General features: G+C 43.1%; 2 protein-coding genes and 3 long non-coding RNA genes across 13 annotated transcripts in view; 3 read left to right on the forward strand and 2 right to left on the reverse strand.

Moving 5' to 3' along the window:
• Positions 1 to 6,396: 6,396 nt before the first annotated feature.
• Positions 6,397 to 7,534, reverse strand: LOC130385368 (uncharacterized). The gene is made up of 4 exons (XR_008895998.1): positions 7,458 to 7,534; positions 7,175 to 7,249; positions 6,704 to 6,839; positions 6,397 to 6,536 (listed from the first exon to the last, which is right to left on the reverse strand). It is a non-coding gene; the product is annotated as an uncharacterized LOC130385368 (long non-coding RNA).
• A 1,714-nt stretch (positions 7,535 to 9,248) lies between these two features.
• Positions 9,249 to 10,239, forward strand: LOC130385366 (uncharacterized). The gene is made up of 2 exons (XR_008895996.1): positions 9,249 to 9,543; positions 9,823 to 10,239. It is a non-coding gene; the product is annotated as an uncharacterized LOC130385366 (long non-coding RNA).
• Positions 10,240 to 18,656: 8,417 nt separating this feature from the next.
• Positions 18,657 to 56,629, forward strand: LOC130385355 (tudor domain-containing protein 15-like). Of its 6 annotated transcripts, none has more exons than XM_056593821.1 (8): positions 18,657 to 18,835; positions 20,806 to 20,850; positions 27,331 to 27,422; positions 36,538 to 36,628; positions 44,198 to 44,250; positions 45,841 to 50,442; positions 55,603 to 55,672; positions 55,796 to 56,629. In XM_056593821.1, the coding sequence occupies exons 3-8, from the start codon at positions 27,337 to 27,339 to the stop codon at positions 55,910 to 55,912; spliced, it is 5,019 nt and encodes a 1,672-aa protein (XP_056449796.1). In that variant the 5' UTR covers positions 18,657 to 18,835; positions 20,806 to 20,850; positions 27,331 to 27,336; the 3' UTR covers positions 55,913 to 56,629. The 6 variants fall into 6 exon arrangements, with proteins under 6 accessions (XP_056449796.1, XP_056449797.1, XP_056449798.1 ...); XM_056593822.1 differs by having other exon boundaries at positions 20,747 to 20,850; positions 27,334 to 27,422; positions 55,796 to 56,628; XM_056593823.1 differs by having other exon boundaries at positions 27,334 to 27,423; positions 36,542 to 36,628; positions 55,796 to 56,596.
• An 11,714-nt stretch (positions 56,630 to 68,343) lies between these two features.
• Positions 68,344 to 70,312, forward strand: LOC130385367 (uncharacterized). The gene is made up of 4 exons (XR_008895997.1): positions 68,344 to 68,461; positions 68,827 to 68,896; positions 68,989 to 69,143; positions 69,354 to 70,312. It is a non-coding gene; the product is annotated as an uncharacterized LOC130385367 (long non-coding RNA).
• Positions 69,244 to 72,089, reverse strand: part of LOC130385362 (uncharacterized) — a 4,252-nt gene continuing 1,406 nt past the window's right edge. For 2 of the 4 annotated variants that reach the window (XM_056593847.1, XM_056593848.1), the window contains 8 exons: positions 71,630 to 71,906; positions 71,364 to 71,541; positions 71,140 to 71,216; positions 70,861 to 71,041; positions 70,379 to 70,627; positions 70,053 to 70,224; positions 69,816 to 69,964; positions 69,245 to 69,675 (listed from right to left, as the gene is read on the reverse strand). In XM_056593847.1, coding sequence (XP_056449822.1) covers positions 69,497 to 69,675; positions 69,816 to 69,964; positions 70,053 to 70,224; positions 70,379 to 70,627; positions 70,861 to 71,041; positions 71,140 to 71,216; positions 71,364 to 71,541; positions 71,630 to 71,845 — 1,401 coding nt within the window. In that variant the 5' untranslated portion in view covers positions 71,846 to 71,906 and the 3' untranslated portion in view covers positions 69,245 to 69,496. Of the gene's footprint in view, positions 69,676 to 69,815; positions 69,965 to 70,052; positions 70,225 to 70,378; positions 70,628 to 70,860; positions 71,042 to 71,139; positions 71,293 to 71,363; positions 71,542 to 71,629; positions 71,907 to 72,089 lie in introns of those variants that run through there. The other 2 variants (XM_056593850.1, XM_056593851.1) reach the window with 2 other exon arrangements.

Raw genomic sequence — 72,089 nt, forward strand, 5'->3', positions numbered from 1 at the left:
TGCTCAGATATGAACACACACACACACACACACACAAGCAGATATGAACAAACACACGCACGCATATGCATACATTAACACACACACGCACGGACTACACACACATGTATATAGAAACACAGATACACACACACACACTGTGTTTTGGTGAATTAAATTCACGTACTCAACTATAATCCAAATGCTACATTTTCTTGTGCTTGTGAAAGTGAATCTTGTTAAACCATGAAAGGAAGAGACTTTTAAGATCTTCCATAAGGTTAACCAAGCAGGATTTACAAAGGCTATATTTCTAATGTCAAATTTGATTGATGATGAATTTAAACATTTTTATTCTACAATAATTTGCATATTTTCAGACGTTAACAGTTTCATACTGCAGGGCTCTGACATCAGTTTACATTTTGATAAGCCTAACATGGAACCTGATTTAAAGCAGATTTAATGCTATAATCATTGTGCAAGCAGTCTGGGAAAAGCCATTGATCATGTTGTGATAACTCTGAACTGAGTATTGACTCCTTGTGTTCTGTGGGGAACATTACAGTAGCAGAACATGTTCAGTTATTAAAGATATGTCCACACCTGTTTATGATTACTAATGTCTGCTGCTTCTATTGTTTGAGTCCTTGTTTTTATTGTGTACATGTAAGGGACTGTTCTTCTATTGTTTGAGTCCTTGTGTTTATTGTGTACATGTAAGGAACTTTTCTTCTATTGTTTCAGTCCTAGGGCCCTATCTTGCATCCGGTGCAATTGACTTTCTACACTGACGCATGTGTCGTTGCTAGTTTGCAACTTGCGCAGAGCGTTCTTGTAAATTAGGGATTGATCTTGCGCCCCAAGGGGCGGTTCGGCAAAAGGAGGAGGCGTGTTGTGGCGCAAACGCTCCCTGGTGCTATTTTGCAGTTTCAGAAAACAATTGTGCCACAAACCAAGAAATACCTGGTTAAAAGTCAGTGGCGCGTTGTTCAGATGCTATTTTAAGGGCACATGTACAAGGGCGTCAGTTTGTTTTTAGAAGTGGTGGGGACAATAACCATAAGCTTGAGTGTGGTCTGAAAAGTGCTGGGTACCCTTATGTAAGCTATTCATCCATTCAACGCTGCATTACAATATGCTCTACAGTGCATTGTCAGGTGTTGAAATTATTCTAATATTCGAATACTGGTTCGGAAAATTAGTATTTGAAGCTTAAATCAGTATTCAGAGCTTTTTTCCACGTAGGTGACTTTACCAGAGCGAGGGAGGCAAACTATAAGCGTCAGCGACACCAAGCAGAGAAGCGAGAGAGGTGGAGGAAGAATAGATATCTTGTTTCCCTTTACTTTATAACACAACATTAGCGGGATCTCTGGAGGAAAAGTAATACTTAAAACCTTAGCTTAGTTGTTTGTTTACGTTCGCTGTACAGCGCCGCGCCAAGCTGTGACTGGCTTGCTGCAGAGCGTGAGCGTCTTGGGAATACCCGGTCAATATAATGGATATAATATGGACACATAAGACAATCAATATTCGGTATTTGTTATGGATTTATTGTACAAATTCCCTGAAAAGATGCACGTTCCAGGATGAATTGAAAAGCTCCCGTAAGGGCTGAGATGACATAGAACAGCTGATTTGGAACGGAGCAACAGCTGTTCGCTTTCACAGGGAAAAACTAAGGAACTTCAACCTACTTAGGCCTACTAATTAACGTTCAAAAGCTATTAAATCTTCAACAAAATATGCAGATACTGTCAAAATCGGTTCCAGGGAGTATATAAGGATTATTAATGTTGTTTTTGATGGTGTTTTTTTCTGGAACAAGTATTCGAATATTCGCTCGGAAAAACCAACGAGTATTCAAAGCCTGAAAAATGGCATTCGGGCCAGCCCTATGAAGATCCTATTCGAACAATAAAAGTTGAAAACCACAGTTTGTGTTTTGGCTTGTTTTGCAAAACAGCGTTGGAAACACCAGGGTATTGGCTCGGGATATGTAGGCCTAATACTAATACACAGGACAAAGAACAGTGTTGGCAATTTAACACTTATCTTGACATCAACAGAGTTTACCAGACAAACAATGCCAGACTGTAAAGGGGGTACGAAATGAAACGAGGTACTGAGCATCAGCCTTTTGAAGACGAGCAAGGGCTGCTGGTAGCATATGTTATGCTGCATTAAAAAAAGAAGAAATACAAGCACCCAGAGGAGAATTGCATCTGCCAAATCCTGACCACCAGTAAACACTTGCGAAGGACCAATGTAGACTTCACTCGTTACAACATCATAAGAAAATTGTCCGCAAATAAAATCCCCTTCAGTTTAGGATTAACCCCAGGTTATGCGAGAACATATTTATGTCAGGATAGGCCTACCAGGCTCCAAGTCGTCACATATCTCAATCAGACAAAACCAACTCTAACCACATTGGCATAGCAATCGCACCGTGTGTAGCTGCTACTAGTGTCGAAGATTAATCGAGATTTAAAACACTTAGACTAATTTAAGAGAGAGTGTAAAAGAAATCGAGGGGTCCGGAGCAAGAATTGAAAAAGACATTATCGTGAAGAAAAACAACAACGACAACAGCCTGAGTGGGTTTGCAGAGTCACTGGCCCCACATTGGGCTGCAGCCTCACTTATACACGTATAGGAATTTCTTTGTTTACAATGGAGTCACAACGGGGTTTCCGCCCGTCAATCTTCGTCCCAGCATGTTATCAACTGCCCAGTTCTGTGGTCTGCATGGATCAACCTCATTAGCCAAGATGACCCAAAGCTGAAAAGGCTGAGGTCAACTTTAGCTTGACCCAAGGCTGAAAAGGCTTGAGACCAACTTAGCTTCCCCCCAGTTCCCTATACATTCCTGTGCACCATCTGTTCTGAATCCAGATTCTGCAAACACAATGCTTTCCACTATTTAAAATATAAAACCTATTAATAATCATGGTTTACCATAGAATATACTCACTAATTTCTACCACACTAGCTGCAATCTATATATAAAATGCATACTAACTGGAGCTCCAACCAGAATCAGATCACAATCGCTTGGGACCGTTGGTAACCTTTGGCCAGGTCATCACGATTCACGAGCAAACAGAACCTGCAGCAAAGTTTACGTAAACCAATTTCTTACCTTATGTGGCCCTCCACATGCAGGCTAGATGACGTATCCATATCGATATTATCCAGTGTCACCAACATGCTTTTTATAGGAAGCAAAAGGACCGGCTATTTTCTGAATAAAAGTGACAATTTTGGCTGTCTGTCTTGAAACTTCTCCAGTGCGTTCACACCAAACGCAACGGGACGACAAGATCCCATACAAAGTGAACGTATAGACGCGTATCGGGCGAATATTTTTGATTTGTCGCGCCACACTTTCGCCGTGCACAGGCAAGCGCGTTCACGAGGATTTGTGGCGCTAAAATGTTCAACTTTGACACGAATTTTGCGTGATGACAGCCAATCAGCGTTCAACAGCGTGGCCACTGAGTGACATGTGTAACGTAACAGCCAATCAGCGTTCAACCGTCAAACTCAGCGCAGTGCAGTCCGGGGTGTACTGCAGCATGGAGGAGAAAGTGATTGTTGCCGTTTGCTACTCTTGGAGCTCTATATATAATAGTATATAATATAATATAATTGTATATATAATATCACGACCAAAAGCTCTGTGTGCCACCGGATGGCCGTAGCGCAGGGATCTCATAGGGATTGGGCTTCTCGGGAGTCGGGGTTTGTTTACCGGCGTTGCCATGGTTTCCGGTCTTGTGTGTTCCAACGGTTTATTAGGTAGGCCTATCTAATAAATGATTTCTTCGAGCGCGCCTATCGCATGATTTTAGACTCTACGATTTCGGTTGAGTATGTGGGGATTTAATTTATTTTTTTTTTTTTTACACATTTTTTAAACTGGTGGGGACAAAATTCGTATTTCAAATAGTGGGGGGGACATGTCCCCCCCGTCCCCCCCGTAATCGACGCCTATGCACATGCATAATGTTGCTTGTGCACCTCGCGCATACACTTTACTTCTCTCACCTAGCCACACATTCTTGGTAAATATTTTGGGAAAGAACAGCTGATGCAGCGGTAATGAGTTGTACTTTTAAATCAATGCATCTGCAAACACCGTACAGCAGCGGGGGCATGGCTTGGGCCGGGGCTTCCGGGGGGGCTTCCGGGGGGGCTTCCGGGGGGGCCCCCGCGCGGCCACGGCCCGACGGTCGCCGTGCTGGCGGCGCTGTGAAGGCAGCTTAAGATATCTACAAGAGATTGTAGAAAGGAACTGACCGCTTTATATAGACTCTCTACTCTCATAACATCACAGTCAGGGTGGCTCATATATTTTATCTTCCTCTGCCTTAATGTATGTAATTTGGTTACAGTAGTGATATTTTGGCCAGGAATAAAAAAGTATATACAATCGCACCGAGGCTACTTCATTTATTTTCCTTTATTTTCAACATTTACAAAAGAATAGGGCCTGCTGGGAAATCTGTTCGACCAATCACCGTGATGTTTTGAGTGTACATACGATGTACCCTACATGTTACTCCCGTATACCACAAAGCAATGCGGTCATGTTTTTCCGAAGGAGAAGAACAAGCTGATTAACTGCGAAAACGAATACATCTAATGATGGAGTCTCCTTCTTCGTTTAGAAATGTCAACAATTTATTTGGAATCTAACATAAAAAATGTAACATTCAAAATTAATAGCGATCTTGCCCCGAGGCCTAGCACAACTATGCTATGCCACTGTAGAGCAGACATATATTCAGGGTTGCCAACTTTGGGACTTTGGCTGGAGTGAGACTCTAAAATATTAGTGTGAGCAGCGATTTTTTTGACAACCCTAACCCTGATTTTTTTTTTTTACAAAATAGTCCTCGTTTACTTAGTAAAAACCCTCATTTATGAAAAAAAGTTAAAGAATGGAAACGCTTTTTCAAAATGTACAATTCATTTATTGATTGCACTATTACAAAATAAAGACAGGCATCTCAAATAAAGACAGAAATTTCAAAAACAAAGGGACACAATAGTTACCCCAGCTCCCCAGAGCAGGCTGGCTGTGGGTGGCTGTGTGTGGGGGGCTGTGTGTATGTGTACACTCAGCACTCAGCACAGGCAGAACATAGAAGTCACAAATTAGGCCTGTTGTATGCCACAGTGGCAGTTTTGGCCTGCTTCACAACCTCTGCAGGAGGTTCGTATCTGAAGCAGGGTTCAAGGTTGCTCATTTTCATGGTCATGATTGACGACAGGGTGCCTTCAAGGGACAGTCTGTTTCTGGTGTCAGTCTTGTTTAGGCCAATCAATGAAAATGTTCGCTCAGCATCCGTATTTGAGTGAGGCATGCGCAACACAATCTGGGCCACCTTGAATAATTTGGGGAATTTAAAAGTGCCACTTGCCCGATTCTTAAGATTTCCAAAATATACCCATAGGTGGGCCATCCTGTGGTACTCCCCATCCTCATTTGTCCTGATGACCACTTCCCCCCAGATTCCTCCATCATTTGAAACTCCAGGAACTCATCATTCAGCTGGTCTTGCTCCCTTGGTTGATTGTAGGGCTGGAGATGGTTGAATCTAAAAAGAGATATACTGGTTTGAGAAAAGGGTCTTTGCAACAGAAACAGAATGAACCAATATCACTCTACAGCCCAGATGGTTGCATACATTCCCAATGAACGAAGTAGAGCACATCATCCAAGGTGGTATCCATTTTTTGTCCGAAGTCCACGAACCTTGAATGCTCCAGCACAGGGTAATGTAAAGGGAGCTTAGCTGTGGCGTACTCGACTGCATTAACAAAAAAGTTCATGGCTGCGAGATGGAAGTTTTTAGCTGAGTCCATGGAGACATCATCTGCTTCCAGAAGGCGGTTTAACTTTGTCCTCGTTGTGAAGCCAACACCAAGCTGAGAATCGAAAAGGTATGTATGGATATTTTAGTGCTTAGAGTAACAGAAGACCTGCAGACAATGCAAAAATTATATAAAACCATTTTTTTTCTCACTCCTAATATTTACCTGGCAATTGGCTCTCCTCATCCCTGAGGTCCACTGTGTCCACATTGACCCCTCTAAAAGCTCCTGGCTTCAGGAATTTGGACAGGAGTTTCTTTACAAACAACCTGATCTTGAATACAGAAATAGAAGTAAAAGTATTAGGTTATCGAAAATACGGACTCTCACACATTACCCTAAAAAATATACCCCCTTGTAATTGATTCCAATTCATACAATTAATGAAGGCAAAGGGCTAAAGGAACTCTAAAATAGTGACGTGAATAGTATAGTAGACAAATAACGTTTTATATATTTGTGAGTTCAACTACAAATAAAAAACTAAATGCAACAATAAGTGCTATGTACTTGTTCATGAAGTAGATAGACACAAGGGTCTTTCTGCTGGAATAGCAGGTTGAAATTTGTGAAAGTTATCAGTGTCAACTGGTAGAACAAGAGATGGATCTCCGTCATTGGGTCCTGGAACGATTCACGCAGCCGGACACACCTGGCTTGCTTCTCATCTGTGGAGTTAAAGAAGAGGCACAGCAAAACAAAAAATAAATAATTTTGAAACATTCTCATATTCCTTGACACTGTGTGAACTTGTGACAAGCCAAAAACGGATACATTGTTACATTAGATGGATAAATCAAATAGGTTTCAAAATCTAAACTAGGCTTATACTTACGGATGCTTCCAAAATAACTCTTGAGTGCATTATAGAGACGTAGAATCTGACTGACCACCATCTCCAAACTAAGCCATCTTGTGCTCACGATGCAGCAGTGACTCCATGTAGCTTGTGTCACAAAACGTACAGAATTCTGTGACGATGAAAAATGTAGATTACAGCAAACAAGCAGTGCAATGATTGAAGAAAAAAAAATGAATTACTTTATCTGTATGTAAACTAGATCCTGTACTGTTACACATTTGTGACTTTAGAGAACACATGCAAAATAAATATATACGACTTCAAATTTACTGTGACTTTAGTGTACGCATTCAAATTCTGCAGATACAGGTGCTAAAAACTTTTGCTACAATAATACCTTCATAAGGGCACACTGTCCATCTTTTAATGAAAAGGTAGCCTAGTGTAACATTTTTCTTTTTGCTAACAAACAACTGAACATAAATCATTATGTGACTAGCTTACCTGCTGAAGCTCTGCTTGATTCTTCTCTCCATGTCCATGATCCGTTTTTCTTTTGAAATATTTCAGCAAGCTCATCTAACAAAACGTCATTGCACATGAGCCTTTATTTAGCAATTACCTAGCCCTCATAACACACGTGAGAAAACGTTTGCAACTAGTTGAAGTCTTTACTGTCTCAGCACCCAATTAGACTGATTAGGCAAGGCTACGTCTGTAGTGACAAGGCACACAATTGTATAAGACAATATATTATTTGATTGGTTAGCCTACTTTATCTGCTTACCTTGATACATTTTCATTGAAACTTTCAAACGCGCATCAGTGGGCTCCGACTCCAGAACCTATAGGATCTGAACTCTCTCTGACCATTTCAAACGCAACTTAGTATCAGGTGCGTGGTGTTCAGCAAATCACTGATCAGAGAATACTGCCGTGATCACATTGTAGGTAGGCAGATGCTACAGCTGCTAGTCTGCTCTCGCAGAAAATGAATGGGAGGATTTTTTATTTTGGTGTGACATTTCTTGTGTGCGTGACAGCGTGAGATCGATAGTGAAAGCATGAAAGTCACGCCAGGGGCGTGACTGTTGGCAACCCTGCATTAGAGGAACTAGTACACGTCTAGAGGAAATAGTATACGTCTAAAGGAACTAGTACATGTCATGAGAGGAACTAGTACACGTCATTTAAGGAACTAGTACACGTCTAGAGGAACTAGTACACGTCTAGAGGAACTAGTACACATCTAGAATAACTAGTACACGTCATTAGAGGAACTAGTACACATCTAGAATAACTAGTCTAGAGGAACTACACTCTGTATTCTCTCTTTAGAAGTTCTGTAGTCTCTGTAGGGTCTCTTTAGAAGGTCTGCTGTTTCTGTAGAAGGCCTGTAGTCTCAGGCCCCGTCCACACAAAGCCGATTTCATGGCGAAACCGCAAAGGTCTTGTACGGTTTGGCCTTCCGTCCACACGAAGCCGGCGAATCCGCTGACCGAAACCGTAAACTTCTGAAACCACCCTCGGAGGTGGTTTCAAATCTACCCGGTTTCGTTTTGGATTCGTGTGGACGCCTGAAACCGACTGAAACCGTAAACCATGACGTCATCGCCCCACCCCTCGACCCTCTAGCCAATGACTGTTAAGCCCGCGGAGTCTCACCCTTTATGCGCATGCTTTATGCCTCTTCTTCTTATTTAATTTTCTTCTGGATTTCTGTAGCAGAAGCAGCGCCCCTTATGGGCCTGGAATGTGTACTACAGCGTTTCTACAGATCTACCCGGTTTCGCTTGACTCCGTCTTTACGGAGATACTCCGAAACCGGATAGATCGAAACCGTAATGGTTTCGCCCGTTTCGGCTTCGTGTGGACGGGGCCTCAGTAGAAGGTCTGACTTCTCTGTAGATGGTCTGATGTCTCTGTAGAAGGTCTGTAGTTGGTGTGTCGGTCCCAGGTGAATGCATCACTGTATCGAACATATCCACTGGGTTCAGAGGTCAAAGGGCAGAGCGATGAATCCCCAGGAGCGGAGCTCTATTTTGCCTTAGTTTATCAATTTAGAATTTTTGATTGATGGTTTATTAATTAAATGATTTATGAATTAATAACGACTGGTTGGAGGAAACGATGGTGCGTAATACAAACTCCGCCCCACAATTTGAATGAGCTAGAGCCGCTTCTTCTGAATACCAGCTGTGCCTAGTTGGGGAACTGGGTTGCCAGAGGCCTGTTTCAGGTAGCTGGTTTAACATACTCTGAGTTTAATCCTGCGCTCTGAGTTGGTTGACTCAGAGTTCAGGGTTGAAAAGCAACTCTGGGTTTTTCGGTTTCAGAACAGGTGATCAGCGTTGGGTTAATCAACTCTGAGTATGTTCACTCTGGGTTGAGGGCGTGCCTGTTGACTATGAAGAGCCATCATCAATGGATCTCTGATAACATGATCAAACATGGACCAAAAGCGTAGATCCACTTACTTTTCCCCCACGGAATTGGAAATTCTAATGAACGTGTATGCCGAGCAGTTACCCATTTTAACAAAAAAAAGCAATACCGCCGCGGCAGCAAGAGTGCGAGAGAGAGCTTGGCAGGAAATAGCTGAACAAGTCAATGCGTGAGTCAAATAAATTAGTAAAATAAAATAAAATAAGAGGAAAGTTTAATATCTTCCACTTATTCAATATGTAAATTGTGTGTGTGTGTGTGTGTGTGTGTGTGTGTGTGTGTGTGTGTGTGTGTGTGTGTGTGTGTGTGTGTGTGTGTGTGTGTGTGTGTGTGTGTGTGTGTGTGTGTGTGTGTGTCAATTTACGCAACCCCGAGTTGCCCCACGAGGACTTGGCAGCAAATGAAGTACAAAAATATAGTTTAAACAGGTAAACTAATGTTTAATTGAAATCAAATCAATTGTGCTGTTTTGCCTGCTCTACCTAATTTAACAGCTATGTTCAACATGTATTATATATTTGTATACTATATTTAAGCAGTAAATGTAAGTAGTAGGCCTACATTTCCCAGCCACCCCAACACTGCCAATATTTAATAGGATTTAGATATATTAGAAGGCTACACCTAGGCAAAATGCATTATAAATATATATGCGTCTTCAAAATAGCGCTTACTGAATATTAGGGTAACATTTTCCTCCATGTTAGCAAATCGAAAAAATGCAGAGGCCCGGCAGACTGGAGGGGGTCCACCACCTGCAGCCCTCACAGAGGCTGAGGAGATGGCCCTCAGCCAACAGAGTATGCGTCCTGTGGCTGAGGGCATCCCTGGGGGGAGCTCCTCTGATCCCCCCACCCCCCAGGATAGAAGTGCCTTTACAGTATAAGAGGTTGGTTATTCAAAATAATTAAATATGTACACGCAACCCAGCGCGTTGCAAATTAGATGGGGCAATATTCTGGCTCAAGTAATAATTGCACTGTCTAATCATCTTCTTCCAGTTACTGATGGCGTCATCGCCCTACTTGAACCAGATGCCCTCACCAACCTCCATGCAATTGTAACAATTCAAAAGATGCAAAAGGATGCTTTGGAGATCCAAATTTTGGAACATAAGTTATAGGTGGGTGAGGTGCAAACTGGGATAGGCTACTGTTCCCTGCTCTAAAAACATACCCAATATAAATGACTTTTTTTTTTTTGTGCTTTCAGGAAATAAAAAAATCCTCATAATAAGTAGATTGTCTTTATTAGAATACGGGCTGTGGTGGGACAAGTTATTTTGTTGAACAGTTTACTCAAAGGGTTTTACTTCAGTGAACAATGCAGACGATTATGCTGAGCATGTGCATGTAGAGAAGAACAGCATCTGGTTAAAAGCAGTACCAGGGTCTTTTCTGCCTTGCATTCTTAAAATGAGTTTCTTGACTTGCAGAAGTTAGGTCCGTGGTTAGTCAGCTACTCTGATCATGGGAAAGCCACAACGTTGAAGTGACTGTAGTACAGAGCGGGTTGGATGCACGGGGCGGATCATTCTGCACATGCGTTAATTGCGATAAAAAAAATAAACTTAAAGCATGCCCCCGGTGCGTTTGACAGTTAACATGGGGGCTGAGAAGGTGGTCTAAATAAATGATAGATTGCGCTGAAAAACGATAGCGCTCGTGAAGAAAATTATCAGGAAAATAAAGTATATCCAACCGGGGTGTTAATAATCGTTCCTCACGGAGATTCCTTCGGAGGATCGCAGCCTCTACGTCCACAGGCTCTCGTAGAAAAGGACATGCCATTTCTAACACTTCCTTCTGTAGGAGAGCTGCCTTCAGCCTTATAGACAACAAACTCAGAGTAGGTCTAACCACCTCCCGAGCAGGTTAGGTCCACGGCGTATGTTGCCGCAGCAACTAACTCTCGGTTGCGCTGAACCTGCTACCTGAAACGGAAAACCCAGAGTTTCCATTAACTCAGAGCGAACAAACTCGGGGTTGCCTCAAAACCAGCTACCTGAAACAGGCCTCTGTTCTGAAACCGAAAACCCAGAGTTGCTTTTCAACCCTGAACTCTGAGTCAACCAACTCAGAGCGCAGGATTAAACTCAGAGTATGTATTGTTAAACCAACTACCTGAAACAGGCCTCAGATGTGTGGCTGAGGTGTGAAGTTCAATTTAACACAATGTACATAACCACAACTATGCATATGCTTAAGATTGCCATACAACCATAAGACTACTGTCCACAAGGATTAATTCTAGACCAAATATCAGTATGCTACATTCATAAATACACTTGCAGATAATTTCAGTATCACAACTATAACTTCTTTGTCTTTGACTCTGAGGTGTCAATAGGCTGTGCTTATTCGATTAGGCTGGCCACGCCACCTGGGTGGCCATTACAACGACAAAGTTAGAGTGCATGAATTACATTCCTACAGTGGTCATCATGTACTAGAGTAAAATAGGAAACATGCAATTTACCTGTCTCTACCCTCTGAATTACACAGAATGAACCACCCTCACACACACACACACACACACACACACACACACACACACACACACACACACACACACACACACACACACACACACACACACCAAATATGAGAAAAGGGAACAGAAAAGATAATCTGCATAGCTGTTGACTGTAGTCCCTGCAACACATTTTCAAATACGCACAGTTGAGGCCTGATTTGGCCAATCTATTGTGTTTGTAACTTCACTCATAAATCTATCTACAGTCAAGTATGCATTTAGACAAATACGATAAAATGTCAATATAATATGTGCAACCTTTTATGTGTGGTTGTTCAAGACACACTGAAGGCATGGTGCCACCATAGGTTTGCAGAGAACTATATACAATATACACTTGAAAGGGGTGGGGTGGTGGTGTGGGGTTGTGAGGGCCGCTGAAACCCATGGGGTGGAGTCCTGTCTCCACGGGAGGAGAGGGGGTGGAGTCCTGTCTCCAAGGGAGGAGGGGGTGGAGTCCTGTCTCCACGGGAGGCGAGGGGGTGGAGTCCTGTCTCCAAGGGAGGAGGGGGTGGAGTCCTGTCTCCAAGGGAGGAGGGGGTGGAGTCCTATCTCCAAGGGAGGAGGGGGTGGAGTCCAGTCTCCAAGGGAGGAGGGGGTGGAGTCCTGTCTCCAAGGGAGGAGAGGGGTGGAGTCCTGTCTCCACGGGAGGAGAGGGGGTGGAGTCCTGTCTCCAAGGGAGGAGGGGGTGGAGTCCTGTCTCCAAGGGAGGAGAGGGGGTGGAGTCCTGTCTCCACGGGAGGAGAGGGGGTGGAGTCCTGTCTCCACGGGAGGAGAGGGGGTGGAGTCCTGTCTCCACGGGAGGAGAGGGGGTGGAGTCCAGTCTCCAAGGGAGGAGGGGGTGGAGTCCTGTCTCCAAGGGAGGAGGGGGTGGAGTCCTTTCTTGAAGCCTGGATAATATATGCAACCAATAAAATGTTGTCTCTGGGCTTGGAATTGGACTATACCTGATCAGTTTGCAAAATACTGACGATTGCAGTACAGCAAGCCTGATATTTTATCTTCAAATCAGAAATGTGTTGGATTGCATTGTGCACAGATGTCTGTTGTTGCTGAGTGAGGATGAGTTGAGGTGGCTCTACCCTTACAGCTGGGAACTCTTCCTCATCAAGTGTAGGCAGTGTTTGAATTCCGTACTGCGCTAGGATGGCCTCAATGTTTTGGTCGCTGCAGGGATTCTCCCCAAACACATTGTTGACAGCTGTGCTGTCTGTGGCAATATTTCTGAGCATGCCCTCTGTCCAGAGTTGAGTTGGTGTGGGATTATTTTCTGTTTGCAACGGATGGAGGTTCCAGGCCTGTCTAAACTGCTCCAGTCTGTTTTGAATCTCCGGAAGATAAACAATATGCAGTGATAGTCTGTGGACATCATTATCTGGGTTTAGAACCTCTGAATCCTCTAAGGAGTAGAACATTAGGTAAAAGTGCTGCAACACATGCAAAAATACATCACGCCAAAGGCGTTCAATTCTCTGATTGTGAACTGATCGTCCGGTTATGAAACCTCTGTGTTCAAGTCCTTGAACTAGATGCATGAACAAAGCCACAAGGATGTTTTCACCACCATGATCAGATCTGACTCTTGATGGTAGGGCGTAGAGGCATGTTGCTTTCAAAAACTGAGAAAGCACTGTTGTGGAACGATTGTCTGTGCTGCAGCTGAGGTAAGTAATCAGACGGGAGTATCCATCAATTGCACCATGAGTCACAAAGCCCCATCTAGAAAGGTTGAAAAACAAATAAAATGATTACTTGAAATTCTAATACTATTGACAGTAGTCTTGAAACAATATAGCTGTGAACTCCAGTTTTTCACTTGCTGAAGTTCTTTTAAAAATATAAAATAATATATTGACAAGTCTGGTAGTAAGTATGACAAGTCTGGTAATAATAACCTTATCAGACGCATGTTCCCATCAATGTGCCACAAACTGTTGGGGTAAGGTACATGATAAACACGTCTTGCAACTGTCCTGCTCCATCTCCTTGCAGCAGTAGGATTCACCCGTGTCAACATCTCACGCACTCTGGACCGTGTAACAAAGACACCCTGTGTGCGCAACAGGGCTCGAATAATCTGAAACAGATTTTGGAAAAGTAAAAAAAAAATCAAAAAACAATGGCACACAAATGTGAATTAAATACAGGCTAAAAATTAAGACCACCAATTACCTCATTTCCAGAATTAGGATATTGGCCCTGAAGTTGCCTCACATGTTGTTGTAGTTCACCATCATCTATTGCAGGCCGCATACTTCTGACAGGTATACCCATCAACTTTGACTTCTTGTACAGAAATGATGAGGAAAATCCAAGTATTTCAGCAGTTTTTGCAATTGTATGGCCTTGCGCTAGCAGAAATTCTATCTGTTCTCTGGTAACATCAATGGCTGGACGGCCTGCTCTCCCTACACAAAATAAAAAGTCAACAAGGTTTAAGGGTTGAGGCAGCATTGGACGGTTTATTAATTGTAATTTAAAGTAGGCCTATATATCAGCATACCAATTCTCAAACATGCATTGAAATTGCATATTGTTAATGAATAGGCCAATAGGCTACCCTGGGTGTGGAGAGGCTTTAGGGTTTGCAAAAATACTGTATTTATTGCTGTGACCAGTGGACATAACAGTAAGACCAATACATTTAATGATTGCTCTAATAAGCACATGGATAAATACACTAAATTAATAAATATAAACAATTATTGCTAAACATAGGTTAATACATTTGTGTGAGGATATACATCTTGCAACAGACAGGCTTTTCATAGTTATAGCGTTTTAGTTAGCCTAGGTAAAATATCGTTTTATCACTGTAATATGACATTATAGCTTTAGCTTTATATTTAGTATACTTTCATAAGAATTGGAGGCAACTTATTTATTTTATTTTAAACAAGTTGCCTTTATTCGACAGGACAGTAAGAGCACTGGGCCTCAGGGCGAAGCAATTATCTCCGCTGCGCGTCGGTGTCCTGTTTGCCCTGTCGGGGCTTATTTTCCCGATAATGACCGGCGTACATATAGGCCTATGGATGCAGTGAAAAACGGACATACCTGAACGAATGCGACCGACAGAGAAACTTCTGTCTTCCCCAGCCTGGAAATGTGTGCCAACTAGATTTTTCACTTCAGCCAAACAGCGTTTGAGTTTGCTGTTGGTCTCCGGTGATCAAATATTCAATTCTTCCGAGATTTCTTTACAGCTTTCAATAGAACGACGTTCTCTCTCTCCACACATCCCCTGTGTGTGGGCTTGTTCAATTTCATGGCATTTTCTCGTGATCTTTTCGATCACAGCCAACGCCATGACTGCTCCTTTCTTATTCCATTCGGAAATGAACCCACTTCTTCTTTGATTATGGCGGCAAGGGGAAATTACGTATTTCTGGATATCTAAAACGTAATGCCCAACACTCAAATGACGTTTGAGATATCTTTAACTTTCATTCTGCCTAGGCGAAACTGAATTACAGATATCTGCAATTGTCATTTAAGATGTGTGACGAGTTGAATGTCGTTTTCCGTGAAGTCATTGCAGATATCTGTAATTCACTTTCGCCTAGTCAAACCTGAATTACAGATATCTCTAACTATCGTTTCGACTAGTCAAAACTACGTCACAGATATCTCTAACTGTCGTTTCGACTAGTCACAACTACATTACAGATATCTTGAATGAAGTTGTTGATATCTACAATGTAAATTCCGGATAGTCAAACTTAGTTAATAAATGTCAATTCGGCTTGCCATAATGCTTACTGTTGCGCATTGTGTCTCCGTGACAGAGTGCTAGAGTCATGCTAGAGTGGAGGTAGCGCGTCAGTCTTGAATTTCTGCGCGGGGGGTTCGTCTGGTGACGCGAATTTATGTGAAGCTTAAAAAGTCCCAATTCTCATGCATATTGAATACTTATTCACTAAAGCTTATGGAGTTATATTTTTGTGCTTATTTCGAACTTGAACCCATATTTTCAAGGCCGTGCTGGCACCACATCTATGGGGGTAAAATGCATGATGATAGACCGGCGAATTTGAACCCCGGTTGCTGGCGTTCGGTGCCCTATACCACGAAGCTCGCTGAACATACCCAGGCTTTCTTGGGAAAACCTGGCTCGACAGAGCCGCAACTCGCAATCAGAGTTAAATGGTACCACGAAGCTCACTTTAGATTCAATTAGTTGAACCAGGTTTTCCGCTTTAGGTTCAGTGCGCGTTCACGTGAAAGGGGCGTTTTTTGCGTCATTTTTCTCACCTTTACGATAGATCAAGCAGTCTATATGCGTAGAAGTGAAAATATTCTGCATATTGTCTGTAAAATAACTATGCTAAATGCAGAATTGTTCGCCATTAATCCAAATAGAATGATGATGATTTAAAAATGCATAAGCAACGTCCATCCTGCCTTATTCTATCATTTAGGGAATTCACTTTAAATACACCCAATTTAAGAAATGTATGGCATGTTTTCGACTGCCGAGGGGTAGCGGCTCTAGCGTAATGGATTGGTATAAGACCCGAACGCCAGCGACCGGGGTTCAATTTCGCCGGTCTATCATCATGCATTTTACCCCCATAGATGTGGTGCCAGCACGGCCTTGAAAATATGGGTTCAAGTTCGAAATAAGCACAAAAATATAATTCCATAAGCTTTAGTGAATAAGTATTCCATATGCATGAGAATTAGGACTTTTTAAGCTTCACATAAATTTGCATCACTTGGGAGTCGACCCCCCCACGCAGAAATTCAAGACTGACGCGCTACCTCCACTCTAGAACTCTGTCACAGAGACACAATGCGCAACAGTAATCATTGTCTACATAAGGTCCAAAAGGACGATCAAATAACGAACACCCTCTGATGAAAATCTGTATCTCTCATGAAGAACCCCAATTTCGTTGTTTGCACAATGACAATAAAGTCTGAAATCTGAATATCGTCAGACAATGCCAAGGGATCGGTTCTGTCCCGTAAAACCCTCTATCTCCGGAGAGACGCCTGTACGAGAAGTGCGCCGGGGTCCACGGGAACACCCACAAATGGTGACGCCATTGTCAGAGGAGGGGCTAGGAAGCTGCGCACGCCGATTTAAGTAGCCGATCTCCGGCTAGACTAAAGGCAGCTGCATGCTTCAGCGTTGGTGTTACGTTGTTGCGCAAAATTTACTCAAAGCAATTCATGCTCCCTTTTAGGTTGCGCGTTTTGCGCGTGTTGCCAAGCAATTTACCGCCAGAACAGTAGGTGGAGTAATATGTGGAGTAAAGTTTTTCGTTGAAGACGACCTCGAGAATGACATCTTTGTCTGTGGGAGTCGTTGGTTTGTTTATGTGCCAAAGTTTGATGATCTCCTTTCGCGAGTCATCCGATATCTTCCCGACTCTCACCAAAACCGGCCCTTGTCAGGGAGCAGCTGGCAGATTATTTTTTGTCAGATGCTGGCGTGTTTCCCAACCAGTACAATGTGCTACGATTGGGTATGCGCACTGACCAATAAATATATATACATTGGTCACTTGGAAGCATGACTTTTGATTCATTAGTTATCATGTTACACAAGTTACCTAATTTGGTTTACGTCAAACTCATTAATTCATATCCATATAAAATGTTTATACAACAGCTACTGCCTTGACAGATGAATGAATTATTTAAGTGTAGGCCTATAGCCAAAGGCTTTAAGCTATAGCGCATAATGTCCACATAAATTATATGGTAGGCAGCATTATTAGAGAAAAGGGGTTTATTTATCAAATACAGAGTCCCACCATACACGCACACATTTTTCATTCACTACACACTCACGCTTTCAAATTTCATTCACTCAAAGAGGCTACTGAACTTATGTTTCACACAGAACATGAACACTTATGTTTCACATAGAACGTGAACACAAAACATTACGTAATTAATTCAAATAGGCTAACACTAAAAAAAATAAGGCCAGTAGGCCTAATAGAACGAATATCGGGTGACAAGATCATTAAAAAGGCTCACAATCCCGCATCAGCTGTTTGATGTCGCGCATCAAAATAGCACTTTGCCCCTGTGGAAGGGTTCGCATAATTATGTGCCAGATCGGGTGGTAGGTGGCGGTATGAAAACAGGAAATGTGATACTCCAGACAGGAAGTAGTAACCAGACGAGCAGACCAATCACAGCCTTGCAGGCTGCGCGGCTCGCGTAAAAGCTTACGTAAAAAATGACGCAAGTCTAGAAAAATCGCCCGACGCACGCAAGACGTGAGAAGTCGCGCAAGGGCGCGCAAGGGCCTCTTGCGCTTGCGCTTACGCTTACGTAACTGAGCATAAATCGGCCTTAAGCCGAAAAACTGCTCCCGACCAGGTTTGGTTGCGAGCATAAGTCACCATGGTGATACAGCGACGCTAAAAGAGATCGACTTTCGTGGTACAACTAACCCAGGCTTGGAGCTCAACATACCTCGCTAACCCTCTAAGCGAGCTTCGTGGTACAGGGCCCGGGTCTACTAATCCACTACGCTACAGCCGCTACCTCTCAGCGGTTGATAACATGCGATACATTTCTTACATAGGGTGTATTCAAAGTGAATTCCCTAAATGATAGAATAAGGCAGGATGGACGTTGCTTATGCATTTTTAAATCATCATCATTCTATTTGGATTAATGGCGAACAATTCTGCATTTGGCAGTTATTTTATAGACAATATGCAGAATCTTTTAACTTATACGCATAAAGACTGCTTGATCTATCGTAAAGGTGAGAAAAATGACGCAAAAAACTGAACCTAAAGCGGAAAACCTGGTTCAACTAATTGAATCTGAAGTGAGCTTCGTGGTACCATTTAACTCTGATTGCGAGTTGCGGCTCTATCGAGCCAGGTTTTCCCAAGAAAGCCTGGGTATGTTCAGCGAGATTCGTGGTATACCCCCCAGTTGTTCTGCTTAAAGATTGTTAGAGACGTCAAGACCCGCCTTACGTTGCTTCTGATTGGTTCATATTGCATGGTGCCTTCCGTGGTTGGTTAAATCTAGGCACAAAGGACTGATGGATTGGTCTGGGATTGGTTATCTCGATCAGTCAATCAGAGTTACTCGAACTACAGCAAGCGGGAGGACCACACACACCCACACACACGTGCCTGCCATCACTTCCGGAGTCGTCGGACCTCGTGTTGTTGACATCTCGAAGCTCATCTGAATACTTAGGTGAGTCAATCTATGAAAAAAGGGCTTAAACCATGGACATAATAAAGGATGGGCCACGGACTGGAAAATGACCGCCCATTCATTCCTATACAAACTTCTCAGTGGCGCAGGGTAACATAAAGGAGGGATTTGCTTCCGCGTTATAGGGCCAAGACACGTGGCCTAGTCCGTGACGTACCGGATGCAGAAATATAGAACTGATACCGTAATGCACCGCTTCTTTGTCTTTGGATCTTTTGAATAAATGGATCAATGCATGATGAATCACAATGATCGCAAGCAGAGGACCGTGAGAGTTATTGAGCAGCAGATGAACCAGTCCAAAAATCGGACACGTTAACGGAGCACTGAACTAGGCCCTCTCGGATGCCATTTGTTTCACTACGACTCCTTTCAGCTGCACACCCCTCTTCCCCAGCGAGATAACGGCTAATAAAATGCTTGAGGTGGCGTTTTGGAAAGAAAAAACTTACATTTTTTTAGGACATGGCATGAAGGTAATTATTAGCCTTTGATTGATATCCAGACATTTTTTGCGGAGACACAATCCTGTTCCCCACTTGTATTGGAGTGGACGGCGATATCTACTTCTGGGCCACATGAAATGACGGACCCCCGTCCACAGCCAGCTTAAACAGATGCAATACCAGGCTTGGCCTCTGAGCACTGGTGGATTGCGGAAGTATGCGCCTATCCTGGGGGCCTGGCTTAAACCCAAAAAAGGTTTTTCAATGGATTCTCGTAGTATGTGGTGTGCTGAATAACATACTAAAAGTATACCAAAATATACCTCCCAGAAAGCCCTCATTTCCAAAATGGCGGCCGAAATGGCGGCGGGGAGCTTGAAACGGCTATATCTCAAATTGAAAAAATGTTGCAAAGGAATCATCAACTGATTATGGTACCTCTGGACATGCTTACGAACATACAAAAAATCTAGGAAAATACGCCTTCCGTAAAGGCTTCATTTTCAAGATGGCGTCAAATTGTGGCCGGCCAAGCTTAAAATGGCTATATATCTCGATAGAAAAAGATTATTTGAATGATTTTTTACTTGATTCTGGTACCTGCAAATATGCTTATGTAGCCAGAAAGGCTTCATTTTCATAATGGTATCCAAAATGGCTGCCGGGAGCTTAGAATGGCTATATCTCAAATGGAAAATGTTATAAAAGAATGTTTCAACTGATTCTGGTACCTCTATACATTAGGAACGTGCAACAAATCTAGGTAAATATAACTGCTAGAAAGGCAGGGGAAGAGACGCTTGCTTGAAACAGCTGCAAAACTCATAAAAAGTGACATAGACAAATGTCCCACCTGTTAATGAGTACCCGACTACAGACACACTCAAACTCCAAAATGCCCTTGATTATATTCCAAAATCACTCGATATTGTGTTAAAAGCTTTGTTTGTCGGTAATGAGACGGAGCAGTAAATTGCTAGCATTGGCCACGCAATTGTACAAGCAGCTGTAAGCGAGATGTACTTGTCCCTTTGCATATTGGCCTTGCAGTGCAAATGCACCATTTTAACCGATCTAGGTTCATTTTGATACGTTGAATAAGATGGGATTCTGCTCTTCCTATGCATTTTGGAGTTTGAGTGTGGCCGGCCACCATTTTGGATGCCATCTTGAAAATGAAGCCTTTCCGGAAGGTGTATTTTCTTGTATTTTTTTTTTCATAAGCATGTCCAGAGGTACCAGAATCATGTGACAATTCCTCTGCAACATTTTTTAAATTTGAGATAAAGCCATTCAAGCTCCCTGCCGCCATTTCGGACGCCATCTTGGAAATGAGGGCTTTCTGGGAGGTATATTTCGGTATACTTTTAGTACGTTATTCAGCACAGCAAATACTACTAGAATCCATTGAAAAACCTTTTGTATACATTTTTTTGGGGTTAAGCCCTTTTTTTCCATAGATGAAGCCCAGTGTGATAACTGAAGATCTGTTGACTCCCGCAGCTCCTGATGGCTGGTACGTGACGGGTGGAGTCCTCACCAAAACAAGTAGGTATTGTCGTGCAGTGCTACAACACTCTTATACAGGCGAGTCGCCAATCGCCATTACTACATAGCGTCTCTGTGCATTTTGCGGACCCACGTAGAGTTTTTCTTAAAGGTCCCATGACATGAAAATCTCAATTTATGAGGTTTTCTAACATAAATATGAGTTCCCCTAGCCTGCCTATGGTCCCCCAGTGGCTAAAACTTGCGTTTGGTGTAAAACGAGCACTAGCTGTTCTGCTCGCCTTTGAAAAAACGGAGGCTCAAGGGCGCTGATTTGGAAATCTGTGCTCATGAGGAATCTCGGCTCGTCCCCTTACTCTGCCTGGCCCGCCCAGAGACGTTGGCCCGCCAATGAGACTCGACCGTGCGAGCGCCACGTGTGTGTGTGTGAATACACACACTGTAACGCAAGTGTTTCTTGTCGGTTCTTTGACGTGTCTTGTATTTCCACAACGAGACTGTCGTGGGGGTTATCTGAGCCATGGTTGAGAAGGAATTGGGGGAAAGGAACTTTGCTTTGACTCGCTGAAGTACATGAACTGCGACATGCCGCCGGTTGCCGCGAGGCACCATCGCCCGGCAGCGGGCAGCCGGCAGCAGGCAGCGCGCGGTTCAGTCGACTTCAGGTTGATGTGAAAGTGGAAGAACCAGAGACGTTGCAGAACCCGACAAAGTCGTTTGTGATTCATAATATCGTCTGGAGGCGCACACAATATGTTATATGATATAGATATCTATGTATTATATGATATTATTTAGATATAGAGCTCCAGGACTGTAACGCAAGTGTTGTACACTTCCTTGTTATTTGGATAACCGTTCTGCTGTTGGTGTGATGGCGCATCACGTCGGACTCTCGTCTCTGGTATTTCTACAACGAGACTCGTATTGGGGGTTATCTCAGCCATGGTTGAGAATGAATTGGGGGGAAGGAACTTTGGCTTTGACTCCCTCAAGACCATGAACCACGACAAGGAGGAGAAAGGGATCTTTGCCGGGCAGCGCTTATGCACCTCCGCCTCCGGCGGTGGTCCCTCAGCGGGGCTCAAGCGGGAGACATTCGCCGCCAACAATCCCTTTCTCCTCCATGTCGTGGTTCATGTTCTTGAGGTAGTCAAAGCCAAAGTTCCTTCCCCCCAATTCATTCTCAACCATGGCTGAGATAACCCCCAATACGAGTCTCGTTGTAGAAATACCAGAGACGAGAGTCCGACGTGTTATGCGCCATCACACCAACAGCAGAACGGTTATCCAAATAACAAGGAAGTGTACAACACTTGCGTTACAGTCCTGGAGCTCTATATCTAAATAATATCATATAATACATAGATATCTATATCATATAACATATTGTGTGCGCCTCCAGACGATATTATGAATCACAAACGACTTTGTCGGGTTCTGCGACGTCTCTGGTTCTTCCACTTTCACATCAACCTGAAGTCGACTGAACCGCGCGCTGCCGGCTGCCCGCTTCCGGGCGATGGTGCCTCGCGGCAACCGGCGGCATGTCGCAGTTCATGTACTTCAGCGAGTCAAACCAAAGTTCCTTTCCCCCAATTCCTTCTCAACCATGGCTCAGATAACCCCCACGACAGTCTCGTTGTGGAAATACAAGACACGTCAAAGAACCAACAAGAAACACTTGCGTTACAGTGTGTGTATTCCCATTGATGTGGACGTTGAAGAACCAGGAACGTCGGAGAACCCAACGCGGTCGTTTGAGATTCATAATATCGGCTCACACAGCTTTTGGCCGTGATAATATATATTATATGATATAGATATCTGTGTAGGTTATATGATAATATTTAGATATAGAGCTCCAGGACTCCCGTGTGTTCTAGAATATTTACAGAACACGGCTAAAGGGTGTGCGCCTCGCCATTGCGATACATCCACTGTAAACAGAGCGCATGGTGGCTGCAAGCTGCTCAGGGCCACACCCCCACCCTCCTCCTTGACACGCCCACCGAAACAGCGCATTTGGGGGAAGCTCAATGTGCGACTGGCTCAGAGTGGCTGTAACTCTGCACCACGGCTGAATTTAGGGAACGTCTTTGAATACTGTGTTAGTTGCCCACTAATACCTATATTAAAGAATAGATAAAATAGCATGTCATGGGACCTTTAAACTGTACCATCAACACTAACAAAGTGGCACTATCCATAGAACTATAAATAGGCCGCGGTCCAAACCTCATAATTTCTGTTTTTACTTGTAGTGCTAACTAGGGCTGGGCGATATGACCAAAATATCATGTACCGATAAAAGTACAGTAATTCATATCCCGATAACGATGTATGTATCACGATATAGCACATTTACTGTAAATTCAATTAATAAATAGTTTATATAAAATGACCACGTGGAAATGCCTATTTCGTATTACATTTTGAATTATATACTCTGCAAATAAAGATAACTTACTCATGATTATTTTTCTCCTTTTATTTAGAACCTTTGTGTTAATTATGCATGGAACAAAATATGAATGTATAAATTTAAAAAGGTAAATAGAAAACACATTTTTGGTTGGTTTTCAAAAAACCAACCATACCAATAGTCTTTAACAGAACTTTGTATTAAATATATTGAATATAATAAGTAAACGAAACACTCCTTCAAGTTTGAATTATAGTAGCATTCTATGAAAACAACCCAAGTGCAACAATGCTTCAAAATGCCGAATCTCAGGGAGTTTGTTTTACAGGTTGAGAGCCATGAGTACAAGCTGGTCAACTCTTTCTGGTTTAAGTGATGACCTCTGACATATCACAATCTTCCCACTTGTACTGAACGTCCGCACTGATAGGGCACTTGTGGCAGGGATGCACAAGTATTTATTTGCTAGCTTGGCCACTAGTGGGAAATGTGCCTCAGCTGCCTCCACCATTCCAGTGGGTTTGTCTCTGGACCAGCCTCCAGTTGAAGATAGAGGTTGAGCTCCTTTACAATGGACTCTCTGCTTGACTGAGGGGCCATTTGGCTTTGCTTTGCTGCTTTTTTAAAGTAGCTGCTCAAACTCTTCTTTTGCTTCTTAGCAGGAACCTCTGGCTCATCTCTAGCAGCTGCAGCTGATGGAAGGGAGGCTGTCTCTTCAGCCACCAGGTTCTCCAGTTCTGCAGCAGCTTTTGCCTTCATGTAGTCCACCCTCTCTACTTTAATGTATGTTGTTTTCAACCGAGGGTCAACAAGAGAAGCCATGTCAAGCAGCTCCTCGGTGGTCTGGTCAACATACTTCTCATTTAAGTAATTTAGAATGCCCTCTGATGGTCGTGGTGAGATGAGTGTCGTCATCCTGAGGCTTGAGTATCTGGTTATTAAAAAGATGGAGGACCGGTTTCAAGTAGGAAACACTTGTGTAAAGCTCCCCAGACAAGGCATCCGTAAACTCCATGAGAGGACTCAATGCCTTGTTCATGGACTCCAGAACATCCAAATCCTGCCAAGTTAGGACCAGATGTCACGTTTTCCTGTCGACACGGAGGACCTGTGAGAGAGCTTTCTCCTGCTCTATTACCCTTTCAATCATTTGTTGCAGAGAGCCCCACCTGGTAGGGGTGTCTGTGATCAGCTGATGTGCAGGCAAGCCCAGTTCTGCTTGAGCCTTGGCCAGTTCACGTCTTCTCTTCCATGAATTAGAGAGGGCACTCAACACCTTCTTGGCTCGACCACATATCTGTTGTTATAGCGTAGTGCAGTACCTTGTGGATTTCCTCCTCTACTTTGGCCCGACACTCTTGATATAAATGAGGCAACTGGACTCGAGTGAAGTATTTTCGGCTTGGCATTGTGTACCTTGGGTTGAGTGTTCGCACCAACTCACGATGCCCCTCTTTCTCGACCATGTAAATTGGGGCCATGTCTTTTAGGGCCCGACCGATATTGATTTTTGAGTGCCGATTATTTTCAGAGAAAAATTACGATTAAGATTTTAATCGGCCGATTAAAAAAAGAAAGAAAAAAAAAGCATATAAAACGTAGTTTTTGATACCTTAAATATACTTTTGACGAATATGTGAATTGAATGCAGAACCTTTGAGTGTTTTAGAATACATTTCAAAAATGAGTAATGTAAAATGTAAAATAAATAACTAACTCCCAATGTGCTGCGCTCCTGAGCAGTGACTAACACGTGCGTGCTGAGCAGTATGGTCTCACCGTTAGTCTACAGTATAAAAAATTAACATGGCCTGGGACCTAAAGAAAAACAGGCACAACATGCTCAAACGACGTGTCTTGTGTACATTGGTGAGGTGAGCGCGCAGCTGCCTGAGCGAGCGTGCTTTCATGTTGTACGGTAAAATTCAATCCTCTTTTTTACTCCAGCTAAAGTTGTTAGTTAGCAAGGCGAGTAGGAGCGCAATCTGCAGGATACTAAGCGCAATAACATTTAAAAAAAAAAAAAAAACGGTTGTAATCTGCGTCTTTTTGGCCGATGCCGATTATTTTCAAAAAGGCTATAATTGGCCGATTAAATCGGCAGGCCGATGAATCGGTCGGGCCCTAATGTCTTTACAGATGTAAGTTGCAATGGCAGCCGTTATCTCCTTCCATCGTCGTGAATCTTTGTCATATGGTGTGCTGCGGGCAAAAATTTCTTGCACGGTCTGGGGTTTGTTTTGAGCACTCAACGACTCTGCTTTTGTGGATTTCATCCCTAGACTCTCTCCGTACTGTTTTTTCATGATTCTTACGTAGGTGATAAGTGTTTTTGTGTTTGAGTCTGGTGAGGGGACCAGTTTACGGCATACTTGGAGTCCTTCTCCTGTTCAGACGTTTCACGTTCACTCGCCTCCATGTTTGTTTGTGTTGCCTTCATGTGCTGTGTGGAACGTAAAGCGTCGTCCATATTAGAGCCCGACCGATATATCGGCAGGCCGATATTATCGGCCGATATTAGGCATTTTTCAAACTATTCGGTATCGGCATTTATAATGGCCGATAAATGAATATAAAAAAAAAAGAAAAAAAAAAAAAAGTTGGTCCACCAGAGGGCGCTCTAACACCCAAACCCGCTGATTCAGCCAGAGTTAGGCAGAGTGAATGACGGAGATCGACGGAGATCATCGGTGTTGTTCATGTGTGCAAGTGTGTTCATAGTAAGTTGGCAACTGTCACGAGACATACATTGCTTGAATAACAATTAAAAGAACATCCCCATCAATTCTCTAAAGTCGATAAGCATGACTTAATTCATGACTACCATGTCCAGTTTTGCTGTTACGTGTTAGCTGAGAGTGAAAAGGATTTAATGGATAACTACAAATAACCAATGTTAGGGAAATGTGTTTGTTTTGTTGCGCTTTTCTGGATTTTTTTTTTTAATGTATATATATCGGCCGATATATCGGCATATCGGATTTTTAAATCACAAAATATTCGTATCGGTATCGGCCTTGAAAATTCTATATCGGTCGGGCTCTAGTCCATATGCCGAAAAATATTAGCGTAAAGAGTGTGATTTGCGACAAGACGATATAAACAATAGAGCATAATATGAAACGATAGACACTTTTTTATATCTTCACACAATATATATTGTCATATCGCCCAGCCCTAGTGCTAACTGTTGCACTCAGTATGCTATGAAGGTATTAATGTAGCAGAATTCTTTAGCCTAAACTAAAGTCACAAATGTGTAACAGTAAATTTGAAGTCGTCAATATTTATTTTCCATGTGTACACTAAAGTCACAAATGTGTATCAGCAATTTTGAAGTCGTAAATATTTTCTATCATTGTAAACACAACATAGGGGCTACGAGTTCACAAGTCCTTTGTTACAGGCGCACAAATCCTATCCTGTGCATCACGACTTAAAAGAGTCATGCACTTGACGCTTTTGCTACATTCATGGTTGGTGCAAAACACATTCACACAACCGCATTTCATAATCTTAGAAAAACATGCACAAAAATTGTGCATTCGTAAGTTAAGTTATCCTGAACTAATGTATCAGAAGTTGCACATTTGTGAAATATTTCCTCACAAATTAAATTATATAAGTTAAGTTATCCCTTTTAGGGGGTAATTCTTCTCTGCTTTTGACCCATCTGGGTAGCCGGTGAACACATACACACACAGAGGTCCACACACATGGGCACACCGGTGTAACACCGAATTCTGCGACCCACCGCGAATTCTGCGACCCACCGAAAAGTGTGACCCCAGGGGGCGCTGTTGCATATTTTCTGCAATATGCACGAGTTTGAAGCGTAGAAAATTATGTTTAGAATTAATTTTACTATCAAGAAAAGAAAGACCCATCGGTGGGGGGAGATCTTATGTTTTATTTAAGTTTTTGTTATAATGCACACGCATGTTGCAGAAAATATACAATAGCGCCCCCTGGGGTCACACTTTTCGGTGGGTCGCAGAATTTGGTTAAGCGCACTAGTAAACTAGCGCACTAGTAAACTAACTTAATCATTCTTTCTGTTTTAACCACACAAACACAAACAAAAAAACACACGGCAGCAAATGGAGGAGATCCGCAAGTGGGAGGATGAGGAACGGGCCAAGCAGCAGGAGGAGGAGGAGCGGGCCCGACGAGAGGCAGATCAGAAGGTATGTTGGGCTGTGTTTCTAGGAAGGGCTAGAGGACTGTTAACATTGTCTGTGTGAATACGTGGTCGATGAAGCTTCATTTAAAACTTGGATGCAAATCTAAATCTTTCACGATGACAGTGCTCACTAGTGATGGATTTCATGATGGATTTCATGATTCTTTTCCTTGATTCTGTTCGCGTCGGTCAGTGCGCCGAGAGGAATCGTTCAGTAATCGTTCAGAATGTTACTGCAATAATTTGGGGGGAATTCATTTGAACCAAGTTATTTAATTTGACATAATGTAAGATACCCAACTCCGTCGTGTAGGATGCCGTCTTGTCTACTTTCGAAGACTCCAGAAAGTAAGCGCTTGCTTGGATGCTCCCAGTGTAATGATGCTACAATGTTGATGCTGTGTTATAACATATAGATTGAAAATGTCAGGGGTACTACAGAATGTGCAGTGTATGTAATATGGCTGCAACTAACGATTATTGTAATAATCGATTAATCGGTCGATTATTTTTTCGATGAATCGAATAAAAAAACATTTGTAATTGCCGCATCTTTATTCAAAATCGGAACATTACTTCAAATTCACATTCAGGGGTTGACACTAACGGTTGCCCGCTTGCCCGGGGCAAGTAAAAAAAAAATTTGGGCAAGTTGAGATTTTTTCTGGTTGCCCGAACGGGCAAGTAGATTTTGGGTGGATGTTAATATAAAAGCTATTTATTCAAATGTTTTTAGAAACTGCAGAACAACCTTTTGTACCGCAAAACCAGACAAAATAGAAGTATTTGCAATTGATCAGCGCGCTGTCTTCTCTTCTCTCGGAAAGCGAGTTAAGACACGCATCGCTTCAGTGCGAATATAGCCCCGCCTTCTGTCACTCACTCGCAGTGCGGTCTCTGGCAGTGATTCGCTAAAGGTTAGCCAACACAGCTAGCATCTCAAGTGCAGCACCTCCGCGAACGGTTTAGGTAGAAGTTAAATGGAGTAGTGATGGAGGAGTGCAGTTTGGAAGTACTTTGGATTGAGGCAAATTATCAAGGAAAGTCAAGAACACGGTTTTGTGTTTCATAACTGTGCACATGCGCACAGCAATAGCGATCTTTTTCACGAAATTGGACCCTCACAAACTACTGTATATATTACATGAAAGCTGAGCCTCCACTTATTCCAACAGTCCAAACCATATCATTCTGTGACTAAAACTCGCAAATAACAACTTAAGAAGAAACGTCCCCTTTTCTTTTAACTACCAAAAATGAAGTATTACCTTTGTGATTTTTGTCCACAAAGTTGATTCTGATCGAATAAAACCACCATAAACAGATTATCCAGTATCTGGGCCAAATTTTGCAACTTAACATGCTGTTTTCAATCAATGAGTAAGAGAAGGTTTCTTAGGAAATAGGTAAATTGCCTTCAATCAGAAAACATATTCTTCAGCGCAATCTAGTGGCCATATATTTATTTGCGAGTGTTTGGCTTGGTGCATTCGATTGCCCTGAACTTTAAATAGAGGTGTCAGGTGTCAAAATTGTAAGATATCTACCTTATTTGTGTCTCATAGTAAGACAGCGCTCCCAACTGATAACGACCAACTGATACTGATAATTATTTCAGGTGGAAAGGTTATCTTCCACTTATGCTGTGTTCCATGGCTTTATTCACTTTAACCAAGTATCATCCCCATTAGGGATGGGCGTGAGGAATCGATTACTCGAGTACTCCTCGTTACAAATTAACTCGGTTGGTGGACAGGCAAACTCGAGTTTGCATATACACACACAAAGTTTTCTGAAGCAAATGTATCAATTTTCTGTCGGCGCCACTAACGCATGACGTGGGCACAAAGAAAATTAAATGCATCCATTTCCATGGCGCGTTCCGTGCCGTGTGCAGGCACGCGAGAATTCAAAAAGTTAAGAGATGGCGGTTATAGCAAACCGCAGCGAAGAATTGAAATACTTTAAAGAAATAGGAGATCATAAGGTGAAATGTAAAATATGCCAAGCGAAATCGAGCTACCAGAAAGTACTATGCGGCAATATATGCTCCTGAAACACAACGGTGAGTTCGGGAAAGCAGACCCGCAGCAACGGTGAAAGTGAAAGTGTGTCGGCTATTTTCACCGCCGCAAGACGCAGCTGTAATCCCGGGCATGTAGAGAAGATCACAACGCTGAGTTTTTCCATAGTCCATTAGCTGCCGTTTTATTTGCAGCTTTAAATTATTTGCAATGGTTAGGCTACTTGTTTCGTTTTTTTTAAACTGTTACAGGCCTTGGTTCGACGTGATTTAAATTGTGAGACTCATATTTATTTTTGTAAGGAAAATGTGTTTTGAACGTTTGCAAAAATAAATAATGAATACTCTGATAACTCTGACTGTTTTGATGGAGAATAAACATTACATGTTTGGTTGGTAATATTGCCGTTCATCATCAGGCCTATTCCTCAGGGTGTCCGCGGAGGTCTTAAAAGTCTTAAAAAGTCTTAAATTCATTTTTCTAAATTTAAGGCCTTAAAAAGTCTTAAATTCGTCAAAAATGTCATATGCTGGTCTTAAATTTATAACTCGGAGGTCTTAAATTTGTCGGGGCAGGGTTATTTATTTTTTTATTTTTCTCGCGGGACTTTTCGGGAAGGAGATGTACGAAGGGCTACTTTCTTGCTAGCTGCATATATAAACGGATGTCTGCGCGCTTGCTAGCTAGTCTGCAACAATGGGTAAATGCAAGTTCAACATCAGTTGGCTGGAAGACGTCCGTTTCCGAGGTTGGCTAGCGTCCGTTGCCAACCCAGAACAGGCCAGATGCATTCTGTGCAAAAGTAGCCTACATTCAAGCTCGGCACCATGGGGATTAAGGCTGTCGTCAGCCATATGCAGAGCCAAAAACATAAAACCTCTGCCAGGAGCCACACACAGACCCCAGCCATCTCTACGTTTTGCATCTCTGCCCCGGCGCCACCGCCGCAGACGGTCCGCGCTGCTAGTACTGACCTGAGGGTAGCATTTGGTGCGACACCAACACTGAAAGCAGAGGTGTTGTGGATTCTTAACACAGTGGTCAAGCACCAGTCCTACAACTCGAATGAGGGGATAGGAGATCTCTTCGGTTTGATGTTCCCTGACTCCGAAATCGCGAGCACCTTTACTGCTGGAAGGGACAAAACGGAGTATATAACTCGCTTCGGACCAGCGCCTTTCATCCGAAACGAGCGAATCTGCAGCGTCAACAAGGCTGATTTTGTTTTGATATTTGAGACGTTGAACCAGGCCACTAAAAGCAAGCAACTTGACGTGCACGTCCGATATTGGGTCGGAGATCGAGTGCATTCCCGGTACTTGGGCTCGAAATTCATGGGGCCCCACATATATGGGGGTAAAAGGGATGATGATGCATAATATTTTTTAGACAATATGCAGAACCTTTTCACTTACGAATTAACACGGTCGGCTATTTTTGCCAGCATGCCACCCTAGCCATATTATGGGCAACCGTGCTCCCCTTGGCTGTGATTTGAACTTTGAATTCCTCTTAGGAGTTCATAATAATACATTGCTCGCCTTGGATGAAATACACCGCTCTTGCGCGATTTATTTTGCATAAGGGTGAGTCAAATGACGCGAGAAACGCCCCTTTTATGTGAACGCGCATTGAACCTAAAGCGGAAAACCTGGTTCAACTAATTTAATCTAAAGTGAGCGTCGTGGTACCATTTAACTGTGATTGCGAGTTGCGGCTCTGTAGAGCCAGGTTTTCCCAAGAAAGCCTGGGTATGTTCAACGAGGTTCGTGGTATACCCCCCAGGTCTTACTGAAGGCATTTATTTGATGGTGAAAATATTATTAATCAGTGGAGTAAATATCGACGGTGCAACCGGTGCAGCTGCCCGGGGGCCCAGACGCTGTCACCCCCCTCTCAACAACTTACAACTTGGGTGCACCATAAATACGTGCTGGTGCACCCAAATTAAAAATTTAGGCGCACCAGTGCACCCAAGGAAAAAGTTAGTCTGGAGCCCTGGAGTATCACTTTATGTTCAATAAACAGACAAAAGTAAACTTGAATGAGTCTCATTGAGTGACACACATGCTATGCTTGGGTTGTAATACAGCGGGATCCCCCCCCACCATCGCGGGTTTAAGGTCTTAAATTTCATTCAAGGTGGTATTAAAAAGGTCTTAAAAAGTCTTAAATTTGACTTGCTGAAACCTGCAGATACCCTGTTCCTGCTGCAGATGCGTTGCATTCTAAAAATAGATTTGATTTAACGAGTACTCGATTGATCCTCGAGGAATTCCTTCGATCACTCGAGTTTGGAATTTACTACTCGTGCCCATCCCTAATCCCCATTGAATATTTCACTTGCACAACAATCTTTCTTTTGGCCCAAAGATGACATTATCGCCCTTGCAGTTGTGGAGATATAATCTCTTTACTTTGGGTATGTTCTTTCCTGAAAAAAACCTTTCCCCTGATATCGAAAATGGTATAGAATATCGATCTTTTTCCAGGAATAGTGTTGAAGTTAGAAAATCCAGTATCGTGACTGACAACCCTACTAGAAACGTGATTGTGATTATTCAGTTAGAGCTACAAGAAACTTGAAAGTTAAAAAATACATATCTTTGCTACTACCTCTGACATTTAGTTATGTACATTTGCATCAAATCATGCAGGTCTACATATAACTTGGCGATAGCTTTAATAGGTTGCAACTGTGGACTGAAATCACTTCATGGCACGATGTGACCGCTCGATAAATAAGTAAACAAAGAGAAGTTTGTTATTTTTTAAACACATGTGTGGAAGCTAACATTCAGCTTCAGTCTGAGCTAGGATGATTTTTCTGAGCCCCCCCAAAACCAGGCCGGGTGCCTGGCAAAAAGAGGCCCGTTCACGATTCTGATTATAATTTGGGCAAGTGAACATTACATTCGGGCAAGTTGAACCTGTTGAACCTGCTTTTGAAACCTTAGTTTCAACCCCTGACATTGCAGACTGAAGTGTAAAAACACCAGGTTATTGCTCCAACGTCCCGGAACTATTAAAAGTTATATTAAATGATAAAAAAATAAAAAAAACATTACTGGGATAACACAAAAAAATCATACAATTTATGATATACATTTAGATATATATACAGTATATAAGGGATGTCCAGGGATATGGTTAACCGATAAGATCTTTAACCAGTAAATACTAACGGTTAAAAATAAATTAAATCATCTTAATTTCTATCGCATGACAGGAGATCGCAAATTTTTATTGATATTGTTAATATTTTCTAGACTCCTTACCGATCCAGGTTTTTATTGATACCAATATTGATACTTTTCTATTTTGTTGAAATAGAACTTGTACTATTGCTTTAATTGCTGATAAGATGATCATAGCTGAAGATAGGACGTTAAACAGGTCATAATTCCGTCTTGACTATCGATTTCATATTGCTGGGAAAACAAGTTTTTGCCAAAGTCTCAAATTTCTTTATTTTTTGTGTTGCATTTGAACACATCAATCATATTACTGAGCCGACCTAAACACATCATATTTGACACTGTTTGCTACTTTTTTTTTAGCTAACTAGCTCTATATCCTGCCGATTTTAACATGGATTTAAAAACGGCATTGCTATTTTTAAATGACGGAACTTTCTACACCGTCTGGTTGTGTGATTACTACCGCTGCTTCGAATGACTGTTGATGCACGCGGTGCCGACTCCGAGCCCGTCTGCACAACGTCTGCAGCAGCAGCAGATGACAAGAGTTTTTGGTTGGACTAGACGTGTACTGAGTTGAAGAAGTTTTTTTAACCCAAAGACATTGAAGGTACAATACATTTACAAAGGCCTACAGTGTTAAGATATGACCAAAATACAAGCTGTGGTCGCTCACACTAAAGCCCGCTGTGGGCGAGCATGAACCAACCTGTCGGCGGCTGGCTGTAAGCATTGCCGAGCCTATGAGTGACGTAATAATCGCGCGACTCAACGAATCGATGACCAAGTTCAACGCTTTTAGTAATAGATTTTTATCGATTTTATCGATTCGTTGTTGCAACCCTAGTATGTAATATAAAAAAAAGCACTTCAAGAAAAAACGTCAATAGCCAATTAAACTAAATATAAGGGATGGGCACGAGTAGTAAATTCCAAACTCGAGTGATCGAAGGAATTCCTCGAGGATCAATCGAGTACTCGTTAAATCGAATCTATTTTTAGAATGCAACGCATCTGCAGCAGGAATAGGCCTGAAACGTTCAAAACACATTTTCCTTACAAAAATAAATATGCGTCTCACAATTTAATTCACGTCGAACCAAGGCCTGTAACGGTTTAAAAAAAACAAAAACGAAACAAGTAGCCTAACCATTGCAAATAATTTAAAGCTGCAAATAAAACGGCAGCAAATGGAATATGGAAATACTCAGCGTTGTGATCTTCTCTACAAGCCCGGGATTACAGCTGCGTCTTGCGGCGGTGAAAATAGCCGACACACTTGGTTGCTGTGTGCATGCTTTCCCGAACTCACCGTTGTGTTTCAGGAGCATATGTTGCCGCATAGTACTTTCTGGTAGCTCGATTTCGCTTGGCATATTTTACATTTCACCTTATGATCTCCTATTTCTTTAAAGTATTTCAATTCTTCGCTGCGCTTTGCTTTAACCGCCATCTCTTAACTTTTTGAATTCTGGCGTGCCTGCACACGGCATGGAACGCGCCATGGAAATGGATGCATTTAATTTTCTTTGTGCCCACATCATGCGTTAGTGGCGCCGACAGAAAATGTATACATTTGCTTCAGAAAACTTTGTTTGTGTGTATATGCAAACTCGAGTTTGCCTGTCCACCAACCGAGTTCATTTGTAACGAGGAGTACTCGAGTAATCGATTCCTCACGCCCATCCCTACTAAATATATAACTTAATCAAGAAAAGTGTGTCAAAGTATTGTTAAAACTTGTTTGAGTGAGATTCTGTATAATTGTGCAGTTATAAAAATGTTTTAACGAAAACACCCAGCCAAAAAAGTAGCAGAATTTAAAGGATGCGCACGCAGGATCATGAGTTGTTGGGATGCGCATGCGTATAACCACTGGGTAGCACAATTTGATGGGTAGCAGAAATCGGCAGAACACCGGCTCAGCAGCATACAGCTGCAGCGTCGGTGTAACATCGTATTCTGTGGCTCATCTTAAAGGAGCATTTCACCGGTGGAGGCATGAATATGTATTGAAATTGGGTCCTATATGTAGTCGAATAATAAAATAAAATTCTAATTTGGTGCCGTCTTGACCGAGAAAAGGCAGAAAGGGACTTTTTGGCGCTTGTGGATTGAAGACAACAACTCCCACCATGCACCACGATTCCCAGCTTCGCTTGCCACTCCCGCTTATCTAGATCTCCGCCTATCGGACACCGCGCTGTTCCATCTACCAAGCTGATACCGCAAGACTGCATGAAAATCACTTCACACAATATTTCTAGTGAACAGTATTAGTTGGTAAACTCAGTGAATTAGTCCTCGTTTGTATTTCTTTCGAAATGGGGAACTTTTGCATGGTGCCATCTTATGTCAGATCCAGAACCTTCCGCCATTGTACTTCAGTTTTATCAACAGCCTCTGTTAGCTTAGCTTCAGATGCTGTGGATGTTAGTTTCTGCTGGTGAAGTCCCACCCACTGGCACTGCTCTAATAGGTCTGTAGCGTCAGTGGGTCCCACCCCCTATAGAGGGGTGGGACCGTGCTTGTAGTCTTACGAGAATCCTCCCCTCTTACACTTCCTATTTACTTCTACGCAAAAATCGTCATATTTCTTCATCTTAAACAGGAAGTGTTGGAGATCGATACGGATCTCTCCAGTCTCTCCAGATAATAAGGGAATGATGCACGACCATTCAAAAATATGAGTGGGTTTTAGGGTTGCCGCGGTGTGGACATTTTCACACCGAGTAATACGCTCGTGTCAACACCGGTATTACCGGTATAAACGGTATTAACTTTGAAACTAGGTCAACCGCCATCTTCTCCGTCAACGCTCCTCTCGCACTCGGTGACAGCGGCTGGCAGTGCGCCAATTCTCGGCGTCTTATAACGTTTATAACGCCTAAATCCAGCGATCTGATTGGTTCCTAACTGTTGTATAATGAGCTTATAAATAACTGCTATGACGCCCGATCATTTAGGGAAAGTATCACTCCGCACCTTGAAGTGGAAACCGTTACAACAGTTCTCTCGGAGGGACGCTAAAGTGTGTTGCATAGCGACCGTCGTGCATTTTGAAGGCAGCCAGGAGGGACTACTTTTTGGTAGTCTTTAATAAAACGGCTACTTTGACTTTCTTGGTTTCTTTTCAAATGTAGTGTGTCTATGACTTTCGTTTCGCCATAATAGTAACCGTTGTATAAAAGCAACTTCAGTCAGTGGCATGTGCTCATTATACCACTGTGAAGGGGGTCGCCGGCCCTCCGCTGCGCGTCGGTGCCGGACAACGCCCCTTAACAGTGGTATAGTGAGCACATACCACAGCCTGGCGTGATCTATTGCTTAAATATATAATATATATCATAATATCACGGCCAAAAGCTCTGTGAGCCTCCGGATGGCCGTAGCGCGGGGAGCTCACGTAGGGATTGGGCTTCGCGGGGTTTGTTTACCGGCGTTGCTATGGTTACCGGTCTTGTAAGGAAGCACGTCAATTCTCGGCGCGACAATTCTCCCGCACAAAGCAGAACTGTGGCCTATTCTACACATTTTAATTTTCTTAATTATAATTATATTCATTTTTACTGAAATAAAAAAATAAAAAAAAATAACTCGGTGTTGCCGGTGTGCAACACCGAGTACGGTGTTGGCCTCAACACCGGTAATACCGTATACCGCGGCAACCCTAGTGGGTTAGGATACAAAGGTTAACGATACAAAGCTTAATGGAAATGGGTGAAGTTTCCCTTTTTATAGTGTGAGCCCAGGCGGTGCTGTTTTAACGCTGTTTTATTAGTGTACTTCATACAATGTAAGCTATCACAGGGACGCACAGATAAGCGCACTACTAAACTAACTTAATCATTCTTTCTGTTTTTAACCACACAAACACAAACAAAAAAACACACGGCAGCAAATGGAGGATATCCGCAAGCGGGAGGATGAGGAACGGGCCAAGCAGGAGGAGGAGGAGCGGGCCCGACGAGAGGCAGATCAGAAGGTATGTTGGGCTGTGTTTCTAGGAAGGGCTAGAGGACTGTTAACATTGTCTGTGTGAATACGTGGTTGATGAAGCTTCATTTAAAACTTGGATGCAAGTCTAAATCTTTCACGATGACAGTGCTCACTAGTGATGGATTTCATGATGCTTTTTCTTGATCCTGCTTTGGGGTAAATTCTTGATGTAAATAATATTTTTAATAATGCACCAGGATGGAGGGTTCCTTGTACAATTTACAGCATTAGTTCTATGAAAATAAATTTTATATCGAAGCAAAATGGGCATCGCAACTGAAATAACGTTAAATCGAATCGATATTGAATCGGATCGAATCTGCCATTAATCGATTCTGGACCGTGTGAATCGGAATAGAATCAATTCAGGAAATAAGTGGCGATACCCAGCTCTAGTCTTAAACCAGTCCCAGTAAATATATTCAAATTCAAAAAAACGTTATTTGTCCCCAGGGGGCAATTGAGGGCACATAGCAGCAGCATTACAAAGGACAGGGCCATGTCCAAACAAAACAAAAAACAAACAAACAAACAAACAAAAACAAAAACACAGCATTGCTACCTGGCAGACAACACACACAAGCACAGGTGTCCACAAACACACACATCCATATAAACATGCATAAAATATGCAAAGTGCACGCTTACAAATGGAGAACTGACTCCCAAAAGTGCAAAATGTGTCAAATATGACATAAATATAAAGCGCAATCAGCTAACAAATACCATGCTGGTTACAATACACCTGAGATGAACCGAGGCGAGGTACCTATGCTGTAACAGTCAATGGGAGTGAGAGGGCAAAACAGAGTTCACGGCTTCACCAGTCCATGTGGGGAGGGCACAAGCCCGGGTGGGGGGTTTAGGAGCAGTTTAGGAGGTGAACAGCCTTGGGAACAAAGGTTGCTTTTCTCCTCTGTGTCCTACAGCCGAGGCAGCGTAGTCGGCGCCCTGAGGGGAGCCACTCAAAGGCGGGGTGTAGAGCGTGTGAGGGGTCCTGCATAATTCTGTTGGCTAACCGGAGTGTTTGCTGGTCGTGGATGGAGGAGAGAGTTCTTGTTGAAAGTCCAATTATTTTAGAGCAAACTCTGGCCGTACTCTCCAGGCGGTTTCTGTTTTGGAGGGTGATGGAGTGGAACCAGCAAGTTATGGAAAATGTACAGATGCTTTCAATGAAGGAGTAATAGAAAGTTAGCAGTACATAAGCTTTGTATTTTTAGAACCCCCCCCCGCATATTTTTGAATGGTCTAGCATCATTCCCTTATTTTCTGGAGAGACTGGAGAGATCCGTATCGATCTCCAACACTTCCTGTTTTCAATGACGCAATATGACGATTTTTGCGTACAAGAAAATAGGAAGTGTAAGAGGGGATGATTCTCGTAAGACTACAACCACTAGTGGGGGGTGGGAGTGGGTGGGACCCACTGACGCTACAGACCTATTAGAGCAGTGCCAGTGAGTGGGACTTCACCAGCAGAAACTAACATCCACAGAGGCTGTTGATAAAACTGAAGTACATTGGCGGAGGGTACTGGATCTGACATAGAAGATGGCTCCATGCAAAAGTTCACCATTTCGAAAGAAATACAAACGAGGACTACCGTATTTTCTGCATTATAAGGCACACCGGATTATAAGGCGCACCTTTAATGAATGGCCTATTTTAGAAATGTTTTCATATATAGGGTGCACCGGATTATAAGGTGCATAGAATAGAAGATACTGCAGTCAAACGTTTGACTGGGGTTGCGTTATGTATCGACTAGACCGAGCTGTGCTAAAGGGAATGTCAACAAAACAGTTGGATAAAGTCAAACTTTATTAAGCGTTCTGACAACTCTGGTTACTCCCATGGTAACGATGTTCAAACGTTAATGTGCATATTAACAATATCATCAATATCTGATCAATATCAATATCTCTTAACAATAAGCTCACTTTTCAGTTCATTCCCCGTCTACGAATCCCTCGAATTCTTGTGTATCCGAATTGAACAGTTGGGCGAGTACGGCATCCAACATGCCCGGATCCCTCGTCATTATCCGAGTCAGTGTCGCTGCTGTTGCCTGGCAGTTCAGTGATTATTCCTGCCTTCGTGAAAGCTTGGACCACAGTTGAGACTGTTATATCAGCCCAGGCATCCACGATCCATTGGCAGATAGTGGCGTAAGTCGCCTGGCGCTGTCTTGGTGACTTGGTGACGTGATGTTCGCCTTCTTGGCCCCGTCCACACGAAGCCGATTTTTTGGGTGAAACCGCATAATGCTACGGCCACACCAAACGCGTGTAACGTGCCTAACTTGACGCTTGATCATTGTATGTCACAAAAATGGTTCAACGCGCCAACGCGCCTGTGGCTGCGCTGGATTTAGGAGTCCGAGGTAGGAAACCCAAACGCCGCCGTGTTTGGGTGCATGATAGAGTTTAGATCAGATTAGATTAAATAATCTCGGATATAAATAACAATAATCGGGTTAAATAACTTCACATGGTGTGTCTGGTGTGTTTCCAGCATTCGTAGTGTTGATCAGCAGATAGTCCGCCAAGACGTTGAGGTTGCTTAGCAACCAGAGACGCTGTCCATGCAAGTGAATGGAGCGTTCCCTCTTCGTCATAACTATCAAACCAAACATCCTTCACATTCAACGAGCGAACATTATGAAAGTATAATGCACATTTCTCGCTAAAAATGTTTACATAAACGCATTTAATGGCGTAACTATGTTACTATTTCCACCCAGAATAAAGAAAGATGTCGGCCGTATGCTTCTGTGCAAGCGTCACTACTCTCTGCCAGTGACGTCGGGTCAAGCTCCACGCTGATTTGTTCCATTAGTAGATGGAACAAGGAGGTGTCCGATAGGCGGAGATGATCAGCGGGAGTGGCCGCCAGCGAAGCTGTGCATGGTGGGAGTTGTTGTCTTCAATCCACAAGCGCCAAAAAGTCACTTTCTGCCTTTTCTCGGTCAAGACGGCACGAAATTAGAATTTTATTTTATTATTCGACTACATATAGGACCCAATTTCAATAGATATTCATGCCTCCACCGGTGAAATGCTCCTTTAAGAGATACTTCCGCTGATGACACTTCCTAAGGATCTCTTCAGTGTTGGAGGAGAATTTCAACTGGCTGTCGAAGATGGTGCCCAGGTATTTATACTCCTCCACCGGCCTCCCGTGGATTGAGATGATGGATGCTGCGGCCAGCTCTCTCTGCCTCTTACTCACGTTCATCTCAAGGCATGAGCTGTCGCACCACTCCACAAACTCCTGGAGAGCTGATCCATGCTGCTGTGAAGGACCTGAGAGCAGGGACAGGAGAACTGTGTCGTCTGCGTACTTCACCAGGTGACACTGAGGCTGTGTGGATCTGCAGTCATCTGTATAGAGGATGAAGAGCAGAGGTGAGAGCACACAGCCCTGAGGGGAGCCCGTCGAGGTGTGTCGGAGGTCGGAGAAGGTGTTGTTGACCCGGACTCTCTGTGACCTGTCGGTTAGAAAGTCCAGTATCCACCGGATGAGCTGGTCGTCTAGATGGAAGTAGGAGGTGAGTTTGTTCGCCAGGATGTGGGGCTGTAGTGTATTGAATGCAGAGGAGAAGCCTATAAACAAGAGTCTGGCTGATGTGTTGGGCCGCTCTAGATGTTTGTGTACAGTGTCAATGATGAATGCTTTTGCGTCGTCCACACCTCTGCCTGCGAGGTAAGCATACTGTAGTGAGGTATTATAGTGATATTGCCACAACGGTAAGGTGACTTATTATCGCTTGACGAACCAGGTGAAGAAACGTTGTCTCGGTGGTGAAGGACAACATTATTATTTTCTATCGGCGAGGGTGATCGAATCCAGCTCATGACAGTTTTTTCTTTTAAGTAAGAAGACAAATAATTAATATAATCATGTTATGAATGATGACGTCATTGAGTCGTGACCGTCTTGGTCGTCCTCCGGTGCTCAGTTGCGTGCATTCGGCTGTATTCCTCAGACATTCTCCGTTTTCATGTCGTTCAACAGTTGGCCGGTGTTTCCACCTCTGGTTGAAACACGTCAAAACAACTTTCAAAGTATTGTTCGTTGGTCGTGGTTGGAGATCTGGAAACCGAACCACTTCCAAACAACAGAGCCCCCTTTCTTACAATATTCATCGTCTTTTTCTTGATTGTGATCGGCATCCATGTCTACCTGCTCACTGTCTGTGTGTTTGCTCATCTCTAGAATTCACTGTTTTTCCTTCAGCTGTCGGTGTGCGCGTGTGTCCATGTGTTTTTCCTTCAGCTGTCGGTGTGCGCGTGTGTCCATTTGTTTTTCCTTCAGCTGTAGATGTACGCATGTGTCCCATGTGTTTTTCCTTCAGCTGTCGGTGTGCGCGTGTGTCCATGTGTTTTTCCTTCAACTGTCGGTGTGCGCGTGTGTCCATGTGTTTCTTGCTGTTCACTGTGTTGGCAAACAGCTGTTCAGTGTTTCCTCTAGTATGGAGTTGCAGCAGCGGAGGTGAAATGTTTTTTTCCCGCTCGCAAATTTGTGCTCGCAAAGCGCACCCTGCCGGGAGGTAGGGTTGGGTATCGTTTGGGTTTTATCCGATACCGGTGCCTACTCAGTACTTTTCAAACGGTTCCGGTGCTAAAACGGTTCTCACACACTTGCATACATGCATGACTTGTTATGAGTTTCACATTAAGCAGAAAGTCAGCGGACGCTGAGTTGAATGGCAACGGTGTTTGCTAGCCTACTTGATATGCAAGATTTACGGTTGGCATTAAATTACTCGACTTACCCGAAGAGGCTGCTGTGACTGATAAATATCTTTATAAAAAATAATTACAAATAATATGAATTACTTGCTGAAAGCAGGCAGGCACGCATCATGGCGCAACATTACTGCTTTGTTTACTTTAAAATTACATTCGCTCGCAACACACACACACACACACACACACGTTGATTCACCCACAGCAGAACACCACTACACTACAACCCTCCGATCTTCAATCAAAACAACATCAAGTAAGCAATGCCACAGCGCGTTGACAAGCCCGTCCCGAGTCTCGAGGCGCCCATAGGCTTTGTTTTTTTTTGTTTCAAAGCCGTGACACACTCTTTTACCAGTTGGCCTGAAGTACCACGCCTCGCAGTCATGGACCTATAAAGAAAGTCGTAGTCGTACCATGTGTGTTTAGCGCAACATTGAAAAGGGTCCCGTCTGAAACAGTGTCGCGCAGCGCTGCGTTCCGAACGTTGTGTAACCAAATACACCGGTATGGTGGTATAAAAAAATCATATCCTAACGAAAATACACACCGTTATTCAGTGTGAACCGGTATAGCACCCAGCACTAACGCAAATTGACACCGCAACACCATGGGGGCGGGGCAGGGGCCGTTAAAAAACGTCATGCACCGTTATGAGGCACAGAAATGTGCGTTCTTATTCGATCTCGTTACAACCGTTTACGTCGGAACCGGTTCCCTACTGGAACCGAGTTTCAGTGCTCAACCCTACCGGGAGGTTTCTATGTGTCTGCCGGCACCATAAGGGTGTACATACAGCACATTTGTGCACAGTAATGAGCAGGGGAAATATGGAGAGATTGATAACACAAATACTACAACAATCGAAAAGGTCTGTGCCTTCAAACTAGGGATGGGCATAATTAATCGATGCTCGATAATCGATCGTTAAGAAATGCGTCGATCAATTTATATTGTTATCGATCAAAAGGACGTTGTGTTGCATACTGTGAGTCTTGAAGCATTTAATTGAATATCACTATGTGGGAGAAATACCACCCTGCCGACTGGTGGAAAGTGAATGGAAGAAGGTTCCTGTCAAAGTTAGCGCGACAATACCTCTGCATCCCTGCAACTTCGGTCCCGTCAGAGCGGGTGTTTTCTGCTGCTGGACTGACAGTTACAAGGCTGCGTTCGCGTCTGACCCGCGAGCATGTTAACATGGTTATATTCCTAAACAAAAATATGTAGGCTGGAGTTATGCTATGGACAGTAGGGACAGGCACCACCGTATGTGAGTCGCTCTTTTTTTTCTTAATGTGTTGTCTCTCGCTCCGCTTTTCTTTCGGGTTGGTGCCTCTTGGAGTCGTTACATTTTGCCAAAACTGTGATATTTTAGCAACAAGTTCAGCCTTATATATGTTCAATAAGGTAATGCTTTTAGATAGACTAGTTCATGCAATTGTTTGTAAATGGGTGGCTCATCTTTTTGTTGCGAGCCTTTTCCGCGCGCCGGCTGCAGCCTATAGGCATTATATGTCTGCCTTTTTCCCCCCGTTTTTTCAAAACAGTTATACCGTTTAATGCCCACTTTTAGCCTACTGCCTTTGTTTGATTATTGTTGTCCGATAAGTTGGCTACTTATTGTAATTGGAATAGGCTACAGATTTAGTCTTGCATCGTTTGCAAACCTTTAAGAGCGCATTGTTCGGACTTTACGAGCGCCGCATAGGCCTATAACCTATAATGCCTGTATTTATTGTTTTAAAACTGTTAAACAGTTGTAGGTCTTCAAGTTAACTGTATTGTATTAATGTTGGCCCATACATTATTGTTGGAATAAAGATTTGATTGATAAAAACATGCTGCATTTTCTACCAACGGGAATTTCAATATAGCCTAGAAAAAAGTTAATGATTAATCGATAATTGATCGATAACTCTAGCGATGCTCGATCAAGGAAATTTCTTCAAATGCCCATCCCTACTTCAAACCCATGCATCTTCCCTCCCTCCCCTCTCCCCATCACAAAGGTTGTAGCAGGACCATAAAGAGACCATGCCTCTATGGAACACGTTTTGAGATCCTTAATATCGTCTGGAGGCGCACACATCTTTTGGCCGTGATAATATATATGATATAGATATCTATGTATAATATGATATTATTTAGATATAGAGCTCCAGGACTCCCGAATATTTACCGAACACGGCTGAATTCCGGGAATGTCCTCAAATACTGTATTAGGGGCCCTCTAATATCTATATTAACGCATCCACAAAGTAGCATGCCATGGGACTTTTAAAACATTGATGCAATGTTTCCCCAAATGAGCATCATCTTGGCGGTAACATGTTTGCATTTCATGATGTGATTGTCAGAAGGTGACTAGTTTGGGTCTATTACATTCCAGCTTCATAGAGGGAAGATCAATTGGAGTTAAACATTGTGCTGATGGCGACTGCTAGAGGAGTGAATGTCGCCCTCTCCCATGCCAGTCTAACCAGGTTCAATGGGTTATGGTAATTTAACCGGACACTTAACCCTGTATTAACTTCAGTTAATTAAATTGACGATCCATTAATCCAACCAGATCATAAGGATTGAAATGTCCTGGTTGCTCTGATGTTTTGTCCCATGCATATAATAAATACCATTAACCTTTAAATTAGGTGTTTACATTCCAAGCATATTGCGTTACTGTTTAGGAAACGGATAATAGTATGCGAAAATTTTACTTTTGTGAAAAGTAAATTTCCCTTCTGAACATTCATGATGTCTAACCCTGAATTATAATTCTAACGATATTTCAAATCTCTATTTAGGCGTCAACAGGCTCAGCTGCTGTAATGCCGGGGCTGGACTATATTAGTCCCAGGTACGTTTGACACAAAGCTGCTGATAAGTCTTTATAGGCCGGTTAAGCTGCTGAAATATGATGTTTGCAGATGTTTTTTTACATGACATTTGAAAACTTGCTTAAAGGAATAACTCACTTTAAAAGGGTGTGTGTGTTGATAAAGGGGACATTCTACCACCAGGTGTCAGTGTTGATTAGGCGTTGCATTCCGTTTTTAAAATCGGCCCCCCACAAGATGTAATGCAGATTTTGTCCTTTTGCCAAACAATTTTTGGCAAAAATTACATCTCGTGATGTCACAAGAGGCCGATTGATAAGTGGACCTTTCCCCTGCAACAGCTCCTGTCAATGATTCTTGCATGGAATCTTAAAGGTGACCTATTATACCAACGGGTGAACCCACCCAGTGGAGTCCCCTGGGTGGGCTCACCTGGTGGTACAATAGGTCACCTTTAATAGTCCATGCAAGAATCTGATTAATCTTCATACAGCAGAACATATTTTACGTGGAAGGGTTGGTGGTTAATGATCTATTCGGCCCTGGGCTACACTGTTATTGTACTGTGGACGGTATTTTTTTTTGCTTCATCCTCGCTTCCTAGTTTAATTTGGTATTCACAGTATCTGTGGATACCTATTGTTAACTATAATTCTGATTCTACATATTCTGATTCAACCCGTGTTGCATTGTTATACAAATATACAATATATCAGCATTTGTTATCCTTGCTTGCAATCAAAGGGATGCCTAGGGAGTGGATGGGCCATATATAAACCAGTTATTTTAGGAAACCGCGATACAGTGAGTTTTGTATAATGCATGACAGACACTGAACCAGGGATACATTCACCCTTCGATATTTTATTCTGTCGATTATTTGTCTGTGCACGTACAATGCCGGATTGTATGTAGACTTGAACCACTCGTACCTCCATTGTATCAGAGCTGCGTGCGGTCCCCCTAGCTGTGCACGGTGCTCCACCGTGCGGTGAAGCCTGAGGGTCGGGGTTCAGTAGATCCTAGCTCTCTAGAAGCCTGAGGACCGGGGTTCAGTAGATCCTAGCTCTCTAGAAGTCTGGGATCGGGGTTCAGTAGATCCTAGCTCTCTAGAAGCCTGAGGAACGGGGTTCAGTAGATCCTAGCTCTCTAGAAGCCTGAGGATGAAGGAAGCTTACACATCTTTTGCAAAACCTTCAGCATTTGATGTCTAAATGTTATAGACACATTTCAGAATAAATTGTTTGGGATTATTCCTTTAATTTGTATAATTTTTAAAATCATATTAGAATCAAGAATCAATCCAGAAATGTTGTTAATGCAGATACTTTTGAAATATGGCTAACAGTAAGAATTGACTAATGGGGTTTATGTTCTCTAAGGTATTAATGTATACGTTATTTTATAGGGTTAGGCTTAACCCTTACACTTTCGCTAATACTATATAATGCTTATAACTGCCTTGCCTAATGTTAATGTATTGTTTATTAATGAACCATTATTGTAAAGTGTTACCAAAATATGTTAATGTGACTGAATGGCTGCAATGAAAAGTGCCCTTATTGTGTGGAGGAGTTTCCTAACCCAACAAATGAAAATGTGTCCTATAGGTCTCCAGATTCTGCCACATCTGCACTATGTTCCCAGTGGCCCATCAATCTGAAGCTAACCCACCTGGAGTTGAACAAGGAAACACCTCTTATTCAATTTCAGGGCCATTATCTGAACATGTCGCAACTGGACTATAGGATCCTGCAGGCAGAGATACAGAACACACCAAAGACCAAGGCTTCGGTGGGACTTGGAGAGTTTTGCCTGGTTGAAGATGTGATGGCAGGGCTGTGGTATCGAGGGGAGGTACGAAATGCAAATGCAGATACCTTTGATGTGTTCCTCATTGACCAAGGCAACGTCATGAGTGTGGACATTTCGCAAATGTATTCCTGTTCAAATGAGCTACTTGATCTTCCCCCAAAGATAGTCTGTGGCTATTTTTCCAACGTGCTGCCATTACACGACTGCTGGGATTCTGTCATGGAAAAGTACCTCTTGTCACTGATTGGAACCCATGTCACTGGCTACATTCATGCCCTCCTTCCCCATAAAGTGATGCTTTTTGAGGCCACTGACATCAACAAAGAGTTGGCTGGACGGGGGTTTTGTAAGCATCTGGATGCAGACACATTCCTCCTCTTAGTTAAGATGCTTACAGACGTGCCCCTTGAACAGAATATGGAACGTGGCCCTGACTTCTACCAAAGGCCATGGGTACAAAGTGACTTCAAATCGTTTGGCGGGACAGATATGAGTGCTGGAACATGTGTTCAATTAAAAGTAACTGCCGCGGTGAACCCTGGCCTTTTCCACTGTCAGGTGAGCAGTGCTGCATCGGATTTACAGGCAATGTCAGAGAGATTGACTTTAGCGTGCAATTCTACTCTAAGTGATCCCAATCGGACACCAAAGGACAACATTGGTCTGCTTTGCTCAGTGAAGGGCAAAGATGGCAAATGGTACAGAGGCTGTTTGCAGTGCCTTCCTGTAAACTCCAATGTGAAAGTACTTTTTGTCGACTATGGATTCTGTGAATCAGTCAGAGTTGAGAATATTCTCAGACTGCCAGCTAATTGCTTTTCTTTGCCCATTATGGCTTTTCCATGCACCCTCTCTTCTGTAACTGAACAAGACAAAGACTGCAAACTGAGGCAGCTATGTCTTCTCAAGAAAGGGATACTCAATGGAGTACTCAATGCTAAGGTCCTCAGTTTGGATGTGAAACTGAATACCTACTCAATCGAAGTACTCAGTAATGAAGACTGCTTTGTGAAAGAACCAGAGCTGACCCAGGAGCAGTCCTTGCGCTTGTCAGTTCAAGCTGAAGTTCTTAAACCAGGGTCCAAATCTGTGGGCTATGTAGTTCATGTCATCGATCCAAACGACTTCTCATTGAGAACCGAAAAACGCAACGGCGACTTTGAAGACTTGATGAGTCAAATGTCAGAGCATTTCAGTCAAGTAAAGCTCAACGAACAAGTGCTGAAGAATCCTCAAATAGGGAAAATGTGCTGCGCAATGTATGAGCGTGACATGCATTTTTACCGAGCGGTAGTCAAACAAAAGCTTGACCATGGAGCTGTTGTACTTTTCATTGATTTTGGGAACACAGAGAATGTTCCATACATGCTAATTAAGAAAATACCGGAGAAGTTTGCGAGTCAAGCAGCATTCGCCCTGAGTTGCACTCTGTGTAATATCATGCCCCTGACTGATGTTTGGACGTCAGCTAACATTCAGTTTTTCAAACAAACTGTGTTAAACAAATCCTTGATGGTCCACGTTGTCCATCAAAGTAAATATCAAATTGTCGTCGACCTCTTTACCATGGAAGGCCAAAGTGATCAAGGCATTACAGACCTACTGATCTCTTGTAAGCAGGCTGAACCCTGGAGGTACACACAGTCAGAGTCTGTTAAGCAGGTTACAACAAGTTGGAGGCCCTGCAAACCTAAAGAATTATGTACCTGGACACAGCGTCAGGATGTAGTTCCAAGGGATGAGAAGACCGTGGTCTCCCAATTTAAAACTATGCCAGTGTGTGCACTAACTCTGTTCAATGGAGATCTGCACAATAATATCAAAGTCAATGAGCATATTGACAATCCCTCCCCAAAAACAACCCAATGCCAACAGCAAGACATAAGGGTGTTGCCAACATTAAATACAACCCACAGCCAACACCAAGACAAAAGAGTGTCGCCATCATTAGACACATCCCACAGCCAACAGCAAGACAAAAGGGTGTTACCAACATTAAACGCAACCCAATGCCAACAGCAAGACCAAAGGGTGTCACCAACATTAAACCCAACCCAATGCCAACGGCAAGACAAAAGTGTGTCGCCAACATTAAACCCAACCCAATGCCAACAGCAAGACAAAAGGGTGTTACCAACATTAAACACAACCCAATGCCAACAGCAAGACAAAAGGGTGTTACCAACATTAAACGCAACCCAATGCCAACAGCAAGACAAAAGTGTGTCGCCAACATTAAACCCAACCCAATGCCAACAGCAAGACAAAAGTGTGTCGCCAACATTAAACCCAACCCAATGCCAACAGCAAGACAAAAGGGTGTCGCCAACATTGAACCCAACCCAATGCCAACAGCAAGACAAAAGGGTGTCACCAACATTAAACACAACCCAATGCCAACAGCAAGACAAAAGTGTGTCGCCAACATTAAACACAACCCAATGCCAACAGCTAGACAAAAGGGTGTTGCCTATTGGGTTGATAGCTATGCAAACAAAAACAACAAAATTGAGGCCCTGCAAACCTGAAGAATTATGTACTTGGACACAGCGTCAGGATGTCGTTCCAAGGGATGAGAAGACCGTGGTCTCCCAAATGAAAAATATGCCAGTGTGTGCACTAACTCAAAATATAACTCCAAAACCTCAAGTACCTTCTGCATTCCCTGTCTCTTTTTCCTATTCATCATTCAACTTGGGCTGTGGGAATAAGGAGCATGTCTATATCACACATATAAGCGACGAATGGGAAATCTATTGCCAACTTGACAAGAACAGTGAAATCATTGAAGAACTTGAAACCAAAATCTCAGAGGAGGAGGAGAAATTACATGGGGCAGATGCCACAGCCCCAGTAGATGGTATGTGCCTGGCAAAATACATCGATGGAAGATGGTACAGGGGACTGGCAAATCCCGTCCAGTCCTCTTTGTATCTTAATGTGTTCTTTGTGGATTATGGCAACACAAGCATTGTAGAGAAGATCAACGTCTTGTCGATTCCTAACCATTCAGCTGAACTGCTGTACACTCCCATGCAGGCAGTGAAATGTACCCTTGCTGGGGTACCCAAATCAGAGCCCTTGGCCTGGGTGACACAGTGGCTAAAGAAAACTCTTCTCAATGAGCTAGTGAGAGCTGTTGTAGTTGGAAAGCTTAAGGATGGTTCATTGACTGTTGAGCTGTTCAATGGAGATCTCCACATTAATAACAAAGTCAATGAGCATATTGACAATCCCTCCCCAAAAACAACCCACGGCCAACACCAAGACAAAAGAGTGTCGCCAGCATTAGACGCATCCCACAGCCAACACCAAGACAAAAGGGTGTCGCCACCATTAAACACAACCCACAGCCAACAGCAAGACAAAAGGGGGTCGCCAACATTAAACACAACCTACAGCAAACCCAGAGAAAAAAAGGTGTCGCCTACAATAAACGCAACCAAAGCAACCCAGATCCCTAAAATGCCTACACTCTCCAGTTTTCCCGAAACAAGACTTAAACCAGGTCAACAGGCTTTACGTTATGTCTCACACATTAACACTGTCAGTGACTATTTCCTTCAACTTCAAGATGAAAAAACGAATCTTCTGAATATGAGGGAGGTTCTCAACTCAAGTGTGAGCAGAGCGTCCCTGATAAAGAGCACACGAAGGGAGTTGGAAATGAAAAACAATGTTCTGGCAGAGTATGATGATGACAGGGCTTTGTATCGAGCGGTCATAAAGGGCTCTGAGCAACACGGCTTCAAAGTTGAAATAACGACAAACTTCAAAGACGAACAAGCCAGACTAGGAAGCAGGCAACTCTACTTTGCCCCCACCAATATGGGCCAGGTGTATTATGGCTTTGCTGCAGCAGTGATCTCCCCCTTTGACTTCTACATAGTCCGCGAGGACTCCCTTCTCATTATGAATGAAGTCTCTGCCATGCTCGACGAGCTCCCCGATGAGATGCCGCCGCTTCCTGAAGCCCACCGTGTCCCTGGCTCATGCTGCCTAGTGTATTCAAACACAAAGGGCAGATGGTGCAGGGCGGAGGTTGTACATGCTGAAACAACAGTAGTGATCAACCTTGTAGATTACGGCCACTACATACACCTGGCCAGCTACCAAGTCAAGGTTCTTCCGGAAGCACTTAAGAGACCGCCGAAGGTGACCTACCCGTGCTCATTGAGGGGAGTGAGCCCAGTCTCAGATACAGGGCAGTGGACGGATAAGGCAGCAGTGTTCTTTCAGGAGCGTGTGTGCCACAAGGACCTCCAGATAGTCTTCCGGGAGTTTGTTTCAGATGACCGACAATGGCAGGTGGACATCCTTGTCGACGGCATACATCTGGCCAAGGAACTGGTGAAGGCCGGACATTCCAGCTACAGTGACCCTCTTCTTGGACTGAGGTAACGTCAACCGAAAATACAGCGTCTTAATACATTTTTACTATATAAATGATCTGCCATTTTACGTCAACATTGAATTAACACATTTGTACAATAAATGTTATAAACTGTTAGCTATTAACATTTTAATGTGAACACAAAATCGTATATCTTTTTGCTTTAAACTTGGTAATATGGCCTATATAATCGTCTACCATAGCCTATCAACTATAACCACATTCCACATTAATCGCATTGTTTGCTGCATTACCAACGTTATCTATGCTGACTTAGGGTACGGGATGTTCAATATCAATAACGTTGAGTTCATAAGGGATAACATTATCTTTTCTGAGTTAACATTAGTTTCAGGCAGGTCTTTGAGCACAGTACATCATACTAAACTTTGGTAAAACGGTCGCTGACCGTCTTCTCTGTGCCGAATAACCCGCTGCTTCAGGTTTTCCTTTGATAGGCGCGTTGAGTGGTGGACCGGGTGAATCAGCTGTTTATAAGTGTAGGCCTACCCGTGCACCACTGGCATGAATGAGCGCTTGTCTCTGTGTCCGTGTTCGTGTGCATATGCGTGTGTGAACGAGAATGTCAGGGAGAAAGAGTGCTATGAGGAGATGAATGAACGGATTTATATTTATTAATATATTATTATTATATTTAAAAATCTCAAGAAAAATAGAAGCGGCATCAATTTGTGGCGCTCAGTGTTGATTCTGTGGCGCTGTGCCACACATTGGTCTATGTATGGGAAACACTAATATTTTATCAGAGAAAAGGCTTTTGTCACAAATATGACTATCTATGAACAATGCAATAATCAATGCTTGCCTTACAACACAATATGGAGGTATTTAAGAAATAGGGTTCCGTTTTCTTTTCTTTCTAATCTTTCTATGCCAGTGATGTTGATAGGTTTTCAATGTAGTGAGTCCCCGGGACCCACAGGTGGCGAGTTGGGTGGGTCCCTGAGAAATTCAATGGGTCCCGACTCCCCAGTTTAAAAATTTGTTTATTTTTTATTATTATTCTATTTCTTAAATTAAATCAATAGTGTTAAACTCCTTGATGGTGGTATGATATGGTTATAATAAACGGATATATTAATGTATGTTCAAAATGTATCAGAAATTAAACAAATAAAATTCAAAATCTGAAAAGTTTATTGCAGAACTGTCACAGTGGCATACATTCAAATCAAACAGGATTTTTGTAGCATCATAAATAGCACCAAAATAAGTTACTAGAATTCAAATCAAAACAAAATGGTGTCTCTATGGTCTGTAATACCAAAATAACATTTCAATAAAAGTGCTGATTTTAACAAATGATTTCAATAAATGAATTGTCACCAAAATCTTATCTGAACATCAACTAAATCAAATGAACTGAGTCACTGTGAAACAGAGCCTAGAGCATATGTCATGATTACTTGTACTTGAACAGCCTTCTCTGCTTGACCTCTTTCCATTTGGCCAGTGCCTCTTCAAAAGGGAATTCTGACCTTTTGGGCCCCAGGCTGACCTTGAGAAGTTGCTCTTGATGTTCTGATGACAGCCTGTTCCTGTGAGGGGTGAGGATGAGGTTCTGAGCAGAGAATCTTTGTTCGCAGCCAGCTGTATGCACAGCCAGGGTGGTGGCAAGTTGAGCAAGGATGGTGAGGTTGGGGAAATCTGGCAGGTGATACTTTGTCACCAATGCCCAAATCTTCCACATGCTCTCTCTGGGGTAGTGCTGTGCTTTGACAACTTTCTTCACCAGGGCCCACTCCTCTCAAGTTTGTTCAGCGTTGTTGAGGGGCCGGGTAGTCATCTGGTGGTCCTCAGTGCCCTCTTTCCATTTGTGGGTTTGCTCATGCCCATAGTGGGCAATAAGCAGTTCTAACTCCTCCTCTCCATAGGCCTTCAACTCTTCACTCATGAAGCAGATGGGACGGAGACTCATCACACCAAACGCACACAACAGCGAGGTGTTTGGAAACCTGGTGTGCATGTTGCTTATTAAGCTGTCAATAAAGCTGATGCACAACTGAGCCAGATTAAATGTGGATTTTGTGATTTGATGCTCACCCCTGTACATGTTGCCCTGGATGTCGCTGGCTAATGCTGTGAGGTTGGGAGAGGTCATTTCTTTGATCTTTTCCAGATCCTTGATGGCAAAGTCCAGCTTCACCTTTACCAATGCAACATCAACGTTTTCTGTTTGCAGGAACTGGGATAAGATTGTAACAGGGGCCATGGCATCCATCATCAGAGCAGTGATGCTGATGAACTTCACTGTGCCAATCTTTTTCTTTAGGCCGTTTGCCTTTGGGTCTTTGCTGATATTCTGGGTCACTTCAGTGAAGTATGTCAGCAGGCTGTCAATTGTCCTGTGCACAGTTTGAAGAGCACTGTAGTAAGATAGCCACCGAATGGAATGCAGCTCCTTGTAGGTGAGCACTGGGTCTTCCAGCAGTTTTTGTATTTCTCTTATTTTGGCTGCTCCTTTGGGACTAGCACGGAAGTAATTGAACAGATCAGTTAGTATCTGCTGATGCTCTTTGAGTTCAGGTATTGCCTCTGCTGCTTGAGATGTGCACAAGGCCAGGGAGTGGGCAACACAGTGCACATTCACCATATGGGGGTTGGACCGAAGCAGTATGCCTGTGCAGCCTTTGTTTCTTCCCGTCATGACTGCAGCTCCATCTGATCCCATGCTCATCGCTTTGGTTAATGGGACATCCAGCTCTGACGTCACTTCCTGGATGTATTTTGCAATGCCTGCACCTGTTGTATCCAGACACTTTTTATTTGCAACAAAATGAGTGCTTGGTTGAAATGATTCAGTATCAGTGATTTGGACATATACAACAAGGCGTTTATGGTTGGTGATGTCTGTAGACTCATCTGTGAGCACAGTCACAAATGGAGATTCATTCACTTTCTTTTTTAGAGCTGCATGCACAGTGTCTGCTATACTGGACAGCAATTCTGTGGCTGTGTATCGTGAACTGTAAGAAACAGCTTTTTGCTGCAGAAGTTTGAGATCTGGGACACCAACCTCTGCCATAAGGTTGTTTAATGACTCAAACTTGGACAGGGGGACACCCTCCTGGGCCATCCAGTGAGTGTTTTTTAACAGCACCAGTGCTGCTTTGTCCTGCTGACTGTCCACCTTCACCTGACTTCGTTCCAAGTCTTTTTGTAGAGCAGGAATACTGAGGCAGGACTGATGTTCTTTGCTTAAAAAATGGCGAATGATGGTGGAGTGCTGGTAATTGGTGCATTTGTTTGATTTGTGCATAGTTGTGCCTGTTTGGTTATAACTAGTGCAAATGTCACAATACATGAAATTGTCATCTGAAAAGCGCAGCCATTTGTATGTGGTGAGCCACTGCTTCAGAAAAGTTCGCTTTTTTTGGGAGGAACATGTAGAAGGTTGAGGCACTTCTTCTGCAGTGGGCTCATCAGGCTCAGTAGAGGGGGAGGCAGAAGTAGGTACAGGCAATGTGAGGTACTCTCTCTAGGCTGATCAGAGTCAGGGAGGAGTGCAGAGGTAGTGGGGACAGAAAATGCAGCTGCAATAGTTTGCTGACCTGCAATAGGTTTCATCTTTTTCTTTGGCATTTTTGCGTTCTCTCTTCTCTGCCTGTTTCTCGAGAAAAACGGGATCTCGTTGGAAGCGCGATGTATGCGCAGGCGCCGTTTGGGCATAACAATATGGCGGCTGCCGTTCAATGTAGTTTTCATCACCACCACCGGATTATGTTACAACATAATCGACACGAATGAGCACAGCATCGAGCAGTGGAAACGTGGGTTTATTTACTATGAAGTTCGTATTTTTAATTGTTGAAATGAAATCAGCGGTGACGAGCGAGTTGTTTTGGTAGCGGCTATATTAGCATGTCGCGATACTTTGTACAGGGGATCACGTCTGCGCCGAGTAGATGCGCAGAGGGTTGAAACAGAGCTTGTCCGGTCTGCTCACAAGAAGGTTTCTTTGGCCAGTTACTGTGATTAAACACGAGTTGTTTAATGTTCACAATGTATCGTTTTTCATGGGGAGAATGAGATGCGTCCCCGGGACGCATGGATAGTGAGTTTAGTGCATCCTTTCAGATTTTAATGCGTCAGGGACGCAGGACACGTACCTACCAACATCACTGTATGCTATGTCATTAATGGAAAAAGCTGCTCTTGACTTAGAAGGAGTTCTTGTGTCTGGCTGTGAGTTTGCGTGCATGCTATGCGTAGCCTGAATCGCAATCGTGGCCAATACACACTGAAGATAAATGTAATAATTTTAAAATTACTAAAATGATCCCTCTGGCGAACTGTGAGCAAGCAAAAAAAAAAGGCGGAATCGTTCTATAGAGAATTACGATGCATCTTAGAATCGATTATTTTTCCCACCCCTACCAGTTAGCATACTCTATGATGTCACAACTAAGGGACACGGGCGAGCTGTGTTTGGCTGTGCCGAGCAAACGTGTGGAAGTGGGGATTTGTGGGGCTCGTTCTTGACAGCCGTTGAATTTGATGATTGTATCTGAGAAAGGGTTAGGCTTCCCGGGAACCAATAGTATAACACTAACCCTTATTTTGATTGAGGGAGTGTGGGTTAAGCTTCTCAGTTTAACCCTACGGCCTGTTGCAAATAGACAATGTCGCTTATGCATAACAACAGTACTTAGAAAGTACCATAAAGTTGCCGTCGGCCGTAACCCGCTCCTTCCTAGTTTTTTTTTTTGTTTTTTTTTATCTGTATGAATACAAGCTGAAACTGGGTTCACTTAAAGATATTTTTTAGTGAGGAGCTCATACTTTCTTATTTACCATTTATAAGGGTATGCACACCATTAAATTGAATCAATTAATTAAAAATTGTATACAATTATAATGAATTATCTTTGAATAATATGGATATCGGAAATCTAATAAATTAAAAACTATAGGTCATCAGCTGAATTAGTATATTCTTTCGCTATTCTTTGAGAGTTGTGAGTGTCCTATTTGAGTGAAGTTACTGCCTGTGAGCGAGGTGTAGTTTTATCAGGCGGTTTGTGTAGTGGTGATTAGTGTTATTCATTTTCCAAGGTTTGTATACTCAGGATTTGGGCCTAGCTGCCGCACCAATTAAATTTCTAATTTGAACTGACGCCCAACCCTGTTTGTCATTTCCCAGGTACGAGACAGAACGCCTGGGGAGCGTTTCTCCTCCGAGGGCATCCCGTATGGAGGACATTGGGCATGAGGTGTGTACTGGCTCATGGAGTGTTAGTTGAATTGGATGATAAATCCAGTGGCATAAGCATAAGCTAAATTCTAAAGATTTCTAACCCGATGTATTTATATTACAACTTAAACTTTGTTTTTAGGTCCATGGACACAATTTATCCCTTCCTGTCCTGGGAATTTATTATTCTTTTTTTCTCTGTTCGAATGTATGCTCAAGGCTGGTACAAAATGTCAACCAGTCAGGATTTTCACCCTGAACTTACTTTTTCCATTGACACTGTATTATACAAGCACTGTGAACACTATAGTGCGCGCTTGATTATGTTAATTGAACAAGAAAATACCAAACATGCATGTTTCTACAGTCTGACAACAGTTCAATGTTGCCGTAAAATTAGGGTTTGTTTTATGTTTGTTCAAGTTATTTATCTGCACCTCAAAAATATATAGTTTGAAAATGAAAAGAATCATTGTAGACTGTTCAAATGTATGAACCAGTCAGGATTTCACCCTGAACTTACTTTTTCCATTGACACTGTATTATACAAGCACTGTGAACACTATAGTGCGCGCTTGATTATGTTAATTGAACAAGAAAATACCAAACATGCATGTTTCTACAGTCTGACAACAATTCAATGTTGCCGTAAAATTAGGGTTTGTTTTATGTTTGTTCAAGTTATTTTTCTGCACCTCAAAAATATATAGTTTAAAAATTAGAAGAATCTTTGTAGACTGTTGAAATGTATGTATTTTTATGATGCTTGGTTAGACAATTTGTTTAGATGTTATTGAAGTGGCCTGATGAGTACGTTCAAGTCTGACCTATTCTTTAAGAGGAACATTAAACCCCTCTTAACTACTGTTCCAAGTGTTTTTGTTTACAATCTCAAAGTTGCTTCTACGTTCTCCCAGGGCTAAGACATCAATTATATCAAGAATCATGAGATGTGAATTGTAGTTGACCCCAAAAAAAAAAAAAAAGATTTGTGTGTCAGTGCTAAAGGGCAGAACCTCGGCCATCCTGACTACTTCAAGGTTCCGTTTCCGAAAAGGCCAAATGGTGTCGCATCTTTGGAATTGCCATGGTGCGGGAGTCACGCTTGGAAACTTAATTGCCTAGGCGTACGCGTCCAAAATTGTAAACTGAAACGCACGGCTAGCTAGCTTGTACTCAGTCTGTTGCTAATGAACTCGAAATATTGTTGAAAACTTAAAACAATTAAACAGAATTCTGAAATAGTCTGCCTCATATTATATGCGCATAACTAAACTATATGGGAAATATTCGATTGCTGACCACTTGTACAGTCTCTAGGCCTACAGAGTGACACAATAAAGCACAGCCATGGTGCGTAATGTTGATTCCAAAGCGCTCTTCTTTGGTCAGAACCGATTTTTACACTCCCGGACCCTACACACTGGTTTCTTTTTGATGTAAATGCGATTAGAAACTCTGCGGTACAAGAAGGGGTGCGGGGTGGCTTTGGTAGAGGTGTAGACGTTGAAAGATGGTGCGATCTACGAGAAAGACGCAGAGTAACGTTCCTTCGTGCCAAGCAGCGACCGAACCGGCTAGGAAGTGTAAAAAGGCCTAAGGAGAGATCGCGGACAGGTCCGTCCTATGCCCCGAAACTTTTTACAATGCGCCGGCGGACGTTCTGCTCCCAATAAACAGCTTTTCTTCAGCTATTTAAAGGACAATGGGGCCGACACTTAAAAGGCTGCGCCTATACTCATAGAATCTTTAGTTACAATACGTAACTATCATTTCAGCCATTTACATTAGGAATGTACCAGCGGGGGGGACAGGGGGGACAGGCACAAGACCTGTTCCCTTGTTATTCAACACAACTCAAGGTCAATGACATCAGTCTATCTAACGTCCGAGGGCCCGTAGTTTGGTCAAACAACTAGGATATAACGCGGGGCTCCGAGATTGTTCGGGAGTTCTTTTGCAAACCAACTCAGGTGATGTTGTTACTCTCTGCGGTGACAATAAAGCCTTGATCATTCGGACCCAGTCCTTCTCGACCTCTTGTAATTCGTAGTATTGAGTATAAGATGGTGGGTATTTTCCATGACATAATTGCCGTGGCACAAAGGGACCAACAACAATCTGCAGAGCCACGCGGGACGGTCGGCATTCACGCAGTACCCGGGCTGATAAAGGTAAGCAACATTCCCGCTCAGTCGATAGGCGTGTCGTGTGATCGGCGGCTGCCCGGTCCTTAACGTTAAGCAGTAAGTACAGTGTCTCTCCAAAAAGAACCATAGGTGAAAAGAGAGAGAAGGGCCGGGTACGAATGCTGTACATACTCTAACACAGTGGTTTTCAAACTGTGGGGCGCGCCCCCCCTGGGGGGCGCCAGAGTACTTCAGGGGGGGCGCGACGTGAGAAAAAAAATAAACCCGAAAAAAAAACTGAAAGTCGATGATTCAAATCATCAGTCGTACTTCAACTGTAGAAGTAACATAACTAAATCAATTTTCAACCGTTTATCTTCGTGCAAACCATTTAACAAATCTACACACTTGTATCTTCAATAATATCTAAACAGAATTTCGATATCATTTAAAATTTCTTCAGAATCAGTTTTAGTTTCATACCGCTTCGTTTTCAGCTGTTTTCATTGAAGACGTCAGCCCATTCTGATACACCTTCTTCTAGACATCGTAACTCATTCCTTTTTCAACCGTTTACCATCGTTCAAACCATTAAGCAAATCTACACACTTGTATCTTCAATTCTATCGAAACAGAATTTTGATAGCATTTATACTTTTTTCAGAATCAGTTTTAGTTTCAAACCGGCATTGTTTTCAGTTGCTTATAATAATTTAGGTCACCATAGCAACGCCGGTAAACAAACCCCGCCGAATAGTAGAATCTCTGGACTGAAAAGGCAGATCTGATTCGACTGGCAGTTTACACAGATTAAGATGTTCAAATGTATTAAAAAAAGGTTAAGCTAAAACATGCTTAGATAAAGTTGTTAAATTGTGTTAAGAAATGTGTTTAAAAACGCACAAAGATGTAATGTTTCAGAATAACGTTTAAAATGTTTAAAAAATTTGTTTAAAAAATGTTTCAAATGTTTCAAAAATATGTTTCAAATGTTTGGGGGGGGGTGGGGCTCAGCTGAATTTTTTTCTCTGAGGGGGGGCTCACTCTCTCACACTTTGAAAACCCAGGCTCTAACACATGGGTGCTAACCGGCTGATTTTTCTTGCAGTTGTCACTGAAGCCTAACCTTTCATGCAGCCATTGATGGACGTAGTACAGGCCTAACTAACTCTGTGGGTATTGACCGGCTTTTTTCCACAGGTTTTGAACGCAATCTGTTTGTGTGTGTACTAACTATAACGAACTGCAAAGCACTCAATTGTAAAGTGTTATCTAGGGCCCAACGTGCTCAGTCAGAAGACTGTTGTGGTTACGGCCAATGCGGTCATCCCATAATAAGCCCAGTGAGGCGCAGCAGCCCTCCGTGCCCCCCGCTGTGCCTCTCTGTGCGTGCTACTGTTTTAAGCGACAGCGCCATATTGTTACGCGTGTTTCTGTAATACCACAAGTTCTTGAGGGCGACAGACGCCATCTTGTTTAGTGTATGATTGCATGGTCGCTTGTCTGAACCACTAGCGTCATCACGGCAATTTTGTATGAGGTGTTGATATCTCTCCCACACATCTCTCTTCCTCCCATCTCTCTTCCTCCTATCGCTCTCCCTCACACCTCACCCTCACACCTCTCTCGCTCACACCATATCTCTCTCCCCCTCGATTGCTATTTCGTTTTAAGTTGATGTGTCAGTTTGTTTACTTGTTTGTGTGAAGTTTTGACTCTATTGTGCGTTCATGTTAAGAGTATGATCTTTAAATTAAGAGTCTGAGTTAAGTAAACCAAATAGTCAGGGTCAGGGATTCCATTTAACTTGGGGACTTAGGAAGATCTTCTGTTTAGTATCGTCGGATCTTGATTGAGTATTTTGTAGTTTAAGTTAAAATTATGTCTTTCAGTCCTGAATTTGTTGGCCTAACGATACCACGGATTTGGTAAGGGCGGTTTTTTCTTTGACAAGTTGAGAAGTCCACATTGTTCCTGTGGTTTTCACTCTGGGTTTGCCAATCAGGGGTGTAGCGGCTTTTCTATCTCCTGGGAATGCAGATAAGTTTGGCTCCTGCACGGGACTGCAGTGGGAGGTTAAATTCCTTTGGATACCATTTTGAATAAAAGGTCTTATTCTGGAGTGTGAGGGACCTTCTTTCTGCTTTTAATGCAGTTACATTTTTGCTCTTGCACGTTACTACTGTTCACGTTTAAGTTCCAATGAATGGGAGGTTTAAAGCCTATAGGAGGGAGGGAGGGAGGGAGATCTCAAAAACACTTTAGTGCTATTTGTTCAGTCTTTAAATTTTTTTTGGTTTATCCAACAAAATTCTGTGCAAAGTGCAACTGATCATTTTCAACAAAGCAAATAATATTATTGTAACACCAGCGCTGTTTAAAAGCATCTACATCCCCAATCGCCTTATAAAACTTATACTCCAGCCAGACTCTGGCTCTGACGTTACAGAGGAACACAGGAGGGGCCTCATGCCCTGCTCTGCCCTCCACCTTAGTTCTCCGGCTGATGTACACGGCCATTTTCGCTTCTCCTAAGAGATAATTTACTAGCTGCCACTTAAAAATATTACTTTTTTTCTATCCAGCACCAAAGATAAAAACTTTATCAGAAAAAAACACATTCAACAGACTAAAAACCAAAGTTAAAAGAGAAAAAAACAGTGAGTCTCGGGCACTCAGTAAAAATATGGAAAACTGTCTCCCGTAGGCCACAGAACGGACATGTGTTTGAAACAGCAGGATTTAAAACCGAGATAAAAGTATTTGAGGCGATGGCACCATGTAGTACCCTCCACTGGAGGTCGGCGGTCCGTTGTTTGAGGGGGGGATTATATAAAACCCTCCACTGGGGGCGGGTCCCCCCCCACCCTGGCCTGTTGCTCCATACTGTGGGGGGTCTGCCGCTCAGTCCTTTCTTGTGTATTGCTTTCACAATGTTCTCGTATAACGTAGCCTTGTCGGCCCGGTGCAGGCTGAGCTTGCCCGGGCTGCTGACAGCTAACAGGGGGCCGGTCTCTTCACCTAACGCTGGGCTCAGGATGATGTCTGGGAAAGGGTCCGTGGGGTCTGGTATTGCCTCTCCTCGGGAGTACTTCATGAGGAGGCTCCTCTCCGTCCCACAGAGCTTCTGCCTCCAGAGCCCCAGCAGCTTCTGAACCACCCTGACCGATCGAATGCCCAGGAGAGAGCCCAGGGCCCCGGCCCCCGTCAGCTCCGGCCCTGCAGCCTCCACCAGCCGCTGCAGGCTCACAGTCTTTGACCTATACAGTGTTGTCAGCAGCCCGGGCGTCACGCTACAGATGTCCAGCCTGCTCCCATGGATCAAAGGCTCCTTTAGTAACCAGTGCAGAGAGTTAAAATGTTCACATGTTTTATGATTAAAAATGGCCCAAGACATAAAAACGCCCTGATAAAAAGGAGGAAGCCCATTCAACTTTAAAAATTTTGAATCAGTTAAAAACAGAGCAGTATCCAGCCCCAATTTACTCACATCTCTGAGGATACAGCTGGTCACGTTCCTCCATACCAAATCGGACGGCCCTGTCGGAAACCTTTTTATAAACTGAGTCTGAAAGTGAGTTCTGCTGGCCAGGTGGATGAGGCCCTGTCCCCCCTCCTCTCTCGACAAGTATAGCACCCCCTGTGGCACCCAGTGCAGACCCCCCCAAAAGAAATCAAGCATTTTTTTTTGGATTTCCGCTAGTAGGCCAGAGGGGGGGTCCACACACGACAGACAATGCCACAAAAGGGATGCAACAAGATTATTTAAAACTAAAACTCTACCTCTGTACGACATTTGAGGGAGCAGGCATTTCCATCTTCTCATTTTTTCCTCCGCTCTTTCAATGACAGTCTCCCAGTTTCTCTTCACCACCGCCTCATTCCCGAGAAACACTCCGAGATATTTTAACCCGTCCCTTCTCCAGGCAAGGCTCTGGGGGAGAACCAGGAGACCATCAGACCATTCACCAACAGCAAGGGCATCACTCTTTTTCTAGTTCACCCTTGCTGCTGATAAAATAGTCAAATCATTCATAATATTTTCTAACTTGTTCATCTCCCGCTGATTCTTAATAAAAACAATGAGATCATCTGCATAGGCCGATAAAACGATGCTTCCACTAAAACCAGGTAAAATTAGACCTTCAATATTAAGACGTATTTTGTTGAGGAGGGGTTCCAGGGAGAGTGCATAGAGCATCCCAGACAGAGCACAGACTACCGTTGACCTTTAGCACACTCTCAACCTCACTGTACAACACCTTGATCTTAGCTATAAAACCAGCGCTGAACCCAAACTTCTCCATAACTTTCCAGAGGAAGTTGTGTTCAACGCGGTCAAAAGCCTTTTCCTGGTCCAGAGAAATCAAACCAGTGTTAAAACCCAATGAGCTGGAGACGTCCAAAACATCTCGAATAAGGTGGACATTGTCCACCATGGACCTGCCGGGCACACAGTAGGTCTGGTCCTGGTGGATGACCTGCTCCATAGCTTTCCCCAGCCTGGAGGCAAAAAGTCTGGACAGAAGCTTATAATCCACACACAGCAAAGACACAGGGCGCCAGTTTTTTATATCTTGCAGGTTACCTTTCTTTGGGAGGAGAGTGATGACCGCTCTGCGGCATGAAGCGGGCATTGAGCCAGAGGCCAGACTCTCATTAAAAACATCTAAAAGATCATTGGCAAAGATGTCCCAAAAGGCTTTATAAAACTCAACTGTGAGGCCGTCTATGCCGGGAGCCCGCCGTCCCTGCATGCCCTGCAGGGCGGCGTATAGTTCCTGCATCTCTAACGGCCCTTCAAGACAGGAGTTGGTCTCCGCAGAGACCTGAGGCAGTCCACCAGTGAACCCCTCTATCAGTGAGTCCTCCTCATACTCGCTGCTGTAGAGGGAAGTGTAGAACTCTACTGCACGCCTCTGGATCTGGCCTGGCTCGACAATCTCCTGCCCTGTGTCTGAAAGCAGTGTGTGGATTACTCGCTTCTGCCCATTCTTCCTCTCCAGGCCGAAGAAATAGCTAGAGGGAACATCCATCTCTGCATTGGCTTGAAACCGGGACCTGACCATTGCACCCTGTACTTTACTTTCCAGCAGGTCAGCTAATGCTAGCTTTTCTAATTTTGAGGACTTCATTATGTCCTCGATCTCCTGTGGATTCACCTAAATTCTCTAGATCCACTATATCTATCTCCAGGTCCTTCATAGATCTAGTGATGTCTCTAGTGACATTGAGGGTGTGATGTGGACATAAAAGTTTGATTTCTGTCTTGCAATGATCATGGCTAAAATCATTCTTCCTCTGCCTAAAAACATCCCAAAAATAAATAAACACCTCCCTAAACTTTCTATCAAACGTTAAAACAGTTAAAATGCCAGTATGCACTTTTAGGCTTTACATTTCTAATAAAAACCTGACATAAAACCAAAGAGTGATCAGTAAAAACAGCTGGGATAATGGTGCATGATTTATAAATATTAAAATGATGCTTAAAACAATAAATACGGTCTAGTCTGGCTGAGGATATCCTACTCTCTCTGAGTTGGTACCACGTGTACTGTCGGCAGTCTGCATGCATCCTTCTCCATACATCCACCAGGCCATAAGCAGAGACCAGCTGCCTCAGAGCATGCTGGGATGCTGGATGTGGCTCTGCATGGTTTCGGTCTAAAACCTAATTTTCAGTACAATTAAAATCCCCACCCAAGAATAAAAAATCCTCCGTTGCACAGCCATTTAAAACATCACTTACCTTTTCTAAAAAAACTTTCCTCTCTGCATTCCATTTGTCGGAGCATACACATTAATAAAAACAGCCGTAAAAACATCAAACCGAGCTTTGACTAAAAGTAGCCTCCCCTCGATAAAATGCTCGACCTCCAGTGAGACCGGAGTGAAAGCCTTGGAGAAGAGGAAGCCTACTCCTCCACTCAGAGAAGTACCGTGACTCAAAATGGCTTCCCCTTCCCACTCTCTCCTCCAGTCCGCCTCATTGCCCGGATGTGGCTCTGCATGAGCCACATCACTGTGCGTTTCTTGTAAAAATAAAACACTAGACTTTCTTAATTTTTGCTGTTTCAAAAATACCTTTTTTTTCCCCTCTCTGGCTCCATTTACATTAACACTGCCTACCCTAAAACAATCCATGTCAATTGAGATGTTAAAAACAAAATAAACAATCAATAAATTAAATAAGACACACATTTGAGCATTTCTCATCATCACTATTCATTTGTTTCTTTGCCTTAAGCACAAGTTTCTTTAATCTAAAAACGTCTTGGTCGGTGAGGCCAGACACCTCTTTCTGGCTAATGTGGAGCCGGGCCAAGGAGCAAAATAAAAGCAAATTAGGGAAGAAATCCTAAATTTTCTCTTTATGCTGGTTTTTGGTCTGCTTTAAGAAACGGCTTATTCTATCAGCAGTATATTGAGTTCTTTGTTGGCTGCTGGTGAGGCCCAGAACTTCACTGCCATCAGATACATATTCATCACTGCCACTCATCTGTACTGGCTCCCTTATCTGCCATGTCTGTCTTCTGCACAGATTTTACAGTTTTTTTGCCTCACTCGATGCGTTTTTACTTTCCTCCTACGTTTAGCACTAAGTACTGTCTTTACCACCTCTGTTGCCTCCTCTTCCTCCATCCCATCCACCTCTACTTCTTCAATGACCTCTGTTCTCCACCTGCATTTACACTAGCTTCCTTCTCCTTTCCTCCCACCACTACACTTTCCTCTGTTCCACCCAAAACCTCACTCCCACTCTCACTCACATCCTTCACACACACACCCTGTGCATTTACACTACTCACCCGGTGCGTAGCGTCCTCTACCGCAGCAGCACCACGCGGCGCAGCACCACGCGGCGCAGCACGCGTCATATATCGTCATATATCATATAGGGCTGCAACTAAAGATTATTTTGATAATCGATTAATCTGTCGATTATTTTTTCGATTAATCGATGAATCGGATATAAAAAAATTAATAAAAAAATTGGAATTGCCGCATCTTTATTCAAAAACTGAACATTACTTCAAATTCACAGTGCAGACTGAAGTGTAAAAACACCAGGTTATTGCTCCAACGTCCCGGAACTATTAAAAGTAATATTAAATAATAGAAAAGATAAACATAACTGGGATAACACAAAAAAAAACATACAATGTATGATATACTTTTATATGTATACAAGGGATGTCCATGGTTAACCGGTCAAACCTATTGATACCATTTTCGAGACTCCTAGAAATATAACTTTTAATATTGCTTTAATTGCTGATAAGATGATGATAGATCAAGATAGGACATTAAACAGGTCATAATTCTATCTTTACTATCTATTTTATATTACTGGGAAAACAAGTTTTCACCGAAATCTCTTATTTATTTTTTTCTGCTGCATTTGAACGCATCAATCATATTACTGAGCCGACCTGAACACATCACATTTGACACTGTTTGTGACCATTGGTTAGTTGTTGTTTTTTTAAGCTAACTAGCTCTATATCCTGCCGATTATAACATGGATTTAAAAACTGCATTACTATTTTTAACTGACGGGACTTTCTACACCGTCCGGTTGTGTGATTACTACCGCTGCTTTGAATGACTTGATGCACGCGGTGCCGACTCCGAGCCCCTCTGCACAACGTCTGCAGCAGCAGCAGCTGACAGTTTTCGGTTGGACTAGACAGATACTGAGTTGAAGGAGTTTTTTTAACCCAAAGACAGTGAAGGTACAACACTTTTATGTAGGCCTACAGTCCAGTTTTAAGATTTGACCAAAATACAAGCTGTGGTCGCTCACAATGCTCGCTGTGTACAACCTCTCTGTGGTAAAACGAACAAACGATTCGCGAACGACTCCTCCCAGTTCAGTGGAGGAGGTGGAGGAGTCGTTCGCAAATCAGCCTGGTTTCCGGTAGCGGTGAATCGCATCATGGAATGCACGCCATTGCACGGTTCTCAGCTGAGTCAGTCACTCTCAGTGCTACCGGAAACTCGACCGAACTTGGAGGAGTCGTTCGCGAATCGTTGGTTCGTTCAGCCTGGTTTCCGGTAGCGGTAAATCGCATCATGGAATGCACGCCATTGCACGGTTCTTAGCTGAGTCAGTCAGACTCAGTGGAGTTAGTGCTACCGGAAACTTGTTTGTTCGCTCAGTCGAGTTTCCGGTGAATCGAATGGTGAACGCGACGACCGAACAAACGAGACAAACGAACCGGTTCGGTTCGTTCGTCCTAAAGACTTGTTCATTCGAACCGGTTCGCGAACGAACGAGCCAACACTAGTGCGTGTGTTTTATTACCTGCGCGTGTGTCGATGGCGGAGCCATTACGGTTAAAAACATAACGTCTTACCTGGGCGAGTGTGTCGCTGCCTTTGTATTGGCTAGCGGTGTGTGTGCGTGCGTGTGCGTGTGTGTGTGTGTGCTTCCGTGTATGTTTGTGCACAGCTGCGTATGTGTGCGGTGTGTGTGTTCGGTGTGTGTGGATGCGGTGTGTATGTGCGTGCTTGCGGTGTATGTATGCGTTTGCGTGTGCTGTGTGTACAACATCTACACTTATGACTGCACAGTAGGGCTGTCAATCCTCCCCTCAAATCATATTTGAATTTCTAATGCTTCTTATGTTGAATATTCGAATAATATTCGAATATTTAAATGTTTTTTTTTTATATCATTATATACACCGATACCATCTTATTATTAGGCATACGTCCCGCGTCCACTAGAGGGTGCGTCAACCAAATCTGTTATGTAACATTTGCAACAAGTTTTACCAAATCAATACAAAACTTATATAAATAGGTAAGATATAACGCCAGAAATATTCAAGCAATGATGTTTAATGAAGAAGCTCGGCAACATTCTCGGCAGTGTGGCTTTTTTTTAATTCTGTCGTTTGGAGAACGATATCCTTCATTTCCCAGTCCTTGTTTATGAAATGTGCCGTGACCGTCGCATATGAGTCCGTGGCCACTGATGTCCATCCATCTGTGGTTAGGGCGATCGATTGTCCACTAATAATTTCACGGATGTTTTCTTTAGTGGTATCATACAGCTTTACAATTCTGTTGGTAATTGTCCCACGAGAGGGAACGTGTACCGTGGCTCAATCTCGCGGATGAACTCCTTAAGCCCGTCCCCCTGCGAGATGTTAACTGGCCTCATATCTTTGCAGATAAACTAAGTCAGCTTTTTCGTTATTGTCTCTTGCCGCCCAGCTGGCAGACAACGAGATGAGGGAGGCAAAAACGATGTTATTCTTGGCTGTTTTGTCCGTGGCTCTTCCTCAGCCGCTAACTGTTCTGCGTACTCCGAGTAATGCACTGAATGGAGGTGTGCGGCGCGCTCATGTTGCTCGTAGTCGAGTGATACTTTAACGACTGACAGCATAATTTGCAAATGACGGTTTCTCTGGATGTAATCTTCCCGTTTCTCGATGGAAATCCAAAAAATGTCCAGACAGTGCTTTTTAAGTTTTTAGGAGTTATGCTTTCCAGCTCTGTTTCTGCTCGCGAAAAAAAAAAAAAAAAAAGTTTGAACGTTAGTTGCCGCACTCGAATGTTCTCCTATTTTAAAAATTCAAATTATATTCGAATAGCGAAGTTCGTTTTGACAGCCCTACTGCACAGCCTCCGGAAGTTCAATCTCCATCATTAAATTTGCAGACGACACTGTGGTGCTGGGTCTTATCTCTGATAACAACGAGCAGCCCTATCAGAACCAAGTGGCAGACCTGGCACTGTGGTGTCAGTCCAACAATTTGGCCCTAAATATAAAAAAGACTAAGGAAATGGTGGTGGACTTCCGGCGGAAGCAGGACAGCGGGTTCACCCCCCTCATCATCAACGGGGAGCCTGTGGAGAGGGTTCCTTGTTTTAAGTACCTGGGTGTGCACATCACTGAAGACCTAACCTGGACCCTGCACACACAACATTTGACAAAGTCATCTAGGCAGCGACTGTACTTCCTCCGGAGGCTGAGGAAATTCAAGGTCTCCCCTTCCATCCTGAAGACCTTCTACTCCTCAGGATGCATCTCCATCTGGTACGGAAGCTGTACCGCTCAAGACCAGGCCAACCTACAGAGGGTGGTGCGCTCAGCTGAGCGGACTATCAGAGCGTCCCTACCCAACGTGAAGGACATCTACCACAAGAGGGTGGAGTCGAGGGCAAAAAACATCAGGAGGGATGACACACACCCCAATGCCAGCCTCTTCACCCTGCTGCCGTCGGGTAGACGCCTACGAAGCCTTAACTCAAGGACTGAGAGACTTAAAGGTCCCATGACATGCTATTTTATGTATTCTTTAATATAGGTATTAGTGGGCAACTAACACAGTATTCAAAGACGTTCCCGAAATTCAGCCGTGGTGCAGAGTTACAGCCACTCCGAGCCAGTCGCACATTGAGCTTCCCCCAAATGCGCTGTTTCGGTGGGCGTGTCAAGGAGGAGGGTGGGGGTGTGGCCCTGAGCAGGGTGGGGGTGTGGCCCTGTACATGGTGGGGGTGTGGCCCTGAGCAGCTTGCAGCCACGTGCGCTCTGTTTACATCGCAATGGCTCATAGAAACCCAGTCGTTCAAACCTTTCAGTTTGACCCAGAATCGGATCCGGATTACGAATCACCTGAAGAAGTTGGTTCTCAGCGGCTACAGCAGGACGTCTCTGAATGGTAATTGAAAATATTGTGTCTGGATACGGTACTTTAGTTGGTTTGTTTATGTATGCGGTTAGTTATTATCATGTGCTAACGCTAGCCTACGTTGTTGGCTTTCAAAGTTGCTGATTTGCTATCGTTACAACGTTATATTAGCATCTATATCAGTCATCTTTGTAGTTTAGAGAAGTCACTGGCTCATTTAATGGGTTAATTTCAACCTATATTGAAGTCATGTTACACATAACCCATGATTTACTCGTGAAGATTTACGTCTCACATCAGCTTGTCCACTGTCATATGTATAGCTATAGACACTTACCAGAGCCACTATAGTCAGACCTCTGCCATTATTACATCTACCTTTATTTTATGGATAGGTGCCGTTGTGGAAAATGTGCGACCATGCCCACAGAAGAGGAGAATATTTGCTGCATGGAGATACCGCAGGTGGCACTCTCCACTAAATTGGAAACTACTTTGTCTCTTCATTTGACACATATTGCATAAAAATAAAACTTACCCTTTCAAATTCTAATTAGGTTACTAGAAGACTACGGGAGGTCGAACTACATCCAACGTGTATGGTTGACCATCCTGGATTGGAGCCGGTCTGCCTAAATGTTTACTCTATTCAGAATGCCAGCCAAATATATAGAGCCGACTATGGTCCTCTAAATTTGAGAAGAATACACAAGTAAGTTATGCATTGTTACAGAATTTAATAAAATAAATGAAGTTGTTCTCAATCTTGTGCCTAATTTTGTGAAGATGTATTTATATCCGAGCTAAAAAAAACTACTTGAATAGTTACAGAACAAACCAGCCATAGGAGCATAGTAATATTTATTTTCATAACAAAGCAATGATAAATCTGCAAGACTTATTCTCTGAATCAATTGTTCAGTCGCTACAGGTATCTCTCCTATCGTTCCTTTGTGAGCTGGTGCTGGGGCCACCTGGGACGCCGTATCCGGGTTGTCATTCCAGCTTGTGTGGTCCTGCGTATCCGCTCCGAGTTTCCTGCTGAGGAAGGCCACTATGTTGGTTTTAAACATCCCCCCGTTTGAACCTTGACACAAGGCTGCTGATGACCGCCTCCTTGTCAGGCTTCTCATACTGTGCCGTTAGGGGCTCTGGAACAGGGATCTCCAACAGGGCCTCGGTGTAAGGCGTAGGGTTGGGAAAGACTTCCTCAAAAATTACATCCATGATTTCATCAACGTAACCTGTATCGTAAAACATGTTTTCTTTACAAATTGGTTGGGTCTTGTGTTACTGTGTTTTTGTATTTATTTGATTTTTCATCAAGAGAAAAACATTTTAGAAATCCAAAATGTGTGTCGTTTGAATTTATTTGAACCCTTACCAAAGGTCTGCTGTGTTTTTTGTGGTTTAGCTCTGCACTCTCCCTTCCTAGCCTTTGCAAAGGACATTTTATAAATCGGTACTCCTTCCTTTGTTTCGGCCTGTGGTCTGTCCACATTGTGATTTGAATGCATAGCAGCCAGGTAGAGTCTGGAAGTACAAGACAAAACATGTTAATATTGACAGATATTTTAGGCTACAATTCCAAAAAGTATTTAGTAAACAAACTTTCTTTAACCTGCACAGCATTCCAATAAAGGGAAAGACAACATTTTTGGGGGCAAAACGAAGAATAACCGCATGGAAAGCCTCCAAAGATGAAGTTTGGTGGTGGGGGCTCAGTTTTGCAACATCCTTCAGCGCCCTTTTATTGGTCAGCAACTTCTCCAACTTGGAGAAAGTTGGAGTTGCTGCAGACAATAAGAAAATATGATATTAGAAAACCATTACCCATACAGTAAAGAATACTACAACCATGTCCTCTGGTAAATTTCTGAAAGCCACTAAATAACTGTAGTTGTATGTTCACTGTTTTGACATTTAGCCTGTATATTGGTGAAATACCTGCTTGAAGCCATTTACTCCGGTCACTTGTCTGGCGGATCGCATGCTCGCACTTGGGGTAAAGAGGATCTTCATGTACATGGACATCTCGAACATGGTTCAGGATCGAGGTCCACTTTGCGATTCTCTCTGGCCCGGAGGTTGAGCCTGCTGCAGTCCAGTATATGTGGTTGTTGATGCTCTTCATCCACTTCTTGAGTTTCTCACCGTCTTTCTGCTTACTGATTGCCAACAGCTTCTTTGAAATACCTACAATGAGAGCAAAGTACTTTCCACTTAGTTGAGATACTCATAAACTGAGTGATTACTCGATTGTAGCATTTGATAATTTCAAAGCATTTCTTACCATTTACTCAGTGTCACAATTTTAAAATGAAGGACCACCAAATGGGAGCTTTGCGCAAGCTTCAAAACATCAGGTCCTTCTCACCAAAAGGATATCACTAACAAATCAAAGAAAGGAAAAGGCTGGAGAAACATACCTTTTGCAAAGTGCCAGACATCGTAGTAATGGGTCATGTTTCTCTCCCTGAGGAACTTCTGTACTTGAGGATGACGATCAGTGACAATGCAGTCAAGGTGGACGCCACGCGACTCCAGTAAGGCTAGACTCCTCTTCAGTCCCTCCTTCTCCATATGGGTGCTACCACCAACTTCGTTGCTCTGTTAACACAGAAAAAATATATATTAATAGAATATGCATGTTAGACTTTGAAATTACAACCAATAACCCCTTTACAATATCCATTTTGACAACTCACCTGGACCAACTGAATGTCCACAATGGTCTTAGTATGGAGATCCATCATTGTGTAACTCCCATACTTTGCAGAGTGACCTATTTTGGTTCAAATAGGGAAATTAGTGTAGTAATCACCCTCCAATACTTTGGTATTATGTCTGACTTTATTTAGGTCACTTCTTTTAACTTCAAACAATATTGAACACTTGTATAAAATGCACTATTTCAGTTAGGTATCAATACCTGGAGAGTCAGCTCTCATGTCACCACCAAGTATCACCATTTCCTCTTGACTTAGCCGCTGCAGATTCAAATCATTTAGGACTTTCCCTTGGTGAATAACTGCTGGTTCAATGAAACTTTTGGCATGGCGGCGAAATGTTTCATACCGAAACAACTGTAGCTTCATTGCCTTGAAGACCTTTTGGTGTGGGGGATAAATAATACATGTAATTAGATCTATATTGAAGCAATTCACAGTCACACATTTACAGTTCCACATCATTTACCTTTTCGATTTTTAGGAAAGATGCACCACTCAGGTACACAGCGGCAGAAAGGTGCAGATTTCCAGCTGGCGTGCTCCCAAGGATAGGCTGGCTATTCCAGCGTCTTCCGAATGTGCAATGGGGGCACTGCTGCTTCACAGACAGGAATGTCCCCAGCCTTTGGGTTGTAACTTCACATGCCCTCGTGCAGACTGGACATGCATTAAACAATTCCATGATGCAGCTCTAGTACACCATGTATTTCTTGCCGTTGGGTGTTGCAGTGGATGAATCTTCTCTATATCAAACCACAAACGAAGGGAAACGCTTTGTGTTAAACTGATTGAGCTTTCACCTGGACTGTACCTTAAACCATCACCCTGTTTTCAGCTAGTTTAATTATTTGCATGCACATAATCCTGAAGGTAATGCTATAAACAACAACAGCCTCACCGAGATTAATACTTTATGTTTAGAATGC

Source organism: Gadus chalcogrammus, chromosome 7 (assembly GCF_026213295.1).
Source record: "Gadus chalcogrammus isolate NIFS_2021 chromosome 7, NIFS_Gcha_1.0, whole genome shotgun sequence".
Taxonomy (NCBI): Eukaryota; Metazoa; Chordata; class Actinopteri; order Gadiformes; family Gadidae; genus Gadus; species Gadus chalcogrammus.

Excerpts from the sequence above, each read along its gene's own strand:
- LOC130385355 (XM_056593821.1), top strand. The coding sequence starts at position 27,337 with ATGGAGGAGATCCGCAAGTGGGAGGATGAGGAACGGGCCAAGCAGCAG. Across the intron at positions 36,629-44,197 it reads GACGAGAGGCAGATCAGAAG|GCGTCAACAGGCTCAGCTGC; the intron begins GTATGTTGGGCT and ends ATCTCTATTTAG. Across the intron at positions 44,251-45,840 it reads CTGGACTATATTAGTCCCAG|GTCTCCAGATTCTGCCACAT; the intron begins GTACGTTTGACA and ends TGTGTCCTATAG.